The following is a 59,234-nucleotide window of genomic DNA, read 5'->3' on the forward strand; positions in this document are numbered from 1 at the left end:
GTCAGTGCAACACCGCCCTATATAGGCAATCATCTCAAGCGCCTAACTCAAACATAGAACCTGCAAAACGAAATCTTCATTGTTGGTCCTAGGATTCTCATATTCGAGATTTAATTATGGTGAACCTCCCAGTGCGGGTGATCACGACCGCCATCCCTAGTGTCGCCCTAATTTACGGCTAGAACCTACCAAACAAAATCTCCATTTCATGTTCTAGTTCTGAGGCCTTGTTTAGTTTGAGATTTTTTTAAAGATTTGGCTACTGTAGCATTTTCGTTTTATTTAGCGATTAATGTCCAATCATAGACTAATTAGACTTAAAAGATTCATTTCGCAAATTACATACAAACTATATAATTAGTTTTTGTTTTCGTCTATATTTAATGCTTCATGCATATGTCTAAAGATTCGAGTGAAAAGTTTTTAACGAGGAACTAAAATAGTGGCCGAAGATAATTCTAGGGAACCTGTAGACGGCGGCTGTGAGGCGAGAGTGTCCAAGAAAAAAATCACTGCCCCATGACAAGGATGTAGGGGTTGACCTCGTATCTTTACACGTGGATGACTCAGTTTTTCCAAGCGCAATACTTGGTAGTTAGGTTATGGAACTATTGAAGGAGACATTTTTTCATTAGGCTAAAAAATTGAAATTGATAGTGGCTGGACCAAATTATTGGAGATGCTCTATCTCTATATCTACGCGTGGAGATGTAGGTGGTTCTAGAACACTCAGGTTATTTCTCTCCTTGCCTTTCATTCGTAGCAGTGTTGATGGTAAATCCAGCAAGGTACTCATGCCCTCCTTTGACGTCTGAATTCCGTAGTTACAAATTTTGAATATAGATATTTTGTAGTAAGAGTTTTGAAGAAAGATCTCACACCTCAAACGAATCATAAATATAGTCATTTTTGTGTACTGTTGCTGCAGCTAAACAATCTATTTTCCAGTGGTTACTGCATTTGTTAAGAGTTGTTTTGCTATCTTAAATTCATAATTGAGCTCGAATCATAACTTGTGTTCAGGGTGACAGCGCTCAACTGACATTGGAATCTTCCTGGAATCCTGAAGCCTTGTTTAGTTCGAAAAGTGAAAAGTTTTCGGTACTGTAGCACTTTCGTTTGTTTGTGACAAATATTATCCAATCATGGACTAACTAGGATCAAAAGATTCATCTCGTGATTTACAGCTAAACTGTGTAATTAGTTTTTGTTTTCGTCTATATTTAATGTTTCATGCATGTGCCATAAGATTCGATGTGACGGAAAATCATGAAAAATTTTTGGTTTTCAGAGTGAACTAAACAAGGCCTGAGTTGAGGGTGACAGCGTAACTTTGAAACAGTCGCCATGCAAGGCGCTGGTATAACATGTGGTTCAGTTTTACTTCTGTTCGTTTCGCTGGACAATGAAAAAGCTTGCTTGAATAAAAACCCTCACCAGGTCTCAATCTTGAATGGTCTTGAGTCTCGTGACAGCAGCCGATTTATAAGACCGCAAGGAGTGCATCGCACGACTCAACTTATACAATTAGTTTTATAATTAGCTCATATTTAGTCTCTATTTATATAATTAGTTCATATTTATAGTTCTTTTAATTAGCATCCGAAAGTTTGATGCGAAAGGAATTGAACTTTAGGTCTTGTTTAGTTTACCTCAAAAACCAAAAACTTTTTAAGATTCACTGTCCCATCGAATCTTACGGTACATGCATGAAGCACTAAGGTCTTGTTTACTTGCAAAATATTTTGCAAAATGTGAATAGTACCAATTTCGTTTGTATTTGACAAATATTGTCCAATCATGGACTATCTAGGCTCAAAAGATTCGTCTTGTCAATCCCGACCAAACTGTGTAATTAGTTTTTATTTTCGTCTATATTTAATACTTCATGCATACGTCTAGATTCGATGTGATGGGGAATCTGAAAAATTTTACAAAATTTTTTAAGAACTAAACAAGGCTTAAATATAAACGAAAATAAAAACTAATAGCACAGTTTACCTATAAATCGCGAGATGAATCTTTTAAGTCTAGTTACTTCATGATTGGATAATATTTATCAAATAAAAATACAAAAAATTTCGGACGTCACTGATGTCTCCATCCCCGAACAGTGGGCTAAGCCTACGCGGTGTCTGCTCCCTGGCAAAAAAAAAAAAGGAAAAAAAGAACAAAAAAAAGGGCCGGGTCAGTCAACTGCGTGCGTGAGCGTCTGTGCCAGGGCCGGGTCAATCAACTGCGTGCGTGAACAAAATACGGATGCTTATAGCGCCCAATCTCTCACTGGACATGGTTTTGCCACAGGCGTATACACCGGCTGTACTTTAAGGCATCAGATGTTATGTTGATGCATCCACTCTCCCGGATCAACCATCAATGCTGCCCCCACAGGCCAGTTTTGGAGTTCTCATTTTGTTAAAATGCAGGTCCAACTGACGCAAACTATCTACATCAAGGCAAAGCTCTCTGGATGTACTTCTGTGCTCATGGCTGCAACCCTCGCCTTTGCTGCTACTGTTGCTGAGAGCATGAACCTCAGCAACATAAACTCGGACTGTGAACAGTTGGTTCACTTCCCGAATACAATGGATCAATCCAATCCTCCTGATTAGAGAATCAAACATTTTACACAAATATTTTCCAATCACACAAGAAGTACAGAGTCCAAGATCTTCAAGATAAGCGACTGAACACCACAGCAGATGCACTGGCGAGACAAGCCATTTCAGACTCAGCCTTCCAGAACTTAAATTGAATCTTCTTGCTCCTATGAGCATCATGTGCACCAGTGCAATCTTTTACAAGCTCTACATTCTGTGGACTTGAACAATGTACTCATACTTGCAGCACGTTGCTGCTGATTGTTTGTTGTAAAAAAAACAATAGCAGAATAGTAGCAAATGTGGGCGATGGCGCAACTAGTCTGCAAGGCTGGATGGGTAAAGAATAAAGTCCGATTCACCCAACCCTTAAGTCTCAAGTAGTGGCAGCTGAATTAGAAAGGCCACCAAACTTTAATATAAAGCAAAACACACATTTTAACTTTTAAAATCAAACAAAATACTAACATTGGCTATTTCTGTCATTTGATCTCTCTTTTTTTCTAATATGAAAATGGTGTTAAATGTATGAGCAGCCTCTAAACTTACCACTTGTCTTATATAAAAACGATGTTAAAATGTATAAGCGGCTCCTAACTTATCACGGGTGTCACTTAGGTACATAACTTTAAAAACATATTTCTAGATCCTTCAACTTGTTAGTGGTATACCACAGTGGTCGGCATGATACATAGTAAATAGACCTATAGTGCACCATTTAACAAGTTTAGGGGCGTATGGTCTACCACCGAACAAGTTTAGAGATCCACAAATATGTTCTCAAAGTTTGTATACCTAAGTGATACCTATGAGAAGTTCAGAGCTTATGCATTTAACTCTGAAAAGGCATAACTTCTTCATTTAAAGTCGTATGAATACAAACTTTCTCTTAAAGTTGTAGAGCTCGATACGATAAGTTGTAGTTGATAAGCTTTTTCTTTAATATATTTTAGAGGATCAAATATTCATTTTAAGCTACTAGATTTTGAAATTTATTTTTTTGAATTTTTTAAAATGACCTCATACTTTAAAATTCTATATAATCTTACAGATAGAAATAAAATTGCTACAATTATGGGTATTTCACTTAATTTTGATAGGTATAGGTAATTAAAAGGTTGTCAAGTACAAGGCCATATTGTCATCAATGACTTTTAGATCCTTCAGAATTTTAAAATATTCAAGATCATTTAAAAAATTCAAAAATTAAATTTTAAAATTGATAATTTAAAACATTTGAGCATCTAAAACATGCTAAATAAAAAAATATCAATTATAAATTTATAGATCATGTAGAGTTCTACAACTTTGATATAATTTGTATTCATACGATTTCATTTGTAAAAGTCATGCTTTTTTTATATAAGATATATAAAGAGATCAAATGATAGGTGAATCTCACTGCCCCATTAACAAAATCACTCTAGAAATGTCGGTATTTTGTAAACAAGCTAGTAAATTTATATGATTATCACGCTACTCAAAGAAAACGATGATAGCAACATCCAAAAGACACGATGATTTATACATGTTCAGACCGGAGCCCTACGTCCGGTCTCGAAGATGATCACTTGCGTGTTCCTCACTTGTGCTTACAATGGGGGTGCAATAATGGTGGAAGAGGCGTGTGATGGATGAATGGAATGTCGAGAGAGTCCGTTGGAATGGGTGCCCTGACTGTCCTTATATAGAGTTTGGGGCTAGGTATCATACAAATAAGGAGATTCTCCTGACCGAGAGCGACGAAGGTCGCAGGCATGGCATGGCGACGACGGAGGTGGCTGTCTTGCACCTGTTAGATGAATTGCTCCAATGGAGTGAGTTTACCCATGTTTAGAAGCGGTGATTCTTTCCAAACTAGTTAGGGGACCAAACATAATCTACACAAGCCGCAGCCGCAGCTGCAACCTTGTTTAGTTCATGAAAAGAAAAGTTTTTGATACTGTAGCACATTTGTAACTATAGCAATTAGTGTCCAATCATGAACTAATTAGACTTCGTCTTGCAAAATACATGTAAATTATGTAATTATTTTTTTAATTTATATTTAATATTTTATGCATGTGTCCAAACGTTTAATACCATGGCACAAAAAGTTTTTAGCTGACCGTTCGACTGGTTGTGGTTGCTCTGCTGCTGATCAGAGCTGAGGCTCCAGACAGTGAGGAGCAGCTCCAGAACATGCGCCTTTCCAACGCCATGAAAGCCGTCGTCGCCCGGCCCAATGAGGCCGCGCCGCGCCGCCCGCAGCCGCAGTGACCCATCCCGCCGTCGCTCTCCGTGCCTCCCGCAGCCGAACGGCCTTATCCTCCTCTCCTCTCAAGAGGCAGGCAATGTCATGTGTGCAAGAATCTAACTCCATTTGCCAACTTCGAGGCGGAGTTCGTTTCCCCTTCCATTCCATTATTATTGGACAGAGATCGAGACAAGGCCGAGATTCTTCTGTGTGTACTTGCAGGAATCCTTTGCCCGTACGTACTTCATTCCTCCCCGACCCGAGCAGATAAAAAGCTACTCTACTCTAGTCGTAGTTACGAAAAGACGCGCGCGGAGGACAAAAGGACGCGATCGCGTACCGCTACGGCGCCAATACCATCTCCATACGCCTCAAGTACCTACGTGTACGTACGCGCTGCCAATGCCTCCATCCGTAGGCGTCCCTTGGGCGGGCCTTGGCCCTTGCCAATGTGGTCAACACATGCCGGCCGGCGTCATGCAAAGCTGCTGACCCCAATGCATGGTCTGTTTCCGGTACACTTCTCCATCAACATAAGTGCAGCAGCTTCACTTCATTGCAGCATGACTATAATACTGGCCTTTTACATGTGTCCCATTTGCAACCTCTAGTTGTTTTTTTTATTAGTGTGTGCACACATGCATCCATTATCGATCGATGTCTTCGATCGGGCTGATGCTGAACGTGGTTTATTCCTCTTCTTCGAGATGACCAATGAACGTCAGAGAGAACGAGCTAGTATTCCTACAAGCTGCTAAAAATGACGTCGTCCAAGAAGAGCTGCCCACACAACGATGCGTGTGACGAGAGGAATCCCCCACGGTTGTTGAGAACCAGCAGCAAGTTGCATGGCTGCAAGCTACCTAGACCTACGTGTGCATGCCATCTATAAACGATGCTCTGTTTTTCGAGCTGTTATCCAAACCTCTCCTCTCACACATGCATCACTCAAGTGTCCTTTCCAGCTCACCCCCTAACGACCTGCATAGTACGCATACAGTATATAGAGAGAGCACAAACCTTGAGGCCAAACCGTCAGTATTTAACAATCCACGCAAACTAGGCATACCCTCTGTTGTCTGCTGTGTGTATATATATATACTACGCCCAACCACACTGCCACATACACACACTTGGATGCATACATGTTCACAAGCAGCATGAAGGCAGGGTCGTCCAAGGGGAGATTCCTCAATCTCAAGGCCTTCCTCCATGCGTGGAAGAAACTCGCCGCCGCTGAGACGGCGACGGCCAGCGCCGCTGGGTGGGCACAGCTCGACGGCGACGGCGAAACCATCCCCAGGGACGTGCCCAAGGGCCACACGGTGGTGTACGTCGGGGAGGAGCTGAGGCGGTACGTGGTCAGGGTGTCCTCCCTCGACCACCCGCTGTTCCGCGAGCTGCTCGACCGGGCGCGGGACGAGTACGGCTTCGCCGCCGCCGACACGAGGCTGTGCCTCCCCTGCGACGAGGACATGTTCCTCGCCGTCCTCTGCCATGTCGACGCCGAGCGAGAGTGGAGCCTGGCACTGTGCAGCTGACCGCGGTACCGCCCCGGCCGGTCGGTCGGTCGCCCTCGTCGTTGAATTCTTCGACTTGGCTGCCCTGTTTGTTCTGTAATTCTGTTCCAGATGTTCCAAAAGTCGAGCATGTTTACATGCTTGTCCTGTTTATAGGGTGTAGACTGTAGAGGATGCTAGCAGTTAGCTCCAGTGGTCCATAAGACCATAACCATATTGTGCTTCGACTTTTCAAGGATGCACCGCAAGGTGCTTTGAATTGTTTTAGCTGCTGCAACTGCAACCAGGAGATGCATGCACGCATTCGAGTGCAGGGGCAGGGGTATTACTGCTTTTTTTTTGGCCCATATTGTGGCCTCGAGTATTTTTCATGGCTCAACTTACAACCAGCAGTTTTCCTTGCAAGAGTTGACGGACGCATGCACTTGTAAAGTGGACATGACACGCTTACACGCATGAACATTTGACCTGTAAGGTGACACCAGAATGTACCGCAGATAGATCAAGATGAATCTGCTGATACGATCAATTATACAGATCAGATGCCATAAGACTGTGGCCTATAGAAGTATGGTTATAACTCTCTCGATTTTTAGATGGGTCTAGTTGAAGTCAGGCTTTTCAGGGTAAGTGCAGCCAGAACGTTGGATGATAACATTGGCGGCGTAACAGGCAGCTCTGACACACTCGTCAATGCTCTTCTCTTGAACCAACTGAGATAGGAAGCCTCCAACGAAGGCATCACCTGCCAGATAATGCTTAAGCTTGAGGAACAAATACTTATGCAAAACATAAACATGAAAAACATGTGGCATCATATTCTTGTATTGGTATACCAAGCAGGTGTTTTGTTTGAGGGGCACAAATTTAATGAGTTTGTTATGGTAGCTAGAGGATGACACAAAGAAAAGAAAGGTGCAATGTAACAATGAGATATTACTCCACTGGAAACTATTGCGTTTCAAGTACCTGCACCATTCGTGTCAACAAGCTTCTCCTTGGGCAAGAGGATCACAGGGAAAGTCTTCACCTGAAAGCATAGTATTTAAGAATAACAGGAACTAGGATAAACATTTGTCTCAAGTAGCCAAGGTCCAATAAACAAAAAATGATGTGAATGTTAACTTTATGAAGACTTATAGTTGCTGTAAATAATCCACATCGATGTTTGTTTAACAGAATGCAAATGTCACAACAGTCAGTGTAAAAATGCAGGACACTGTAAGCAGGAGATTTACCTTTCCATCATCAGCCACAACTACTGGATCACGACCTTGAGTGATCACAGTAATCCTCTTGTGTGTTCCTGAAGCCTTCGGTAATTGAGAGATCTTCCAAGCAATCTCCTCAACATTCTCAGTCTGAAAATTTTCATCGGGAACCTTTTAGAATTTCACTAACCTAGTGAAAATAACAAGACATATCAGTAGTTACCTCCCAACCACGAACTTTAGCAAAGGTCCTCGCCTCAGTTTCATTTCCAAAGATGTAGTCCACATACCTATATTTGGCAACATAATAAGGTTTTACATAGTACAGAAAAATTGGAAAACCTAACATCCACCACGATGAAACAAGCTTTGCTCCACAAACTGAACATGTTCAAATAAAGGTCAGAAAATACAGCATCATTACACATCAAAGTCACCACTACAGTCTGGTCGGTTGTAAACAAACTTCTTTATCCTATTAATACAACGATACTCGCTCCGTCCCCAAATAAATCAATTCCTAGAATCCGTGCCAGTCAAACTTTTTTTAGTTTTAACTAACTTTATTAAAAAAAGTAACAAAATCTATAATATAAAATGAGCATCTCATGAAAATATATTCTATGGAAAATCTAATGGTACTAATTTCATACCATAAATCTTAGTGGTTTTTTCTAGAAACTTGGTCAAAGTTTAAAAAGTTTCACTTAAGACAACTCTAGGAATTGATTCTTTCAGGGAGTATCTACTTAATCGAGAAAAGAAAAGCTACACATCCAGATCCAGCACTTACGGAAGAGCTTTCTCTTGGGCATCACGGAAAACCTCGCAGATAAAGGGGGCAGAAAGGTTCATCATAAACACCTAGAAATATTGCAACCAATGGAAATCAGACAACATTAGCAAAGATGGTTTTCTTTTACTAGCATAATTTTACCTTGTTGGTTGCAGCAGCATGCTCAGCAACAAGTTGAATAGAATCCGGGGACACCGTAAGGAAAAATCCAGCAATGTAAATATATTTTGCCTTCTCAACTATGATTAATGCATATCATAATCAGTAAACACAATCCATGATACAAAAGTATCGAGTGCAAACAAGTAGCAGTGATGTTATGCAAGAAGCCACAAGCAATGACTTGCATAGATGGGTATAGGCTATGTGGTCGACTAGCAAACGAACTAATGTTATGACAAGGTGCAATTTTGCTATTGCATCTGCACTGCTCCAGAGAACTATGATATGCCTGACACCAAAAAATCAAAAGAAAAATGGTGCAGAAAACAGTAAAGAAAATGTTTGGATGCTCATTACTACGTAATATGCTAGATTTTCTGGTGGGAACCGAAATATTGTCTCAATTGTTTGCACCACCTGTCCACTTGTACTACAATAGTACATAAATAACCCCCCAGAGAAATAAGAAGAAGAATTGGAGACATTTGTGCTAAACTGACTATCCAAAGATGTTTGTCACCTTATAAAAAACGACGTTTGTCATTCTCAGAGCACAATGGACAACCACTCGACCAGAGCAATTCCAAGAAGAACATATGAGTACCATTGTGTCCAAAGTCCAAACAGCACGATGAACAGTATTTGTATCAAGAGAAATAATGGTGGAAATTCTTAAAGCTGCTCTGTGGTCTATTTGCATTACCAAGTGCCCAATTCTCTGGTTTCTTCAGATGTTCAGACTTGTAGCAGTTTGCAGCAGACAAGTTAGCAATAAGTGACCTGTTTACAGTTTTTAGGGACTGATTAAAATTAAGACATGCTTGTTGAAGTGAAGACATTGTAGCAAGCATACCTTTCTCCACCAACAACACAGACAGCACATGTGCCTGTTGGAGCATTCTCATCCTCATAATAATGGGCCTGGATGAATAGATGGCAGGGTTATAGTAGTTAGTTGTGCAATGAGGTGAAGTATCACGAAGAAGAAAAAAAATAAAGAAGGAACTTGCAACTTACATTAATACCAGCAGCTTGTGCATTTTTCTTCATCTCCTCACCAAACTTATCCTTCCCAATACAACCTATGTAACTTGTTGCGCCAGGAATTTGAAGCATCCACTGAAAAGTAATCAGGATTGTTATGATTTGTTTTATTATGAGTAGATGTAACCAATTAGGACTGGTCATAGACTAATAGCTTTGAATATTTGTTATGACTTTTCTTCAGAGCTTACTTGGGCAACCCTGATAGAGTTTTGAGTGGCTCCTGAAAGAAAAGAACAGTTAATAAATAGAAGAAGAGAGAAAATGAATCATGAAGCAGTACTTCATGCATGTGCACTAACATTACCTCCAGCAATGTATTCAACATTGCTCTTGCTAGCCAATTCATCATACCTGCCAGAACATAGAAACACAGGTCACCATTTGTATATTTGAGATAAATTTCAGCTTATAGTCATATAAGGAAATTTTTGTTATGACATCAGGAATAGGCAGTTTGAGATACTCTACTAATTAGTAATTACTAACCTCAAGCCATGTATACCTGGACATAAAAAATTGCTTTCTAAAAAAATTAGAAGTCCTACTATGTTTCTCCCCTGTCTCATGGGCGCTTATTGCGACAATATCAAGGATTTGTTTTCCATTCTCCATTCAGGACAAACCAGCATCAAGTAACCAACATTTCAAACTGCAAGGGAAGCTAAAGGGGCAACGAGACTTACATTGGCAAATGCTTGTCCTCGGCAAGAATGGCATTGCCAGGCTTCACGTCATACCTAGAGCACAGGTGGAGCGAGAAACGTGTTGATTAGCTCGAAATAACTTCAGCTGCAGCTTAACTACTCAGAACAATGGCTATATGCATTCTATGCAGAGGCCGGATCGTTCTTCCTTTATCTTAAAAAAAACTACTACTCAGAGTAAGGCAACCGAGAAACACTGTCCTAATCCAACACACATCGTTCTAACGAAGCAACATGATTAAAGACATGTTTTTCGCGGACCCCAGCTAAGGCAGGTGGCGGAGAAGGGAATACGATGTGCAAGCAAACAAAGTGAGCCCAAGCGAACACTGATGAGTGATGAGAATGGTAGTGATACTGACAGTAGTACTAGCACAGTAGTATTTTCTAATAGATTAGCTTCGCTAAGGCGCTCCCGGTCTCGGGTATTGCTGGTTATTTCAGTTGCATGCTACGAACTGGTTGTTCAGATTCAGAGTTTCAGAGGGGGAAAAAATCTAGAACCCGCAATCCTGCGCCCATAAGGCAATAACTGCCGTTGGATATAACAGAACGGTGATGCTCGAGCGGTCGAGCCCGCATCACACCACTGCCAAAATTACATACTGAAACTTAGAACAATTAATAGGCGCAGTTGAGAGATCGTGAGACGAGGAGAGAAGTGATCGGGGAGGAATCGAGTACTTGGCGAGGAAGCCCTCGTCGACGACAGCGGAGATGTCGAGGAGGGGGTTCCCCATCCCCAGGAGGATCCCCTCGTAGCCGCTGCTGGCCATTTCCTCCTCTCGAGCTGAAGCCGAGCGCGGCGTCGGCGGAGCGAGAGAGATCGTGTGGCGACGGGCGAGTTCGGCAACTGGAACCACGGACGGGGGCACGGGGCGGCGCCGGCCGGAGAATTCGCTGAGCTATTCGTCACGGGCGGCAGTCGGCAGGGCAAAGGAAGAGGGAGAGAACCCGGGTTGCCTATGCCACAGGCCCACGTGCCGCCGGCCCAACAACGTTGCGCCACGCACGCACGCGCGAGCCGCCGGTAAGGTGTCACCGCGTGTCACAGTTTCTAGCACCTGCCCCACTCGGCCCACGTATCGTACGCGACATCGCCCAAGGGCACAGTGGGCTATAGCACGGTGGATTGGACCCGTAAACGAGACCGGCCCAGAATTTCCGATGGATTATGTTATGTTCTAATCACGTCCACGGAATTAGAAACCAATTAGGCCTTGTTTGGATGTAGTTGGATTCGCATCAATCCACATGTGTTGAGGCGGGTTGGAGTGGAACTCGAACTAAATTCCACCCCAATCCACTCCAACACATGTGGATTGAGGTGAATCTGATAACATCCAAACAAGGCCTTAGGCGGATATTGTCGGATTCATTTCAATGCATGTGTGTTGATGTGGATTGGAGTGGAATTTAGTTCAAGTTTCACTCCATTCCACATCAACACATGTGGATTGATGTAGATCCGACTACATCCAAACAAGGCCTTAACAATTACACAGCCGATGAAAAAGAAACTAAGTTTTATTTTTAATAAAAACACTTATATTCTCAAATTTCAGTTTTGAAAATTTACAGAATTAAATAGGACAAAACTTATCAGCAAAACTTTTACACTCAACTCTTTGAATATAGCTTTTGGTAAATTATGTAGACAACTCATCATGAAACCTTTTTATATGGTATTTACAAGCCAACTCTCGATATAAATTTTCAAGCGTAATTTTATATAATAAATTTTGTGAATAACATGATTTATACAAATAAAGTTTTTATTGTTCAGCGTTTTCCCAAAAGTATACACAATTTATCCATCAAATTTTTTTTAAAAAAAATATGAAGACAAACTCCTCAACTTAAGAAACTTTTTCATAGTATATAAAAGAAAAATAGGTAGATTAACAATATGAAAATAATGAAAAAGGAAAGGAAAGAAAACCCAGGACCGCACAAAAGCAGCGAATGACCACTAAATTGGAATTGGCGTGTTTACTACTTGTTGCCTTGTTGGGCCTGCACTATATATTTCGAATTTATTCTCTCTCATTCTCCGTAGATAGTGATTTACAATCTGAATTCCGAATTAAAAAATGAAGTGTTGTTCAGATTTTTAATCTCATTGTGATTATTACATTTGCAGAATAAAAAACACCTCATTCTCTTTTTTGAGATCAGGAGTTTTGATGCTTCTCATGGCCGTTCGACCCGACCAATTCAATCCGACCCACCTAGAAAAATAAACTATTGGTAATATAGAATCGGGCCATTGTCTCATCTTCTTTAGTGTACCTAAATGAAGTAAATAAACAATTTTTTTTTCTTCATTTTTTTATTTAGTTCATTACAGTAGAGAAGAACCGTATCCATTTGAAGAGCTATCCTCATCCTTACAACTAATGCATGCGCGGTGGTAAGTGGCATAAGTTTGGTTGAGCGATCCCATGCATTCTTGCTTTAGCAGCAGTTGAGTTCAACAGTACCACCAGCCGACGACGAGGATATGGGTTGACTAGTGGAGCGGTGGTTGGAACCAACTTCCGCAGGTGCAGCGATATGATGCATATCCATATGACCATGCATGAGCCATACACACTAGCTAGGATCCACGTACATCTATCTGAGCTGCAAGTCAAACGGGTGCTTTCCTCATTTTCCTCACGCCTACCTCTCTCGCCAGGAAGCTAAGCTAAGGACACGCACCAGCTAATTCCCGTCAGCTGGTCCTCCACATGATCCATCACTAGTAACTGCTAGTCCCTCTTCATGTCCAGGTAGGGGCTAGGGCCTATGGTGGGCTTTGTTTGGTAGACGACGACAGCTGCCTTCTCTCATAGCTTTGCTTAATAAGGATAAACCTGAAGCTGCAACGGCCGGCGCGGCTTTCAGATCTCAGCCCGTTTGTTGGTTTTTACTACTGATCTATCCCGTATCCTGATGCACGCGATTCTTTTTCCTGACTGGTATAAAACAGATCGACAGAGTACGTTGATCCTGTCATCCCTGTGCATATAAACTCTGGGAATCATCGATACAATCTGGCCAGCCTTGCGGCGCACCAACACCACACCACGGCGAGGCGAGGCGATTGTGCGCTGCATGCTCGCTCGAAAGTGCCTTCCACATGCACGTTAGTACGTTACGGCCGGATCGATCGGAATAGCAACATGCCAACGGCCAACCCCCACGTCTCACATCACATGCATGTGTTGAAAGGTACTCCTACCAGTTTCAGTTTCAGAGCTGCACCTGCAAGCGCGCGCGGCTCCATCTCCATCCAACAGCTACCAGCGCTGGATCTTTTTGTCCTGTTTCTCCACTTCGAATTCGCGCAAGACGTACGCCCTCATCATCCACAGTTCGACGAAACTGGAGAATCTTTCGTGGTAGTACTCAGTAGCATATATTTAGGCTTTGTTTAGTTCACCAAAAACTAAAAAAAATTCAAAATTTTCCGTCACATTAAATCTTATGTCACATGCAAAGAGCATTAAATATAAATATAAATAAAAATTAATTGCACAATTTGTCTGTAAATCACAAGATGAATCTTTTGAACCTAGTTTATCTATGATTGGACAATAATTGCCAAATAAAAATAAAAATGTTATAGTACCTAAAACCAAAACAAAAGATTTACAACTAAACAAGGCCTTATTGTATAGGGGGATGCATGCCTTCAACTGGTCCATACTCCCTCCGTCCCTGAAAGAATCAATTTCTAGAATCCGTGTCAGTCAAACTTTTTAAAGTTTGACTAACTTTATAGAAAAGAGTAACAACATCTATAATATAAAATACACATTATATGAAAATATATTTTATGATGAATCTAATAATACTAATTTGATACTATAAATCTTAGTATTTTTTTCTAGAAATTTGGTCAAAGTTTAAAAATTTTTACTTAGGACAACTCTAGAAATTGACTCTTTCGTGGACGGAGGGAGTATATTTTATCCGTCGGCTAGCTTCTTTGTCGTGGCAGCGTCGTCAGCGCGCATCGTCGCTGATCCATTTGTTCACGGACGGGTGTCTAGTACCACGGACTAGGATAGCAAGCACGTGCAATGCCAAACGAAGAAATAATGCAACTTGCATTGTTGGCACGGACGTACGTATACCATTGAAAAAAGAAATCGTTCTCTGGTCATTTCGTCTTGCAGCATATACCAAGTATAACTTGCCGTACATGTTCTAACTACCAACTTGATTTGGCACGTGCTCTTTTTGTCCCCAATTAACTGTCGCCAAAGATTTTTATTTTAAAAGTTTGACTTAATTTGCAAAAAATACACACAACATTTATATTTTTAAATAAATTTATTTTAAAAACTAAATTTAAATATTTATCTAAGGATATAGTTATGTATTATAAATATTAATATTTTTATATATATTTAGTTAAAGTTATTTCTTGAAAATTAAAAAAGACAGATATTTAAAAACGAAAAGAGCACGTATATATTAAAATGAATCATTCTTTGGTCATTTCCGTCTACCCGAAGGAAAGCAGAATTCTGTGGGGTTCATTAGGACGGGGTCGTTCTCGTTACGTTCAGGATTACATTACATGGATATCGATGGAATCACATGCATGACTCTTGACTCATGACTCATGACTGACCGCTAGCACGTGGACGACTAGCTAGCACGTGCACGACTAGTAGGTTTAATGCGTGTTTTTTTACGTGTCAAACGACTCACAAAGATGACACTTCATTATATATAATGCATACAAACTTGTGCCAACCTACTCCCTCCATTGTTTTTGACATGTCATGTTAACTTTATCCTAAGTCGAATTTTAGTATTTTTAACCAACCGTATCTTTAAAAACATTATAATTTACAACATATAAATCATATTATGAGCCGCTCGTCTGAAAAGTCATGGCTGAAAATACTATTCGTTGATTTGTTGTGAGAAAAAAACACAAATAAACTCAAGCGAAAAGTCTCATTATGAAAATATTTCTCATAGTAAATCTAAAAACACAATCTTATAACATAAATATATATAATTTTTTTAGATCAATATTTAAGATACAAATGTTAATTTGATTTAGGACAAATCTAATACGACATCTAATTAAAAAACGGAGAGAGTACTTGCATCAGCACCGATGAGTTGTACTAACCTGCTCGATCAAAATCATCATCCGCTTATACGAAGCTGCCGCCCTGATTCAAACATGTGAGAAGAAATCACACTACCTCTGAATCTAATTAACTAGCTTATGGTATTCGCTGATTTTCTGATTAGCCCATTGTTTCTAAGTTTTGTCGCTAGGAAACTGTGTGTTCGGAAATGTGGTGACCTTGGAGCTTTATCCTTCGTTTCTTTTGACCATGTAATTGCTGAAAGAATTTCCACAGAGAGCAGTCCAATCCGCCCATACCTTTTTGTTTTTCCATTGGATAGGCCAAATGTGGCTTATTTCTCTTATGCACTATCAAGTCAGGTGGTGCTCGTTATTCTCGAGTTCTTGCGTTGGTGATCGAACTACAGTACTACGGTAGCTGTCGTGCAATTTGGCTGTTAGTTCTGTTTTTGGTGCTACCTTGGTTAGCTGGTACTTCCAGCTTCTGTCAAGTGTCTATAACTGAATATTGTGCTTTCTATACTATACGAGTTTACCTCTGTTATAAAAACAAAAGGTTCTATCATCGAAGAAGGAGACATTGACTTCCAACCTACAAGTCAACGGCGCGCCAGCTGAATGTATAGGCATATCACATATGTTGGATATGGTTAAATACAGTTCCTCTGCCCATTTCAGTCGATGGAGGATTTTGTCATGGCCAGTCAAAGTTTACTTTGATGATCAGCCAGACTTAGTTTAAACCAAAACAACATAGCCTCAATGATGACTACTAACGGTCCGGAACAATATAAATCTACAGTGATTAGATAAGAAACACATGGACAAGTCGTGCCCAAATATATTTCCCCTTGACTGATGAATCTCTTCAGATAACGTTTCCTGTCCCAAGACTGAAAACGAAGAACGTACTGAACTGGTAAATAATTTTATATACTTGTTTGTTCATTTGAAAAGTACGTAATTTTATATAGCTAACCTCTGTCGTATTCTAAAGAAATAGCTAACCCCTGTATCTCTTATTTATTACGTACTGTACTTGTACAGTACAATGCGTGCTGAGAACTCCCGTGGTTGGTAGGTGCAGGCAGTCGAGCATGGTTGGGTGTGGATGGAGTCGTTGGTAGCTAGCTGGTAGAAGTTCATATCCCTATCAGCATCTGTACCCACAGGTATATGTAGCTGTCAAGCTGTGGTTATCCATACAATCTTTTATCAGAAACAGAGTAAACATTCCGTACATATACCGGTATAGTCTCAGTGGGGCTTTCATCAGAATGTCATACACATTTATTAGAGCGTCATGTCAGTAAAACTATACTTTTTGCATTAAACGAAGAGGAGAGAGAAGGAAGTAGTTTCACCATGGCGAAACTCCGCGGGCGTTGTTTCCCACGCGGTGAAACGGGATGAAATCCTCAGCGAGGACTAAATCGTTTCACCATCTTGCATGTGATCCAATCATTTTGCAGTAATTAAATGTTTTGCCCAGCCTAGGAAACGTCAAGGTGAAACTCAGGCATTGTGGAGGTTATTTTATTGTTCGTTTCATTGATGCTTTGTTAGCAGATTTGTTTTGGAAATAGTACATTAAAACGGGCCACTAGACTAGCAATCTATATTTTGGTATCCACAGCTACATCCTTCGGACATAAGAGCAACTCCAAGACTACCTATATGCACTTGGCAAATCCTAATTTTCGGCAAAACATGGAAAAAGCTCCTCCAACACTACCCTATATGCACTTGGCAAAATAGGATGCTTGGCAAAAAGAGGGCCAACTGGCTCAAATTTAGGAGCGTTGGGAGCGCTTGGCATCCTGCCTACGCGGTGGGACCCACACATTCAGCATGCGCGCATGCCTTAAATAGATTGCAACTTTTGCATAAAAGTCCCTCTGATTTTTTTCAGAAATCACAAGATAGTCCAAATTTGCCAAAAAAATAGCTAACTGTTGGAGAAGCCTCTTTTTTTCACTTGGCATTTGAGTTTTACACTTGGCAAAATCCAAAATTTGCCAAGTGAAGTTTAGGGTAGTGTTGGAGTTGCTCTAATACCAGCAATAACCACAGCCAATCCCTAATCATTTTGGGGACCATATCCTGATGGACATCTGAATATCTGATGCATAGCGAATCGTGTTTCGCCCAGCCCAGCAAGATCACGCGAGAGAGGACTTCTGTCACTCTCAGTATCAATAATTCTAAACCTCTCTTGCCAAACGTGCAGCCAATTATCCAACTATGGACTAAACTTTAGTCCGATGATCCAAACAGACCCATGATCCAAATAGAACCTATGAACTATGCTGGGCTGATGTCCTAATGATAAATTAAACAGTTTTCCATAGATTGTGATCCTGACGTAACCAGAAGAGACAACATTGCGACAGAGCGAGGAGCCCATGTACGTACTCAATATAGTAGTAGTGCATTTTACTTCAAAATAAGTAGATTACAGATCAGAAAAGCTGAGTGGCAGACCATGGCCAATGACATGGCAGCAAGGTAAGAACAACAGAGACAGAATACACGTTTGCACGGATCACTGCTACAATCACAAAAAAAGGACGAACACAGAACAACAACATATAATAATAATCTTCAACTTCAAATCGCAAACGAAATGAAGCCTTGAGAATACTGAAAAATACTCCCTTCTTTATTCCTTTCTCGCATACGGTACGGTGTGATCTCCTCCTCGATCCTCTTGCCTCTTGGCGCCGGCGCCGGCCGGTGGCGGCGTCCTGCTGCTTAGCAGATGGGCAGGGGCTTGCCGTCCCACTCCTTGAGGCACTCGAGCATGGGGTCGATGAGCTTGCCCTCGCTGAGCGCCAGGAACACCTTGTTGCACTCCTCGCCGGGGGACTTGAGCTTCTCGCCGGTCAGGTACACGGCGCCGAGGTCCTGGCGGATGAAGCGGTACAGCGGGTACGACCGGCTGTCCTTGATCCTGTTGCCGATCGGCGCCGTGCCCGTCTCGAACGCCACGCGGGCGGCCTCCATCTCCCTGGGCAGCGCCTCCCTTAGCGCCTCCTCGAACCTGTTGATCTTGGAGAAGACGGACGCGCTGGCGTCCTTCTCGGCCTCGCCGCTGGCGAGGGCGTGGTCCACCAGCACGGCGCGGATCTTCTTCATCAGGGGCGAGTTGGCGCTGCAGGGGTCGTCGTAGTACCCGTACACGGCCTCGCGGTCGATGGCGGTGAGCAGGGCCTTCTCGCTGAAGCGCGCGCTGTGGAGGTCGCCGTCGAGGCTAGTGGTGAGCACTTTCCTGGCCGCCGCCATCACGCAGTTCTTGACGGCGCTCTTGAGGTTCTCCTCGAGGTGGCGCAGGTCGACGGCCTGGCACAGCGCCACCATGTACGTGGACGACATGAGCTTGAGGATGTCCACGGCCTCGGCGGTCTTCCTGGCGGAGACGAGGCCCAGGGAGTTGACGTCCTGGTTGTGCTGCTCCGCGCTCTGGACGTGGTTGGTGATGGGGTTCGCCAGGTACTGGAGCTCCGAGCAGTAGGACGCCATGGCGATCTCGGTGCCCTTGAACCCGTAGTCCAGGCTCGGGTTGCGGCTGCCGGCCAGGTTGGAGGTCAGCCCGTTGTTGTAGAACTCGTTCACCAGCTCCGAGAACTGGGCAAACATGAGCTTGCCGATGTTGGCGATGGCGAGGCGGGCGTTGTCCATGGAGACACCGATCGGGGTGCCCTGGAAGTTGCCGCCGTGCAGCGCCTTTCCGCGGTGGACGTCGATGACCGGGTTGTCGTTCACCGAGTTGACCTCGCGCTCGATGGACTTGGTGGCGGCGCGGATGACCTCGATCTGGGGGCCCAGCCACTGCGGCGACGTGCGGAGCGCGTACCTGTCCTGCTTCGGCTTCAGCAGCGGGTCCATGGCGTTCACCTCCTTGGCGTGCTTCATGAAGGAGCTGCCGTCCAGGATGTGCTCCATGATGGCGGCGGACTCGATGGACCCCGGGTGGTGCTTCAGCTTGTGGGTGAGGTGGTCGGTGTACTCAGGCTTGCCGTTCATCACCTCGCAGAAGACGGCGGACAGGACCGAGGACAGGACGGCGAGCACGTTGGCGTCGAAGCACACCATGGCGGCGAGCGCCGACCCCACGGACGTGCCGTTGACGATGGCCAGGCCCTCCTTGGGGTTGAGCTTGAAGAAGCCGCCCTGGATGCCGGCCACCTTGAACGCCTCGGCGGCGTCCACCTTCCTCCCGTCCACGGTGACGGCCTGCGCGTTGGGGCGGCCCGTGATGAGGCCGGCGATGTAGGACAGCGGGACGAGGTCGCCCGACGCCGTGATGGTGCCCCGCAGCGGCAGGCACGGGCTGACGCCGGTGTTGAGGAGCTTGGTGATGGCCTCGAGGATCTCGAAGCGGATGCCCGAGTAGCCCTGGAGGAGGGTGTTGATGCGGACGAGCATGGCCGCGCGCGAAACCTCGGACGGGAGCGTGTGGCCGTCGGAGCCATTGCCGAAGATTCCGGCATTGAGATGCCTGGTTGGTTGCATGCGTTGCAGACAGAAGGGGAGAGAAAACAAACAAATCGAGCAATGTCAGTTGTAATGTCATTACGAGTAGGATGCAAAATGTTCATAGAATCTAGTATCGAGAATTTTAATGAGCTATTAGCTGCTGCCTGATGACAGGCATCATCGGCAGCAGCAATTGCAAGGTGCAACGACCGGACGGTCGGTCCCGGTCGTTGGCAGTGGGCACTCATCATCATCATCAGTGACTCGTCACATGAATCATTTGACGCTGCAACCACTCCGCTGACAGACTACTTTACTGCGACGACAAGTAAGCAGAGGAGACGTCATGAGAGTGGCATGCAGTAGTACGCTAGTACCTGAGCAGCTCGACCTGGAGCGCGGGCCCGTCCTTGGTGCGGCGGTGGGAGGTGCCGCCGAAGCCGGTGGTGACGCCGTAGATGTCGCCGCCGTGGGCGATGCAGTCGAGGATCCACTCGCTGCTGGCCTTGACGCGGGGGCGGGCCTCCTCGTCCAGCTCGACGGCCACGCCGGACGCGTCCTTGGCCGCGGCCACGGCGGCCACCTGGCCGACGCGGAGCGTGGAGCCCTCGATCTTGACGACGGGGTCGCGGAACTGCGCCACCATGCGCTTCACCTCGTCGAGGTGGCTCCCCGTCAGCTCCGCGGCCGCCTTGCCCCAGCTGAGCGGGTCGCTCTCGAGGATGGCCGTGTTGCTCGCCATTTCGACCGGGGAGGAGGAGATGCGTGTGATGCTAACGCGGACGGTGGTGGTGGTGGAAGAAGAGCTCGGGAGGGAGAGGGCAGTTGAGTCTGGAGCTCTTCTTGGAGGGAGATGGAGCGGGGGCGAGGAGGTTATATAGGTGGCATTACATTAGCGATCGTAGCAGCGGGGTTTAGGTGGGTGAGGCCGGGTGTTGGTGGGTTAGTTGGCGACCGGGTTGGTGAGTTGAGTGGTGTGGTGGAGGTGGATCTCTCATCCCAGACCCAGAGATTGGAGTGAGATTCTTTTTTTTTTCTCTGTTGATTGACATACCACTATACCAGAGTAGTATGTGCGTGCAGGTGACCGTGTATTGACATTGTTGAGCTGAGGTGCACTGAAGTCTGATCTTGTGTGCGTTGGTTAGGCCTGGAAGGGTAGGTTGGGATGGAGGCAGTCCAACTACAGCGTGACTAGCTCTTAGCGCTGTTGTCTCCGGGAGCCGTAGAACCCATTGACCAGATTGATTAATTAATCCACGGGCGCCGTCTGATCGTTGCCGAATCCATGCTGTCTTTTTAAAAGAAAAAAAAACTAAATTTCACCAGAGTGTTTAAGGCTTAATAAAGGAGCTTTAATTAATGTCATAGATTTATTACCTCAAGGTTTGTGCTTTTATGATGGTGAGTACATACGGCAAGAAAAACTGAGCTACTCCTATTTTTATAGCCTACAAAGGCCCTTTTTTGATCTCATGGTCTAAAGTTTAGCCACTAAAAACTTTAGATCACTTTAGCACTTGTGGCTCCAAAAAGGAGGTTTAATGATTAGATGGTCTAAAGTTTTAGTCTTCAACTTTCGCCACTAAACTTTAAACCAAAGGATCCAAACATGCCCTAACACATGAATATTTAATAGTACCATTTAGTTTTTTTTTAAGAAAATATATCCTTATATTACTTAGAAAAGTTATTACATTCCAGAGAAATGGTATGTTGCACACAATCAACATAGTGAGTTACCGTTGGTTTACATTGAAGTTATTATATTTGAGCTTTATGAATTTTTACAGCATCTTTGGCTACATAGGTCAGAAGTACTTTTACATTCACATCAACACTTCTGATCTCTTATGGCTAAAAACATCATCCCAACAATCTACGATGAGTTCCACTAAACTCACTCTTTATTGATCATCCTTGTTTTGGTGGTTTAGCAATGGATACCAATTTTCACCTGGTGGATTCGAGAAAAGAGAGAGATTGCTAAGGTTGAGATGAACAAAACTTTCAGTATTCCATCATGGACTTAAATTCATTTTGCTGGGACTTCTTGGTTTGCTCTATGGTTTTGCTATGAGCATTTTTGTATGTATTGGGTTGCTCAATGGTTTTGCTATGAGCATTCTTATTTGCATTGAGTTGGTCTATGGTTTTACTACGAGCAGTCTTGTTTGGCCACGACGTCTTGTGTTTAATTAATTTGTCTCGTCCATCTGAGGCAACAAAGCCCTACGGACCTTAGACTAGTTTCTTCAATGTAAACTCTTTAGTTTTCAGTTTGGTTCATATTTTCATGCACTAATGCGCCATGCTTGTTTTTTTAGCTCTGTAATACCGTGATACTCTCCGGGCCGGGTCGAGGGGTAAGGAAAAAAAAAAGAATGAAAGCGATCGAGCGGTCACATTTGCAGGTGCATGCGCTCTCTCACCAACCCTGATCCTTCCAAACCCCGGCCCGGTGTGGCGGTGTCACGTCAAACAAGCAGCAACGAGTTACGAGTCCCGCGGTATATGGCACCAAATTTTGGTTCGGATTGGATACCAGATTTCTACACGGTGATATCACGGAGGCGTACGTTGATCTTTTGATCGGGACGCATGTATACGTGCAGCGCTGCCACTGGATCACCACTACGTACGTCCAGACCGGAGCACGTTCCCTCCGGCTGGGTGCACCGTCGTCGTTAGCTGACGCGCGCGGACGACGACGTACGCTTGCCGTCTCGCCCGCCCGAAGCTAGGACGCCGGCGGACGGGGATCAAAATCGATGGATCCACCGGTCTCACCAACCGAGAATGAAAAGGGAGAAACAACGGGCGGGCCGGCCTGGGGTTGTTGTTGATGTTGATCCTGCTGCTGCTGCTGCTGCGATCCCCTTTTCTCGCTGTCGCGAGACGGACAGGGGGTTGTTGGGACCTCGATCGATCGATCGGGCGCCACTAGCTAGCTAATTGTCCTCGTTCAACCAATAGGACTAGGAGAAGGAGAGACCCTGCCCTGCCCTGCCCTGCCCTCTGTTTCTTCGTTGCCGTCGTCTGAGTTTAATGCGCCCCCGCCCGCCCCTGTTTCAAAATGCAAGAACGGGGTTAGTTGTATGGAGCGGACGTGGTGTCATGCACATGCATGCATGCGTGCGTGCGTGCGTGCCATCCCGGCCGTGCATATATCACACATGTGTAAACTATGTGCAACTTGGTGCATTGCATGTGTATTGATGTAAAACTTCGGAAGCTGTGTGATGAATCGTCGTACGTACGGGTTGATGTATGTCCGCATGTGGCATCATCACTCACTAATAATATATAATTCACTATCAACTGATAATCGAAAACCGCAGTAAATAAAGCACCTGGTATTACCATTTCTACAGCTTACAGTGTACGTAGTAGATACTTATAACACAACTGAGAAGTTGGAACTACGTACTAGCTGGGTTTATTTAAAAGTTTTGGGTGAGGTCGGTTCGGAACGCGCGAGACGCCTGCACCTGCAGTTGGCGTTGGCCTACAAATTTGTAGCCGCGTGCTTTTTTGTTTCCACCGCGTGAGCGTGACGATCCCTGGTGTAGAGCGTTGCACCAAACCTCTACTAAAGTAAGTAGTACTAAAACTTTTAATTAGATAAAATAAATTACCAGCAGTAGTCCCATCTTATTACCAACCTGCTGGGTTCTTAATCTCCTCTTTTAACCAACATCGATCTGGTAGTTTGCAGTTGTTTCCATCTCAAACAGTGAAATGAAGATGGTACGACTATGAGCCAGGAAGCGCTACGCTGAAGTGTTAGTTGATCTCCCTTTCCAAATGGGCCCAAAAGCCTTTGGGGTCTTGTTCTCGCGCCCTGATCGGAGGCGCCCAATCTTACATGGTTGGTGGGCTTCCGCCGCACAGCGCTATAAAGGAAGGTGGGGGGCCGGAGCTCGAGGTACGAGGTTCACCGCACAGCCATTCACCCCACTGACATTCTAAACCTAATCCGATCCGAGAGGGGCGCTGCCAGCGACGGGAAGCACCACCGCTACTGGCAACACCACCTTGACGTCCGCGTTGTCACCGAGGAACATCTCCAACACGGATCCAATGGCTTCACCAACGAACGACGCCACTGCGAACGCCAGTGGATCTACGGTGGCTCTGGCTCCAGCGACGGTCAAATCTATTTACCATTTTCGTTTTCATATTTGCAGTAGATCTTGTTTAGGAAACCTATATGTACTCTTTTATTCTTGATTAAATGGAAGAAATGTTCCCGATCTACGAATCATGATGCACTACGAATTTAACATGAAGGAGTAACCAGGCGTCTATTAAGCATGTTCGGTCAACAATACATGGATCAACATGCTCAAGAACGCACAAAAGGAAAGATTTGGGAGGAGGGACAACGAGAGGGACGCGAGTCACTTTTTTCCATTTTATTTTACTAGAGTTATGGTTATTTTCCAGACCAGATTATTAGAGTTTGTACGGAGCAAAATCTAGATATTACGAAGGCCTTTGTTAGAGTATCTCCAATTGTTTGGAAAAATGACTTGCTATCCTTGTTTTTTTTGGAAAAAGAAGAAAATTCCTTCTCCAACGATTTGGAATAGGACTTGCTAAGGGCTCGCGCGCGGATCTATCCGCGCTCGCCGTGGCTTGGTATCCCGGGTCGCGAGTTGCTGATTGGTTCTGCTGCTCCTGCTGCATGGTTCTGCTGCTGTTGCTGATTGGTTCTGCTACTGCAAGGTTCTGTTGTTGCTCTCGGCGACAAATTTGCTGCTGCTGCATGATTATTCGCTGCAGAATCATGGCCGGCAGCTGCTGTCCTACCCAGATGCTGGGACAGATTTTGCATAGATGCGGTGAACGAATAAATAAAGCATATAAATTTAAAATGTATGGATAAAATATAAATTTAAATGTATGGATGAAATATAAATTTAAATGTATCGACTTCAATATATATTTGTTGGACCGGTATATGTGGGCCTATTTTTTTATGTTTACCAAACCCAATTTACCAAACAATTGGAGATACATGAAAAATTCACTTGCCAAAAGGTTTAGCAAGTTGCCAAATGACAATTTTTTTCAAGTCAATTTTTCCAAACAATTGGAGATGCTCTTAGTTCTCAAAGAATTTTGCAGAATTTTTCATATTCTTCATCACATCGAATCTTGCGGCACATGCATGGAACATTAAATAAGAAATAACTAATTGCACAGTTTACCTGTAATTTACGAGACGAATCTGTAATACCCGATTTTAAGGACAAAACCAGATATACACTATATATGAGTTTTAGAAGTCAATTCTCATATATAGCTACAAATAAGGGGTAATATCAAAAGACAATGCATAAATTATATAACGTACTTAGTATAAAAGAGATAACCTTAAGGAGCAAACAACGGAAGATAACTCCAAACTTCGGGTATTAACTTCACTCTACAGGATCCAACTGACTGGTTGATCACAAGCCTAAGCTTCTCCTGAGGTTTGGGGGAAATAGCAAGAGTGAGTCCATGTCGAACTCCACAAGTATAGCAGCTAGATTGTATAGCTCTCACAATCTCATGATCAATGTGACATAAATAATGTATAGCATTAAATAATAAATAATGAGCATATTTAACACATAGGAATCATTATCGTCGCAGCAAGAATCCCCAAGGCCGCTCCTGACCGTGAGCTCGGCTAGTATACTAGTTTTTCACCCTCTGCAGAGGTTGCACATCTTTACCCATGAGTCATGATTTACCCTTTCGCCCGAGGTAGCTAGTCTCTTAACCCCCTTCCTAGGGAGGTCGGCAGGGATCACTATGAAGTCTTTCAAAGGTTCGTCTAACAAGTTAGGGCCGCTTGGTTTCATTAGTCAGTCCGTGTGATTCACCCGCAGGAATCCACGGTCTGCTATTCCCCAACTGCGCCACAACGGGTAACCGCTAACGAGCTAGAAAAGTTACTCATACTTAACTAAAGCCAGAGCCATTATAGCCCTCATGGTTGCACTGTTGTCCCGGTTATCACTTACAGATAAATCATCAAGTGGCTAAAGAGTCATTTTTATCATTTATTACTTAACATTAATCTAGTCACAGGATCATGGTCACAGAAATAAAATCCAAATGCTATACTTGCCTTAATCCAAATGCTCTTGCTTATCCTTTTGTTTCTGCTGGTCTCACTTGTTGCCAAAGCTTTGATCTTGATCACCGAAACTGCTCTCCGTCTAAACTCGATCATCATCACACAAACAAACGGAGACAACATACACGAAGCAAACAAGGCTATAATTAGAACAGTACACCAATCATATAAAAACAGTATGAAAAGTTTATAAAAAGATTCTACGCAGCGCTACGATTTCATAGACGTAAAGATCACGAAAAACGGAGTTAAAACGGAGAAGATATGAATTTTTCCAGGATTTTCTATAGATAAATAATTAATTAAATGCTACTGCAAAAATAACAGTTTCAAAACAGTGGAATAATACTTCTATCATGTAGAGCTCATAAATATGAATCCAACGAAATTTGAATGGATGAAAACGGAGTTAAAACGAAGATTTTATGAGCTAAATAAAATCAGTGGCAAACTTGTGAATATCAGAAAGCGTATTTCAATTCAATCCGACGCTTTTACGTTTTCTGAAAGAGAAGGCGAATTTTTGGAAATCCGCTTTGGACTGCGGGTTTTATATTTAAAAATGTCAGGGGCTCTTTAGCAAATCTCCAGGCCGAAAGGGTATCGGGACTTGGCGACCATCGGATTACGAACGAAGGGCCGAGATCGATCTGGGGGAAAGGATCAGCCACCGGCGGCCGGAACAGTGGGCACCGACGGCGACGCCATGGCCGGACCCGGCCGGAACATCGCCGGAGCTGGCGAATTAAGCGCTACGGACCACCAAAAACGAAACCGAGGGCATGGGGAGCAAGACAAGATCGAGGCGAACTCACCTAGGCGACTTTCGCGACCGGAGAGAGCTTGGAGGAGCCGGACGTCGCGCAATGGCGGGTGGATAGGCTCCTGCAAAGCGCCGCGTTGAGGCTGGAGCGAACTGGGGCGAAAACAGGGGAAGAGAAAGGTTGTTGCACCTTCGTATTCTCGTCACGAAGCTCGGCATACGGTTTTTGACGACCTTTGAGCACCTGAGAGCGAGGACCCAGGCGGCGGCTCTACCTCTGCTTGCGGCGAGATCCAACAGCGGCTCTAGGGCGGCTTTCGGGGGTGGAAAGATGGAAATATGGGTCAAGGAAAGTGCCAGGGGTCTTATAGGGGAAGTTGATTACGTCCAAAACTCGAAATCCCGGAGAAATCGGGATTCACTGCCCGGTCAGGAGTCCTGCAGCGCTCCGACGGGGAGGAAGAAGCAAGAACACGCTGACGTGTGGGCCCCAGAGATCAGTGAGCCAAGGAAGAGAAGAGAGGAGGGGCGCGCTGCGGGCCTGGAAAGGAGTGGGCCGGGGTGGGGAAACTGGGCCGCGCGGGAAAGGGGAGTGCTGGGCCTTCGGGCCAGAATGAGTGGGGGAAGAGGAGAAAGGTTTTGTTGTTGTTTTTTTTTTCTATTTTCCTTTCTTTTATTCCAAAGCCATTTCAAGTCCCTTTCAAAAATCAGTTTTGAAATACTTTTGAACTTTACTCAAAGTTACACAGTACAAAAATATAAATGCTCCAGCATGAGTGCACATACATGTTACTAAACCCTATGATAAGTTTTAATTTACTGAAAAATATTATTCCCCTATGTTTTATGAGCACAAAAATTCAAAATTAAATTATTTTTCATCTATTTCTAAAAGAACAAAATTTAGGGTGTTACAGAATCTTTTGAGCCTAGTTAGGTCTTGTTTAGTTCCAAAAATTTTTACTGTAGCACTTTCGTTTGTATTGACTAACTAGGCTCAAAAGATTTGTTTTGCAAATTAGAGGCAAATTGTGCAATTAGTTATTATTTTTATCTATATTTAATGCTCCATGCATGCGCCGCAAGATTCTATGGGACGGAAAATTTAAAATTTTTTGTTATTTTTTTTGGAACTAAACAAGGCCTTAGTCCATGATTGGATAATATTTGTCAAATACAAACGATATTGCTACAGTGCTCTTTTGCAAAAACTTTTGGAACTAAATAAGGCCTAGTTAGAGACCGGCCACAAATAAAGCATGTATATTAATCATGAAAGACGAGCTTAAAAGAAATATAAATGTCACTAAAAATAATAGCTAGTAGATCTATTCTGGTTTCTACATAATAAGACACCACTAGCATTCCATAAACAACATAAAGTAAGCATCTAGTTACATCCAAATTATCCACCATATCATTATGATATATATAATCCAAATTGTTGTAAAACATACGGACTTAAACCTAGAAGGAAAAGAGAAAGTGGAATCTTAATCCTAGTCCGTTTGTATGTGGGCTCTTACCAAAATTATTAGTCCTTGGCAGGACTATATATACGTGGGAGCTCTATGTTGTAATCACCAATATTTAGAGGAATAAAGAATAGTCTCCCTATCTTGTGTCTATTTGTTCTTCTACTTTCATCTACTATGTTGATTATGAGAGACGAAGAGGGAAAGGTTCCAACCGCTGGCAACATGTTTTATAACACAAATAACTCCTTAAATTTACATCTAGATTACCACACTATTATGAAACATAATCTACAATAATAGTCACCTTAATTTGCATCTATATTACACGCCTAGCATTATGATAGCTCATCTAAGTATCCCTTGAATATGCATCTAAATTACCATTTATGCTATTATAAAAAATAGAATATCCTTCAATCTACATATAACTTACAAACCATTAGAAAATGTTTAAATAACCATAAATTATCTATATATGTTTCTAAAATTACCTGGTTCTATTAAATTAAGTACACATGCATGCATGAGTGATAATTATATATGTTGTGTTTCAGCAATCTAAAAATATTCCTTAACGACTCACATTTGTATAATAAAATATTATTCAAGATTATGTTAATATATATGACAATAGTTTATGTATTTTTCATTTATACAAATTTAGGCATCATTTATCAATGTTCAAGTTCTTGCATTGGGCCTAGTTTCATTGATAGTCTGTTTACTGCTAGAATAAATGGGTTGCATTGGCTGTTATTGCCTATGTTCCATTTAGACCCTCATTGGATCCTTTGTTGAAAAAATTTCACAACATCTTAAACTATTGTCAAAAACTAGCTTTCCTCTTTGAACTCTAAATCAGACATCTCCCCCCATCTCCCTCAGGTCTCAAAATCTCTTAAGTTACCTCTATATCCCGATACAAGTGGTTTTCTAGGTAGTTTCATCATCTTATATAGATTATTGAAAACAGTAAAGTACAGTAAACACATGATAATTTTTTAACTCATGGAAAAATGTCTCTAAGCTTATAAAATACCCAAGAAAATCATAAAAGGTAGAATGAAACATGATAAACCCAAATAAATATTTATAGCTTGTGAAAATGGTCCTAGAACCTTTTAAAATTTAGATTTAGCTCTAGAAAAATAGGAAATGTCCAAAAGTGTTTTGAAAACTATCAATAATAAAACATAATACAACATACATTAATGCATAGTTTTTTTTTTTGACTTTATTGGGAACTTTTAGTATAGACTATGTCAACATCAGAGGTTCATTGAAAAATTCAAAAGTTTAAACTTTAAAATCTAATAACTTAAAATGAATATTGAGCCTAGACTTCCGCCTGTATAGTTAATTCACAGGTATAAACAACGTTTTCCTCCTTTTTTTTTTCAGCCCAAATTAGGCCGACTGTGCCTAGTAGATGGCCTTGTGGGCTGTTATCGTAACAAATTGTTTTCAGGCCCGCGTAGGCCGCACGGCAACAGCGCGAGATTCGGCCCAGACGCCATGAGGCTCATTTCGACGGCGTCGGCGATATGGTCGCCGACCATGGTGTACGTTGGCGAAGAGCTGCGTCGCTACGAGCCTACGACTACGACTCTACGAGGCACGCGCTCCCCTGGCGCTGCCCCTGCCATCGGCGACTGGTATGGCCACACCGCACCCATGCCGGCATGCCGCTGCATCGTGGGGCACGAGCGCCGGCGCGCAGGGACGTATACGCCATCTGGGCAACGGATTCTCATTTGAACTTAAATTGGGTTCTAGCATGTTTGAATAAACATCGAAGCTAATATTTTATACCATATACAAACTAAATACCGCTAATAATTCACTCTACAATATAACCTAGAGCTACCACATTTGAAAGAAAGAAAAAAACTCTTCGCAAAAAAAAAAACTTCTGCTACTACTGTGCTCGGCCACTGGTGCTTACAATGGGCGTGTTTTTGGGACCGCAGCCCCGTCACCCCCAGTGCTAGTTTAATCTCGTGGTCTTTGTGTTGTGTCTTCATCGGTGAAAATAATTGTCGGGATTTTCTCGATTCTCATGATAAGACAACCACATACGATGTAGTATCTGATTTTAGGTGGCTCTAAACATGCAAAACCGCAACTAGATTCCGTCTGTTCTGTAATCTGTGTATACGGCTTTCCAGCATCGAATACTGAAGCCGATGTCCTGGTGTATCTGGCGACATTATGCTACGTTTTCAGTTATCACCTGCCAGTTTTTGTTACACACTCCAGGATGGATGGCTTGTTATTTATGGACCTCCAGACAGCGGCTTGACAGCTTTGTTTTTCATACACAATACGAAATATAAAGCATACGTTTCCAAATGCCACGCTACGACTGGTTTAACAGTGACAGAACAGAGACCGGCCTCTCTGGAAATCTGTTCCATGCGAGCAACTGGAGTGGTACACGGAGCTACGGCCTACGGCGACAGGTATGTGTGCACAGCTGTATGTAGAAAATAAAAACAACTCCCCACCAACCAGTGAACAGCTGAACATGCATCCGCATGCAGCTTCAGAACGGCACTCATCCTATTCTGAGCACCTAGAATCTATCTCCCTCCTGACCACACGTAAACAAGAGCACCGGGTTTTAAGATTTTTCGTTACATTAAATCTTACGACACATATATAAATTATTGTATATATATATAAATAATTAATTATATAATTTATTTGTAATTTTTGAATTAAATTTTTTGAGTCTAGTTAATATATAGTTAGATAATAATTACGAAATATAAATAAAAATACTACAGTGTTAAAATTAAAAAAAACAGATCTAAACAAGACCTTACACTTCTTCGTGGGCATGGTTGCTCTGCGTTCATCACTTCATGTGGATAGATTGCTAGCATTTTTCTTTGAATTTAAAACTGGCAGATACTGCCGTTCATGTGGATACATTATGGGCGTCTTCCACGCAAAACTCATGCTGCTTTTTGTATTTGTCTTGGTTCAACTACATTTTCCCATGGCACCTTTTTCTTGACCTACCGACAGACAATCAGTATTTGGATTCATGGTCATGTGGTATCGGGGATAGTCTTGCCACCAGATTAAGCTGGTTAACAAAAGTATGATGCACATGTTCTGCAACAAGAGTATAATTTTCAGTCGGAAGCAAGAGTATAATTTACAATGGCAATAGTAGGTGCCAATGCACTGGCTCTACTAGACTGCCATGTTGACGGAGCTCGCATGAACGAAGGCCAGTAACGACCTAGTAAGGCCAAAACTGGTCAGCTAGTCCTTTTGTACCTAGATGTTCAGTACTATGTGAAGAATAACCAGAGCGTTGGAAATGAAAATTTATGTCACGCGGTACCCTTAACTTACATCAACACTAGTTCCAGGGGCTGCCACACGTACCCACACCAAAGCCAAGCCTTGCGAATTGCAGACATGGGCAATGGTGCTGCAGCCCGCAAAGAAGCTTTACCAACCAGTAACTCCACACAAAAACAAAGGAACACGCATCTGAATGAACACCTTGAGGACCCTGGGTAGGCCTCGTCAACACTCTGAAACTCGCTATTATCTCTGTACTGTCTTCACTCCATCTCCTCTCGATCGGGATCAGGGATCAGCGGCACGGCCACAACCCCCTCTGTTCAGCAGATCGGCAGGGGCTCACCGTTCCACTCCTTGAGGCACTCGAGCACGGCGTCGATGTGCTTGCCCAGGTTCATCGCCACGAACACCTTGTTCACCTCCTCGCCGGGCGACCTCGTCTTCTCCCCGGTCAGGTACTCCGTGCCGAGCTCCTCGCGCACGAACCTGTACAGCGGGTACGACCGGCACTCGGCGATCCTGTTCGGTACCGCGGCCGTGCCGTTCTCCACGGCCGCGCGGGCCGCGTCCACCTCCCGGGGCAGCGCCGCGCGGAGCTCCTCCTCGAACGTGGCCACCTTGGCGAACACCGACGTCTCCGGGTCGCGCTCCGCCTCGCCGTTGGCCAGCGCGTGCTCCACCAGCACCGACCGCATCTTCTGCATCAGCGGGTAGTTGGCGCTGCAGGGGTCGTCCGCGTACGCGAACACCGCCTCGCGGTCGATCGCCGTCAGCAGGTCCTTCTCGCAGAAGCGCGCGTTGTGGAGGCCACCCGTGGCGCTGGTGCTCAGCGTCTTCTTGGCCACCGTCGTCACGCAGCTCTTCACGGCGCTCTTGAGGTTCTCCTCGAGGTGGCGCAGGTCCACGGCCTGGCACAGCGCGATCAGGAACGTCGACGACATGAGCTTCAGCACGTCGACGGCCTCGGCGGTCTTCCTGGACGAGATGAGGCCCAGGGAGTTCACGTCCTGGTTGTGCTGCTCCGCGCTCTGGACGTGGTTGGTCACGGGGTTGGCCAGGAACTGGAGCTCCGAGCAGTAGGACGCCATGGCGATCTCGGCGCCCTTGAAGCCGTAGTCCAGGCTCGGGTTTCGCCCACCGGACAGGTTGGACGGCAGGCCGTTGTTGTAGAAGTCGTTCACCAGCTCCGAGAACTGCGCGAACATGAGCTTGCCGATCGCCGCGACGGCAAGCCTGGTGTTGTCCATGGACACGCCGATGGGCGTGCCCTGGAAGTTGCCGCCGTGGAGCGCCTTGCCACGGGAGACGTCGATGAGCGGGTTGTCGTTGACGGAGTTGATCTCGCGCTCGATCGACTTGGTGGCGGCGCGGATGACCTCGATCTGGGGTCCCAGCCACTGCGGCGACGTGCGGAGCGCGTACCTGTCCTGCTTCGGCTTCATCAACGGGTCCAGCTCGCCCATCTTCTTCGCGAGCATCATGTAGGAGCTGCCGTCCAGGATGTGCTCCATGATGGCCGCGGACTCGATCTGCCCCGGGTGGTGCTTCAGCTTGTGGGTCAGGTGGTCGGTGTACTCGGGCTTGCCGTTCATCACCTCGCAGAACACGGCGGACATGACCTCGGCGAGGACGGCGAGCACGTTCGCCTCGAACAGCACCATGGACGCGAGCCCGGAGCCGACGGCCGTGCCGTTCACCATGGCGAGCCCTTCCTTGGGCTGCAGCTCGAAGAAGCCGTGCTGGATGCCGGCGATCTTGAACGCCTCCGCGGCGCCCACCTTCCTGCCGTCGGGCGCCACCGCCGTCGAGTTCGGCCGGCCGGTGACGAGTCCCGCGATGTAGGAGAGCGGGACCAGGTCGCCCGACGCGGTGATGGTGCCCCTGAGAGGAAGGCACGGCGTCACGTTGGCGTTGAGCAGCGCCGCGATCGTCTCCAAGATCTCGAAGCGGATCCCGGAGTAGCCCTGCAGCAGGGTGTTGATGCGGACGAGCATCGCGGCGCGCGTGGCCGCCGCCGGCAGCACGTGCCCGTCGTCGCCGGTCCCGAACGCTCCGGCATTAAGGAATCTGTATATATATAGCAACAAAACACAAAAAACGTGCGACACAGGTAAGCAAGCCGTCTTAATAATTGCAGTACAGCAAACGATTTACCGTTGGCAGGGAGTGTAAATAAAAACAAAAAAAAAAATTCCTTTGTCTGATTGCTTACCGGATGAGCTCCCTCTGGAGAGCGCCGCCCTCCTTGGTTCTCCGGTGGGAGGTGGCGCCGAAGCCGGTGGTGACGCCGTAGCTGTCGGTGCCGTTCATCATGCTGTTCATGACCCAGTCGCTGCTGGCCTTGACGCGGCCGCGCGCGGACTCGTCGAGCTCCACCCGGGCCTCGCCGGCGGCGGCCACGGCGGCGACCTGAGCGACGGTGAGGCTGGCGCCCTCGATCTTCACCAGAGGCCTCCTGTACTCCTCCACCATCCGCTTCACGGCTTCCAGGTGGCTCCCGGTGAGGTCCTCGGCCGCCTTCCCCCAGTTGAGAGGGTCGGCCGCCCGCGGCGTGGCCAGGCAGACACCATTGCCGCTGGCGCCGGCGGCGTGTCCGTTCTCGCACTCCATGTCCAGTTTCGACTGTGTCTGGAGGAGGCTTGGTGGTAGCTGTGGTGGGCGTCTGGAGGAGGAGACGTGGAGGGGGGAAGAAGAGCTCGAGTACCAGAGGAGGCGGAGGCGGAGGCTCTTCTTGGAAGGGAATGGAGCTGGGGGAGGCATTTAAATAGGCAGCGCAGCAGGGGTTGGGTGGGGGAGGGGGTTGGTGTGCACGTCGGAAGGGAAGGTGGGGCAGAGTTGACCGCTGGGCCTGGGATTGGTGCGCCCGAGTCGGAGGGAGCGTGCTGACTGCTGACCACCACACGCACACGGTGGCCGCCGGCTACGAAGAAGAGCTGCGCCGTGGCGACTTTCCGGCAACCGGCCGTCGGAGCGAGCGGCGTGGCTGTCATGGGTGAGCGCCGCGCGGCTGGACGGACGCGGGGGGGGTGGGGGGGGGGGGGGGGGGGGCGGTGGGTGGGTGTTGGTGAGGGCAGAGGAGGAGGAGCAGCAGAGCACGCACGGCCGTCGTCTTGGGTTAACAAGACGTGCAGGCTTGCGTTTTTACCGTTTTCGGGACATTTCATCCGGACCTTTGCGTTACCGTTACTTACGTGTCAAATGATACTATTTTTTTATGCCAAGAAAACGGTACTCTTGAGGTGGTGGTTGCGTTCAGATTCGCTTTTGCTAACATCTGGCAAGCGAACGGTTATCCGTTTCTCCCTTAAGGATGTGCATCGTGTTGAGTAGCCCGTACAATTTTGGAATCACCAAGTGTTTATCTGCCTATTTATTTGAGTTTATCTGTCGAATTTATCAATCATTTAATAGTATTTTTTTCTTATAACAAATCAGCAACCATGACTTATTGGCCAAGCAATAGGTTGTATGTCTTACTTTTCTACAGATTATGATTTACATGTACAAATATAGTTGGTCTACATACTTAATTTGCATTATCTTTGTTATGTTAGATGATCCGAGTCGAAAAGACATAAAAACTGTCTTATCAACTACGGCTAAGAATCTTGCCATAGATATGGTTGTAATGGATTTTTACAGTTGATTTGTGTTGTCTTCATTATGTTGGATGGTCGGGACAAAGAAGTGAAGAAACCACTTTATCTTATTGGGCTTAACTCATGCTACGCGGCACATAGCTCTCTTGTGTCGTTTAAGGGGGGCAGGGGGGAAGGGAGGCTTCATATATCTTACGCAGTCATACCTTAAGGGATTTGACCACCTCACTCGCATTGTCTTCATCCTGTCGCACATTTCCACACCTGCTTGAAAACGGCCGACCAACACAACACAACGCAAATATAGTAAATGGAAACGATAACGAGCAAATGACATTCTAGTATCATCATAAAAATAGTATATTGGTAATTTAAACACTTTTTGAGACACATATAGCTATTTGTTATGGTTATTTAAACAATTTTCATAATGATAGATATTGGTGATTTAGATGTGGCCGAAGATTATATTGGTTTCTCGAAGTGGAAATTTAGATTCAAATTTATGACATTACTTAAATTATCTACCGTATGACAAGTTTATGAGGTTACTTAGACCATCTATCCTAATAGCAGGGTGGGTAATTTGGTACAAGTTTTACAGTTACTCGGATCATTTATTAAATGGCACATGGGGTGATTTAGATGTAGATTTGCTAGTGCTGGTTAACATTTTTAGAAAACAAAATATATCCCATGGCTATTATAATCAATCATGATTAGAGTCTACCAAATTGATATTTAGATCTTTCTATTTTTTAGGATTTTTCTTCTTTTCTAGCATATCTTGTTAGGATTACTATTGAACAATAGTAAAATAAGGGGCCTATTTGAATCCTATGCAGCTAATAACTATATGCCAAAAATTAGTTAATGTGTTGTTTGGATCCTCAACTAATAAATTGGCTAATTAACCTACCTACCATCCAGCTAACAATTAGTTATTAGCTAGTTTTTTTCAACTATTATAGCTAATAGTTAGTTGGGTGGGACCAATTAGGACCAAGGTCCCAAATTCTTTTACTCTATCCGTCTAAAATAATCGTACATTTGTAATTTAAATTTTCTCCACAAAATAAATGAACAAATGGCATGGGATTGGCAGCAGAGCATATGGTACACTAGACATTCTTGTGGAGTAGCGTGGGACGAGGAACAAAGAAATAAAAGTTAAGGTAAAAAAAGGTAACTGAGATAGAGGCCAGCAAATGTTTCGCAGGGACAATTTCATTATTGTACCCTTTGTCTTGTCAAGTTCTACAATGCTAACTTATTTTTTATACGGAGACAGAATATGCTTCGTTGAAGAAAAATGCTGCCCAATCCCATCCAACAAGTTTACCGGGCTGTGCTTAGGCCATGCATTGAGCCATAGACGGCAGGACGGGCCGAGCAAACATATTGATCTTGCGCCTCGTACCTAAAACTTTTGGTTCACTCGCGAGTCGTGAGTCGTGACCTTCTTTTTGTTCACTCGCGAGTCGTGACCTTTTCAGACATGCAGTACAGTAAGACACTATCATATAGTCGCAGAGACCCTGACACCCAGAGTTCCCATGTGTTTCACGAATATACTCTAGTTCGTATCGTATGTACTTCTTTTGTAAAAAAAAAATAATTCTCATATTTCAAGGAGTCAAATAATTTAAACTTTAACTAAAATTAGACAAAGAAATATTAACACTCATGAAATAAAATAAGTATCATTGAAATAAAATAACTTATAGAATATTCTCTCCGTCCACAAATAAATGTACATCTCGTCTCTCGAGAAGTCAAATCTTTTAAAATTTGTCCAAATATATATAAAATTATACTAATATTTATCATATGTAATATGTATCATTAGATTGAACATGAAATATACTTGCATAGTATACTTATTCACATATATAAATATTGATATTATTTGATATATTTGTAGTTAAACTTTAAAAAGTTTGACTCCTCGGAAAATAATATGTGCATTTATTTATGGACGGAGGAAATATATTTTTATAATAAATTTTACTTGAATGTATAAATGCTAATATTATTTTTTATAAATTTTGTTAGAGTTAAGCTTATTTGACCGGTACCCTTTTAGTACACATGAGACGAGACGCTGTTGCAGTCAACCTGCTTCCAGTCCCTCGTCACTTCGTCAGTCGTCACCGCCGGACGGATCGATCGACACGATAACGTTGCAGTGGAAGCTTCTTGTTAGGAAAAGGGACGCAGAGCTTTGCTCGTTTGTTAATCGGCAGCTAGTGCTGCCGTTCCATTCATGGAAATTGTGTGGGACTGAGGTCGAAATGCAAATGCACACCCCGATCGATCTGCTGAAGATTCCGGTCCGTGGCCGCATTATGAGCACGTTTCTGCGGTCGTGTGAAAAGCTATATTCTTGGTGCACACTTGCATGACCTGACGACTGCCGGAGGAAACTATGCTTAATTTTCTTGGAAATCTTACGCTGAAGTGTCCTCCGCTCAAGTAAAAAGGTGGTTAGTACGCCAAAGACTAGACCATTATGTAATGCACACGAGATTACGGTGCACCTGCGCAAAGAGTTTCGGTGCTCCGTTCAAGTAAAAAGGTGGTCATCAAGTGGAGGCGAGTTGTGGCTGCAATGAGCCCGAAACTAGAGCATAACTTCCTGTGGTTTCAGCTTTTCTGATCTGGACTTTTTAACAGCACCACTTGTCAGCCTGTTTACTTGAGTTTATCAGCCGAATCTGTCAGTTGAACGGTGTTTTTCTCTCAAAACAAATCAGTTAAAAGTATTTTCTACCATGCATGATTTATCAGTCAAACGATCATTTTCAACAAAGGGGCCGCGTACCAGCGGAGGCGGAGCCCTGAGCATGATCACAATAGGATTTTGGGATGATCTGTAGCTTTGGCACCACCAGTGACGACCCAAACGATGATATGCCATTTCTACCAGCAGGTCCAAATCGAGCATATACTAGCATTCTTGCATCCCCATGTCTCCACGCGCGCGGCCGTGAGCCCGTGGCGCGTCGCGAGCAGCACGGCGGCGCATGTGGGTGCCGTTAGGCCGCTCTCGTGTTCCAACGGCCAGCAGGACGATGACGCCGGTGATCGTTCCGGTCTCCAGTCCTGATTCTTCACACGGCGGACAAGAAAGAAGAAACGCGAGAAGGGGGAAAGGGACGACCGGACGGACGAGCGAGCTTGTAGCACTGGTCTTGCGCCGGGTCGGTCGGTCATCTGCATGCACACTACGCATCCACCACCTGTTCTAGTGCGAGAGAAATTACCTTGGCTCTGCTGCAAACTCACGCTTTTTTTTTTTTGAGGGAAATTACGTTCTAGCATACGCATTATGGAAGTTAGTACTCCATCACTATATATCTATCAGTATTACTGGCTAGACTAGACCTGAGTGGTCATCAAGTCACCAGCCACATGTCTGGTCCAAGTCAGTCCAGTGCGCTCATCGCTCATGCATCTGGAATATTTGGACTGTCACTTGTGCCAGTGTAGGTGCATGGAATTCTCGGAACAAAGGGAAAATGAAATATTAGAACCCTCTAAACGCCCCATAATGAAATATAATTACACTACTACAAAGCAGAGATATAGTAACACCAACTTGTGTTACTATAGGTTGGAGAAAGTGTTACTAGCTCTCTTAGTAACATATCTTTTTTTGTGTTCCAATTGGCCGTGTTACTATAGACTAGTTTATTGTAACACATCTACTTGTCTACAGGAACATTTGTCTAGTGTTACAATAGTTTTTGTCGTAACACTTTTTTTTGCTCTAGTAACACTTGACATTATGGTAGAATGCATAGTTTGTGACACATTTATTTATGTATCGAAACATTTTTCTAGTGTTACAAGGATTATTTGTTGTAACACCTTTTTAGTTCTAGTAACACTTCTACATTATGGTGGAGCATAGTATGGAACAAAGGAACATATGGTTTGTAACACTTTTTATATCTATTGTAACATATTGAGATTATGAAATAAATATTTATTTCACCTATATATATGGCACACGGATTATTATAGAATCACACAAATATGACACATTGTAAAATCACATAAAACACAAATTTCCATAATCATAACAAGATCCACACATAGTAGGATGATTTCAAACATTGTGCTTGCATAGAATAAATTATAGAATTTGTACATAATGATATGGCTCTATAGAGAGCAAACACACATAGTCAATACTAGAAAGAAAAATTCAAGAACTAGCTAAGATTCATGAAGTCCATTGCTTCTTCTTCCATTATTTTTTGTATGCATCGATGTAGGAATTCAACCATTAATGCATCGACTCTTTATTGTGCAAGCTTAATTCTTTAATTGTACACGAAGGGTCACTACAAAGTAAGGAAAATTAACACATTTACCATACATTAAATCTTATTATACATCTAATTATTGTACCGTACTTCTATGTAGCTAGCTTGCGTTCCTATTAGGAGAGGACAGCTCTACACAAACTGACAGCACAAGTACTGTGACGATGCCCGTGTTTGCACAAAAAAAATGACACTAAAGAGAAAGCTACATATATTGGTTGAATGATTTTATCCATGATGAATCTAGAATTTTTATTTGATATGTGATGTAACTCATTTAAAATACAGTTATGGTTTTGTGAGATGAACTTGTTTAAGTTAAATTCATGGATTTGTGAGATGAACTCAAGATTAATGTGCTTATTATTGTGCCATATGTCAAAAATTTTTGTAGCCAAAATTTTTATTATGTTTAATATTTTAGAATTTTTATTTGCTCATTCTTCTATAAATTTTTATGCTAGGCGGCGCCGACAGCTAGCCAGCCAGTCTACACGCCAGGGGGTAGCCATCTTGCCTACTCGCTTGTCCTATATATGCCATGGTGCTGCAAAAGAACAAAAAAACGTGCAAATGAACAAAAGGACAAACATGTTAGTTTATATGATAAATGCATCGAGGAATACTAAATACACATAATAGCAAGAAAATTAAGTGCCCAAAGTTTAGAAACTTATTTTTATGAAGTCGACGATTAGAGTCACAAAACTGCAAAGCGCGACAATTGTAGGCCTAATACGCATTTTTTCTCACGTCGAGGGAATGAACAAGAGGGAGCATAATTTGAGGATGTCCGGGTCCATTGCATGTGGATGCGTGCACACGAGCACAGGTGCGCATGGAAGCGAGCGAGCGAAGCGAAGAGCCCACGGAATAATTGCTCTATGAATCTTTGTAACATTTGGACTGTAACATTATTTTGTGTTACTATAGTGCATATATTCGTAACACATTTTATATGCTCATATGCGTTACAATATAGTATATTTTTGTAACATTTTTTTTTGTAACATTAATTTTGTGTTACTATAATTACTATTAGTAACACACTTTTATAAAAAAAGTGTTTTGTGTTACAAGTGAAGTCTGTAACACACTATTTTGTGTTACTATAAATTTTACAGGAACACATTGATGAATATGTTACAAGAAAGTGCTACAATATCTTTGTTTTGTAGTAGTGTTAATACTTATAATCCAGTCCTTCTAATAGACTAATACTAACGTCCCATAGCGGGATTCTAGCATGTGCAGGAGCACAGAATGACGATGTACTACTATTATTAGCTAACTGAACTATATAATATGCTTCACGATCTCAACCATTATATCAAGGGATAAGGAATTACTTTTTCTAGATCACGCATAAAAGGTTTACGTATCTTTTTTATTAGGTAGAAAAATAATTGAATATAATACACCTTAGCGGCATCCTAGAGGTCAGAAGAGTATACGGACACTTAGACCTATCCTAGTGTATTGAAATCTATGATGTTATATTGGGAACCGATCAACCTGAAAATAGACGCCGGCTAGGAGGCCTATGCCTATGCAGTCGAGCGGGCGGCGCCCCTTGCGCGCACCCACGTCATTGTCCGGCGGGAACAGCTCACGGAAGGCACCTCCATGTGACTGGGGTCACCGCCTTAGATTTCTTTTTTGTACGCCCTCATGGCCGATATGGACGGAGTTGACATCCCGCTAGTTAGTCCTAGGCGCTTCAAGACAAGGTGCTCGCGTCACTTGGTCATCAGGAGGTGGGATAGACTCTGCACTGCTATCCGTTTGCTTCTATTAGGGAGCATGGGTAGTGGGCGTTTGTCGAGAGCTGAATAACCTTCGGGCAGCTCGGTGTTGTCAGTGTGAGGGGGGGGTGGAGTGCTGTTGACGATGTCCGTGGCAGCCACTACCATCACGACTCCCGAGGTGGCAGTCTCAACCAGCACTAGGTCAAGGAACACCTCAGCATTCACGATGTCGCCCCCCTCCTCCCAAGCGATAGTGTGACCTGTGGTGGCCACTACACATGCGACAACGGAGGTAAATCCGTTATTCTTGTGCAGTCTTCACCAGAGAACGTGTGTCCACTTTCTGAGAGGTGCCCTCCCAAGCAGTCGAGGATGCTCAGGGTGGGCTCACCACCACGAGCAAAGCGGCAAACTCCTCTAACATTGGGTCGAACCGCGCGGGAGCACGCCTAGCTCCAATGCTGCTTCCTCACTTCCTGGCAAGAAAGTATCATGGAGAGTCGATCATAGTTGACTGTTAATTTCAGTGGAATCAATGCACTAACAGTGATTTCGTGGAAATGCTTCAAGTCGTCTTTTGATTTCCACACACATATACAGTGGAAAATTACTGCATTCTTTCATCCTGTTGCCCGTCGGAGTTGGGCACAATTTTCCCCAAGGTACACAGCTGGCTGCTAGGAGTGCTCTGACGGGTATTCATGCACAATGTCTCGACTCAGTTCGTGTTTTGGTCTTTTATTATTATTATTATTATTATTATTATTATTATTATTATTATTATTATTATTATTATTATTATTATTGGACCTGAACAGTGATCGCCAACCACCCGTTGAAATCACCGTAATATTGTTCAGTCAACATCGTTCGTTCCCCGCTCGTCACCACATGATGCGCGAAAACGTGTACCGAGCGCTGGGGCTAGGTTAGTTTACATGCAATTTGAGTATTCTCGACTATATATATACTGCGTACGTAGATAGTCTTGATCGGTGTCCCCAAGAAACACAAGCAGCCGGGCGCACGTACTAGCTAGTGGGTATTTCCAATTATTCCAGGTGGGTTGGTGTGAGACAAGCGTGTTCACATCATCACTGGCGGCATGGGTTCAGCGCGATCAGCGGCGTACTGACGACTCCCGCTAGCTGACTGGCACGCGCGCGCGAGAGAGGACGTGCGTGGTGACTTGACTTGCTCTGCGCGGAGGACGATGCAACCAATAGCGAGACCACACCAACGCCGCCGGCGGCCAGACGATCGATCCAACCATGCATAGTATATCTACTGGAGTGCAGCGGGCAGAGTGCCCACCTTCAAGCAGATATATCGTCCACATTCTGATGAATGTCGATGCATGTACACGTTCGTGGTCCTCTCCGGGAAGCGTGCATGGTCCCATGTGTGTGCCAAGACGATCCATCGCCGCCGGTCTAATCTCACGAGAGTTACTTATTGCAAGCCTTAGCTGCCCACATGAGCGTTTCATGTCTCCCTCTCGATCGACGGCGATCGATGCATCCAGCCAGCAGGCCGGGCGGGTTCAGGCGCACATATATTCCATTCAAAACATTCTTTAATCTCCCTCCTCCTTGTCCTTGATGGCTTGATTAATTAACACCTTGCAACCTGCAGTGCAGGCAGGGCAAAGCTGTGGCGGCTATCGAGCCAGCCAGCCGGGGCAGCCGCCGGCCGGCGACGTCGGTCGATCGTGACGCCGCCGTCGTCCATAGCCACTGCATGCGCGCAGGAGCCGGCGGGGTGTGGTGGTAGGTAGCGCGGCGGGCGGCGTAGCGTGTCGGTCGGTCGTGGTGGCGCGGGTGGGTTTGGTTGAATGGTTGCGCTGGGCTGCATGCAGGCTTGGCATCCACAAGTCCCACCAAACACACACGTGCGGTGTGATGCGGGACGGAGTCGACAGCCGAGCCGAGGCGGTTGGCGTTCGCGGATCGGACGGCGCCAGTGACCCGTCGCTCGCGCGATGCCGGCCGGCGCTGGCCCCCCCCCCCTGCTCCCGATCGATCGCGCAACGGTCCACATGGTTGCCCTCTGCGCCACACAGACGACATTGGTTGCCTCTGATCGGTTGGTGCGTGCGCTCGTGCCAGGCCCAGACGACCGGACCAGCCCCCGGCCGGTCGGTCAGGTTTTTCGGCTTGCGTGCCGGAGCAACGTTCGTAAATCGAAAACGTAGGTTGGCCGGCCGGCCGTAGTATGTGCTACTGCTACCTACCACACCTGGACTGGAAGTGGTTTCACACTGTCGGTTGCGGCATGTATTAAATATAAATAAAAAAATTAATTATATAATTTATTTATAATTTACGAGATAAATCTTTTGAGTTTTATTAGTTTATCAAATACAAATAAAATTGCTATAATATCTAAAATCTGAATTTTTTGACAACTGAACAAGACCCAACTCATATATTGGCCCGTCGCCGTTAATTATTCTGTGATGAAGGATGTGCTGGCTTCTTCTGTAAGTAGTGGGCCACCTGGAACTGGAAAGAATAGAATTTTTTTTTTCAGGAACTAGGCCTTGTTTAGTTCATCCCGAAATCCAAAAAGTTTTCAAGATTCCCTGTCTTATCGAATCTTACGGCACATGCATGAAGCATTAAATATAGACGAAAACAAAAATTAATCACACAGTTTGACTGTAAATTACGAGACAAATCTTTTGACTCTAGTTAGTCTATGATTGAACAATATTTACCACAAACAAACGAAAGTGCTACAGTTCCGAAAACTTTTCAGTTTTCGGAACTAAACAAGGCCCCAGTGGAAGCAGTACGTCACTGAACTGTGTAGACTGAACGCATCTGTGGGCTTCAGCCATGTACTTGATTCAGGAAAATGTGCTCTTCTTCTTTCTTTTTTTTTTTAGCAAATGTACGCTCATTCTTTCTTTCCCTTCTTTCTTTCAGGGGATTGCAGGTCCGCTCCGTTCCGGCCCGGCCCGTCTTGAGGCATGATGACCGCTCCACGATCTGCTTGCTGCCAGAACCCTAGGCGGCCTAATTTTAGCCCACTATAAATAGAGTACACACTTGATCGGCCCACGGGCTGCAGGTCCAAATAAATGGTGATCTGAATATGAACGTTGACCCATGACGAACCGTCTCACTTGTCACTGACGAGGGAATAGGCTTGTTAAGCCGAGCAATATTTTTGTTCACAAACATTGATGGATATGCCGTCAAGCCCTTGCAACTTTAACTATATTTCATTAGTTTTGGTAAGGGTAAAAACTTGATTGAACACCTCAATGCTAAATGACTCAAGGAGGCAATTTCTAGCTTCTAGTGTTGAGGTGGACCTTCTTTTCATCACTAGAGGTGGGCTTATTAGGATTTTTGGGGGTTTCATCACATGCTTGGTTACTAAAAAAACCTAGATTAACCACTTCTAAATAGTATGTCATTCTAGCACACCGCTAAGAGAAATTAGTATCATCAAGGTGTGTAGGTCTAGCGTTACCCATCCTACCCACTCAAAAAACGTCACTAACTCAATGACGGTTAAATCAAGGTCGTCTAGAGTTGAGGCAACTAGCAATAACATTTTTTGAGGTATCGAGAAGTCGAAACTTTTTCCTTGAAAGGGCCAAACTCCCGATCTAAACTCGTGGATATGGCCCATGGACCTGTCCTGCGTATAATTAAGTGGGTCTCTGTGTGTGGCCTCTTCGGGACTGCTTTCGCTGTCTTCACTATCGAGCTTTAGGCCACAGCTCACTGGCCTTGTTCCCTCCGATACACTATCTCTAGTCACACCACAAACATGGTTGGTGTAATCTTATAAGATTAAAAGCTCCTTAGGATACAATAATGGTGCGTCCAAGCACCGAACAACAAGCGCAAAAAACAGTTCAGAAAAATAATAATAACCAGCCGCCAAAAGGTATGTAAGCCTTACTGAGCCCAAAGCTTAAGCCTATAGCGCAGTAATTGGTGTCATATTTTTCTTAAAATGGGAACATGACAATTACAGTAGTGTTAGGCCTTCTGGTTAAAGTTTGTCCTTGGTAAACCGCTGGTTTTGGAGTGCTTCGCTGAGCTTGGCTTACACAGGGGCGGATCTAGTTAAAATAACCTTGTGTGTCATCTTTATTTTGCCATGATTCATCTAACCATATATCTATCTATGTCTATATCTTTCTATATCTATACGTACATGTATCTATATCTAGAAAAAAAAATTCTTTACCTTTTCTTTTCACTTCCACAATGTCCTCAGGTTTCTCCTTATAATATAATCCATACTCATATAAGTTAGAATTGCACACATATGCGAGTCCAGGAGTACGGAGTGTAGGCCGGTCCGTTTGGAGTTTCTGGTTGCAAGTTTGATAGTACCAGAGAAATTTAGTACCGTAAATCCATTTTCATCCATGAACGCGGCCAAAATCCAATGAAAAGTAAACTTAGTGCCACAGATACAATTTCATCCATGAACGTAGCCCGGCACAAATCCAAAGAAAATCAATGGCTAGGCAATCGGACAGCAAACCGAGTATATTGGCATGAACATCATGCAGCAAAACAAGAACAGTAGAGTACTACAAGCAAGGAGGAAAAGAAACACGCACACAATGAACTAACAGAGTTTACTTGGGCGAGGGCGAGAGCCCTGGCGGCGGCGCCGGCGGCGCGAACTGCTGCGACGCCGCGGCGCGGCCTCGGTTCCGGCCGAGCAGGTAGCACCCGACGGCCAGGAGGATCAGCAGGAGGATCGCTGGGATGGAGATCACAACCTCGAGCATGACTGAACCTGCTCCAGCCCCTTCTTCCTGGCGGGCGTCCTCAGCTCTTCTCCGTAAAGCTGCTATGCTAGAAGAAACAAGGGACAACCACCGACGCGAGGAGATATACAGGCGGGGGCCAACCAATCCAGAGGAGGTAGGATCGCGACGGCCAGCTCCGCGGATTGCTTCGGCTTCGGCACCAGCGCGAGCGATTGTTTGACGCTTGGGAACCAAGTGACGTACAGGCCTGCACTCTGGATTGTCTACCGATGGTCAAGTTGTGTGGCAGATGCTAGGAGACGCCAGGAAAGGATCGGTGCTTCCAGGGAGGACACGGACCTTGCAACAACCTGACGTCAAACCACTAACCAGTACACGATTTCACCGTTTCCTGTTCTGGATTCAGAACGCAAGACTTTGGAGGATAGGACCACTTTTTAGGTTTTACAACTCCATCCCAATTTCAAAGCAAATTTTTTTACAAATTTGATTGGAAAAAACTTGAGATAAACACAAGATATATCAGATATCACAGGTTACTGATTTTGTACTTCGGTGATGAATTGAACAGATGGTACATGCCATACCCATAACGGGGCAGAGTGGATGTAGTGCTAATGCAGAACACAACAGAACAACAGAGTTGTGGTCTGTCCAGTAAACTCGGCAGGCAAGCAAGACAACGACCAACAAAAAGCCAAATCTTGCACAACATAATTCTTTTCCCTCCTCCATAAAAAGAAACACTAGAGACTATTAGCTTCGAGGGAAGATACAGACAATGGCTACACGGTAACACTTGTTCAAATTAGTTTTCTCAGCTTCTCAGTTAACAACTAATTAAACAGATGGAATTACATGGGCAAATGATCATAAGCAGATCTTGTTTGACAATGGTTATGTACTGCCTTGCCCAAGATAGTTCCCCTCCTGAAAAAGCGTCTTCAGATTACTGCAAGGCATAGAAAAACAACCAGGATGGTATTACATTGGCATTCCAATGGAAATTCTATCTCTAACAAAAATCACAGGGAATAATAACAACTATGAGACATATATATAACATAAAAAAGTCAGTGATGAAACTATGAAGCATTTACAGATCCCTAATACAAAGTCCCAAGTGATCATAAATTTCCAAGATGATATTGTTCCTTTACACAAATAGCTTAATGGAAGTTTGTGCTTGGATTTGGTACTGTATCTACTCCAGACATTCATGAACTTGCACCTTAAAAGAAGATGTAGCTTAAAGGAATAATCTGCTCGTGTAGCCATTTGAGTAATTGAGTTTATTACTAACAGTGTTTCAGGGGAGGATACGACAGCTGGAAACAGTTCTGATACTATCAGATAGTGGTCAGTCTGAAGGTAAGAAGTTTTTACCTTTGGAAGAACCCAAGGAGATAGCGAAGAATGTACCAAAAGAGGCAAACCATCAAAATATCTAACATAGTCAAGGGATACATTTATTGAAAAACTTTAGAGCTTCTGATATTCTTCAGCCTAGTCAGAAAAACACCCAAACTTCCATGAACCTACTAAAGATCATGAACAGGCTTTGTACATGTACTAACTAAACCTTTTTACCGATGATAGATATAAAAAAGAAAGGGAAATTAATTAACTTAAAATAAATAAAAGGCTGTAAATTTTCTTGGCACTGTAAATATCATTATCTTGTTTTCCAAAACTGCCTGTGTACTGTGGAGGTAAAGTTGCAAATGGTGGGACCTGAACACTAGCATTTGTAAAACTTGGCATTGCAGGTTCAAAGTCACCAGGAAGAACATGCAGCATAGCACCCTTGACTGCAGGATAACCACAGATGCATACTGATCACCATGACAAAGACAGGGTTAGCGTAAAAGACTTAGGGACACGTGGAATACTTTGTCTCAAACAAGGTTCAGGTCCCCAACCTTGCAGTATAGTACTATGATATTTTGACATTCTTATGTTCTCTCTTCATTTCCCAAAAGACTTAACTAAAATAGAGCTTTGAATCACTTTAAGTCTGTATTACTCCAGAATAAGGAAGTAGAGTGAATAGTCTAGGACTAGGATGGAGCTCTGCTAATGATTGGCAGACAAACGCAAGATTTGAAGACTGCATGGTAATTTAAATTTCCTGAACTTCCTAGCTAATATAAAAATTGCTAGAAAATTCACAATATCTGGATGTTTTGGTGCTACGGAACTACGGAGTATAATCTTATTACTAGTACAAAAATTCCTCAAAGGAGGCTCTAGTATTCTGAGAAATTGCCACAGTAGAAAAAGGCTGTAAACGGAATGCGCACTGGCAATGACAGACAGATATCTAAATTCGATTCATCCCGTGATATATCCTCACAGCTTTCACAGATCTAGCAAAGCAAAACCAGGAGAAGACAACTAGACTGAGCCAGGCGCTAAAAGAATCAACTGATTTCAGGATGGGAGAGGAACACGACCGCAAGAGAAGCAATCGAGGGAAGGATACTGAAGAGGTAGCGCTCCCACCAATCGAGCATGTAGAGGCCGATGGTGACATTGTAGAGGTGGATCTTGCGCCCGATCCAGTTCATCCTCCTCCTCCGGCCTCCGCGACGCCCCGCGCCGCAGCTCGCCTCGCCCAGATCCGAAAGGAGCGGCGCGCTGTCTGATCCTCTATGTCTATGACTATGAGGATTGAGGACGAGCAAGGCGGGCGGACTTCTCTTGTGGGTCATAGCTGATCTCAGCCGTTAGTTTTGTCGTTGAACGCTGCAGATCAAAACCTGTGGGTCCCGCTGATGCAGAAATTGTCGGATCAGTTATAACTGGTAGGTCCTGAAGGCTGGAGGTGGAGGGTGGAGTCAGGTCAGGCTGGATCGAATCGAACAGTACTGAGTCGATGAGTTTGCTCAGTGTGGCTTGTGGTCTAATGCAACCAGCTCAAACTCTATCATATACCATGTACATTAATTTTGGCCTTTCGGGACTTCCGTCTAAAAAGAGCCATTCTCTTTTTTCCAAGAAGTCTACTATTTTTAATTTAATCAAACATATATAAAAAATATTAATATTTAAGTATATAATTAGTATTATTAGATAGATTGTTAAATATATGTTTATAATAAACTTATTTAGAGATATAAATATTGATAATATTTTTAACAAATTTAGTCAAACTTTAAAACGTTTGACAAGCACGAGTCTCGTAATGACTCTTTTTATAGGACGGAATAGTAGAGGATAGTGCACCACACGTAAGAGTCATAGGTGACTATCACTGCCATCAAAGGCTCTGTTTAGTTCTTCACCCAAAAATTTTTCATCTATCCCATCGAATCTTTAGACACATGCATGGAATATTAAATATAGATAAAAAAAATAAACTAATTACACAGTTAGGTTCAAAATCGCGAGACAAATCTTTTAAGTCTAGTTAGTCTATAATTAGCCTTAAGTGCTACAGTAACCCACATGTGCTAATGATAGATTAATTATGCTTAATAGATTTGTCTTGTAATTTTTAGACGAGCTATGTAATTTGTTTTTTTTATTAGTTTCTAAAAACCCCTTCCAACATAACCGATGTGACATCCAAAAATTTTTCATCTACAATCTGACCAAAGAATGTTTGTTAGGGTACGCCAGAGTCATAGCTAACTGTCAGTTGCAAGACGTCCCATCAAAGAGCGACAAAGATTAAATCGCACTTCTCACTCATATTTACTCTTTAAGGCGTGTTTGTGACCGTTCGACAAACTTTATGTACAACGACTCCATAAAAAACCTAAAGTTTACGGAACAGGTCTCTAGATGCTCTCACGGTTTTACTTTTTTTTTCTAGAGCAGAGTTGTGCGTGAAGCTAAACAAAGCTAAAATCATAGCGTGGAGCATTATCAGACATGAGACACCCTCTCACTCGTCCATATTTGCGCTCGCAGCTAGAGATCATGGATCCACCACCGCCGGTGCCTCCAGCAGTTCAGCTGCTTCCACAAGCCCCCAAGCCAGCAGAGGCTAGGGGAACGACTAGCGAGAACGAAGCGAAGCACACCTCGTGGAGAGCTATCATGTTTTGCAGCACTGCATCTCTGCACGGCCGCGCAACTGCTCAAGACTGAGAACCACGGCAATAGAAGCCATTAGCAGGACCAGCAAATATTCCACGTCAATTAAGGATTTCTGAACAAAGTGGGTAAACGCCGCAACGCAATAAGCACAAGTGCAAGCTCAACATTCAAAGATCAAAATACTGCAGGAGGTAGGTACATACTCCGGTTAACAAACTGATGAAGGTCACATGAACGTCAGTTCAAGGTAACCAGTTAATCCTCCAAAACATACATAAGCTACAGTTTTCAACAGAGACATTGGCTTCCGTGAACCCAGAGAAAGGGCATAGCTGCAAGGTGGCTGGTTGGGCAATCAGTTTGGGTTCCTCAGAACGATGATGACCGAGTCGCCCCTGAGGAACATCTTGCTGATGAATCTATCCTTGTTCACAGGCAGAGCCTTCTTTTTGCCCTTGCCAGTCTTGGGGACCTAGAAAGAAATGAGTCCAAGGTCAGTTGCACTTTCACAAATTAAAAATCTTGTAGGATCATGAAAAACAATCAGTCTGTTGGCTGAGTTCATTACCTCTGTCCACATCTCCCGCACGTTCTCGAGCACCATGTTACAGTGGCGATCAAAAGCGCGAACCCGGCCAAGTAGTTTCTTGTTGTTGCGGCAATTGATGAGCACCTGAATACATCAGGAAACAGTAAGTTTTAGCTTTATTGACTAATTACAGACGAAATACAGCAGCAGACCATCAAAACGGCGACTACTTTGAACACAGCATGTATAAGATGTAAAATTAAATGCAGCTTCACAAAGCTACAGAAGACAGCTTTTCTAATGCAACAATGAATATTAAAGTTTTTGAGTGGGAGCAAAATGACAGAAACTTGCGTGCATAGGAGGAGCTGAGTCATGTATAGTTTCATTCCCATTCACTGAAAGGTGTCCCAAACCTGTATCTTCAAACTTGTATGGAATCCAAAGAACAAAAACTAATAGCACAATGCACACGAGTTTCTAGCAAAATAACAGGAAGGAAACAGGATAAATTGCATACCTGGGTGTTGTTCTTAACACTCATCATTAGGACTGACAGAGGGCCTGTGCTAAATTCCTCCTCCTCTTTCTTTCCAGCCTGCTGTAAATAGTTTGAAAAGAGACAGAGTTAGCCATCTCTATGTATCGACAGAGGTCAGATATGAAACAGACACAGATTATGCAATCCAATGATTCTACCAAAAAGGGGATTTCTCTAACTTCTCATCATTACATCTATGCACATGAAGACAACGTTAGAAATTTTGGTCAGATACTCACACCAGCTCTTGAAAGCTGGTCAAAGAGAAAGAGCAATCCGGAATTCTGGATCATAGCCAGAGCCAAAAGTTTTGGATCATTTACAGGGTACAGAATATATTTGCATCTGCAAGCATGACAATAGCATCTTGACTATTTAACTGACTGATGCAGCAAATAATCTTAAGTCCTTGTTTGCTACTAAATTGTTGTAAACCAGTCTCTCCTTACTTGTTGGTTTAAACAATTAGTGTTTCTCTTGCAAAAAAAAATATACATGCCTAAGTGGCAGATAAAAATAATTCTAAGTGCGTAGAAATAACACCTTGCTTCAAAAATTGAAAGTAACAGTTAACAATTGACTAAGTTCTTTCATCAAATATAATAGTTGAGATTAGACAATTCAAAAGGTTGTGACCAAAAAAATTCAAAGGTTTCTACCTCAGAACTAACTAGCTAGCCTAGTCCTAGGGTTAGGAAAACAAGATCCAAAATCAAAGCTAAAGGCCTCCAGTGTATCTTAAACTGAAATTATAACCTAAACAATGGGATTCCCCAGGCTAATCTCTGCTTCAAAAAGCATAACAGCAAATCCAAACAAGAAGCCTGCATCTTTAAATAAATAGCACTTAAGGAAGGAACTTACATTCTCATCCGCCATCGCCTAGCCTCCGCCCTCCTGCAAAAGGGAAAACAAAGGGCAGCCACCAGTTAGCCAAACTGACACGAGCCGAAGAAAAAAAAACCTACAGACGCAAAGGATCAAGTCCGCATCTAGACGATTTGCACCTGATGCTAAACGGAAGCTAGGAACTAGTAAATCAGAAAAAAAAAATCTTGAAGGTAAACAAAAACCCTAACCGAAAGGCGCGCCGTAGCCCGCAGATCGGCAATACAGCTCCGGTTTCGTACCTTCTCCGCGCCGGCGGCGAGTCGCTCCGGGTGGTGCTGGTGCGCTCCGACTCCGAGAGGCGGAAACCTCGGAATTTTTTTTTGGGCGTGCTTGAGCTTCCCTTCCCTCTTCTGCGGTTTTAGCGGCGGCGTGGGGGCAAGGACCAAGGAGTACTGCTGCTGTGCCGACTCCAAGGAGAGGCGGTTGTTGTGTTGGGCCGGGCTATCACATGGGCCGGTTGGCGGATCCTCGTTTGCTTGTAGGGTTCCGTACTGATAGATATTCTGGCCCAATTGAGAAGACCCAGACTCTCATGGAATATTTTTTTTTTGGAACTGAATTGCAAAATCTGAATACGTGTATACTTTGTGGCAACGATTTTGAGACACTTTGGTTACAAGCACTCTTCAGTGGAACTCAGGCCCTATTTGGTTGATTGACGTTGTTAAACTTTAATTTTTATCACATCGAATGTTTAGACATATATATAAGTATTAAATATAGACTATTTACAAAACTAAAAATACAGCTACAGAGTAATTTGCGAGACGAATCTTTTAAACCTAATTAGTTTATAATTAAAAACTAATTATCAAATAAAACAAAAATGCTATAATATCTGTTAAATTTTAACACATCCAACCAAACACGCCTTTCGCAGAGGGAATGCATGGGTTTAGTGATTTTGATCGAGCCCTTGTTTAGTTCACCCCAAAAACTAAAAACTTTTCAAGATTCTCCATCACATTGAATCTTGCAGCACATGCATGAAACATTAAATACAGACAAAAATAAAAATTAATTATATAATTTGCCTGTAAATCACAAGATAAATCTTTTAAGTCTAGTTTATGATTAAATAATAATTGGCAAATAAAAATGAAAATGCTACGATACCCAAACAAACAAATTGGAACTCAACAAGGCCCAAACCATATAGGCAGATAGTGATAGCGCCGTAGCCCGTTCATCTCACGACCTTATCTTGTCGGCCGGGGGAACAGTGCAATCGAGAAGCACCAAGCATATCGCGGGACGTAGACGTAGTACCTACGATCGATCGATTGCACGTACGTAAAGTCGTCTGAGCCGAGCTCGATGCGGATCTGTCTGATCCGATCTCTGCTGGCTGCTGCGTCGTCATTACCTGCTGCATGCTGCATATCCATGTGCCATCGACAGTGTGTGAGCGAGAGAGAGACGATCTGCCGTAGCGGCGCGCCATGCATGGCATTCGCCGAGATACGCTTGCCGGCCGGCCAGGGTCCTCGTAGTCATATTATTGGTGTCCGAATGCATGCGATGCGTGCCGTCGATTGGTTGGCGCCGCCGGGGCCTGCCAGTCCAGTGATCATGTGTGCCAGCCTCAGTGCCAGCTGACTGTATAGTAGTCTCTCATACGGCCTTCCTTTTTTTTTTTTTTGAGAGAGAGAGAGGGGGGGATACGGCCTTTCCTTTTTCGTGATACTGACAGTGGAGAGGCAGCACACACGGAGATGGAAAAAGGTTCCACGGACCACGGGGACCGGACCGGGCCGGGCCGGGCCGAGTTATTGAAAGCTTTGAAGCAAATTAAGTCTACGATTTTTGCGAAAGTCCACTTAGTTATGACTTAGTTATTATAGATTTATTTAGATTTAACGAGCATAAAACCTTAAATAATTCTATAACTAAGTTATTATACATGATTAAATAAGTATGAAATTTTTACTGTAGAAAAATTAAGTCTATGAGCCTTGCGAAAGTCTACTTAGTTATAGATTTATTTAGATTTAACAAGCATAAACTTTAAATAATTCTATAACTAAGTTATTATACATGATTAAATAATTCTATAACTAAATTATTATATATGATTAAATATATAATAATTAGGCCAACATAAAAATTATCACAATTAGATTATAGAAATTGCAGTTATGGATTATTCTAATTAATTACAGAAAAGAATAGATCAAAATCTGTAGCAAAAATTTTGTACTAAAGTATACTATATTATATATTCACTATGTAGATCTACTCATGTGGAGTCCAGCAAAATTATATTTTTATTTTATGATTTTTTCTGTGATTTACTATGATTTTTAAAAGATTCAGCTGAAATAAATAAATAATAAAAAGATAAAACCGCCTTCAAACCCACTTATAACCAGGCTAGGGAAATAAAATACACGATTTCAAAAGTTGAGGGAGGTGGTTTGTCCGATTTTAAAGTTCGAAAAGAAAAAGTGGACTTTCGTAAAAGTTGAGAGGGGAAAGTGGATTTTTTTTCCTTTAGATTTAGCTGATAGCTGGCTGCGCCGTAGTTTGTTGTTGCTGTGCTTGGATTCTCTACTCCCCTCCCCGGCAGCAATCTACAGAATCAGGCGTCGAATCACCTCAGGTTCCAAGTGTAATGCATGCATATATAAATAAACTAGTGGCATTCTGGCATACATGATGTGCATGTATGCGCTTATATAAACTATATATACACAATTTACTAAGACCCTTGGGGACATTCACATTTGCAAGCAAGAGAACAATGATGGGCATGGAGCATGCATGCTGTGTGGGAGAATGGAGCAGCTGCAGCAGCGGCAGTGTGTCCTACGTACTACATGCAAGCTACGAGAACAAGAGAATGGGTTGTATCCTAGCTAATTGATACTCCCTTTGTTCTTAGAGAGGAACAACCACCTTGGTTTCTGGCTCCTAAAAGATGAGAGAAATTCGGACCGAGGAGAGAATAATGGTACTCGTAGCATGGGCTTCAGTGGCCCTTTCTATTTGTTTTCAGTAGTAGTGCAATTCAAGATTTGAACCAAATCAATTTTTTTCTAAAGTATAACTAAATTTATAGAAAATAGTGTCAACATGTTTGTCTCCAATAAATATGTTTGCTATAAAAATATATATTCCCTTTGTCCCTGAATAAATAAATTTTTGGAGTTGCCTTAAGTCAATTTTTTTAAATTTTGATCTAATTTTTAGAATAAAACCTTAAGACTTATGATATTAAATTAGTATCTTCAGATTTACCATAGAATATATTTTCATAAGGTGCTCATTTTATATTACAGATGTTGTTACTCTTTTCTATATAGTTATTCAAACTTAAAAAAGTTTGACTGACACAGATTGTAGGAATTGATTCATTTGGGGATAGAGGGAGTATATTTCATGATTAATTTAATGGTACTTATTTGGTATCATAAATGTTACTCTCTCCATTCTAAATTATAACACATTTTGGCTTTTTTATATACGTTGCTTTTATTATGTATCTAGACAAAATGTATATCTAAGTGCATAGTAAAAATTATAGATCTAGAAAAAAACAAAAATAACTTATAATTTTGGATTGGATGAAGTTTTTTTATATAGATATGATCAAACTCAAAATAATGTTCCTCAACGATGCTTGAGGCCATCACTAAGCCGCACGAGGCTATACCCGATGGGTGCACTCGCATGCCCCGTTGAATACAAAATGTGGCACCTCAGGTGCACTTTGCACCGAGTGGAAATTCAAGGTGAACGAGTCCCCCGTCACTCGAAAGGACCGTCCAAGCAACCGTCACTCGGATCAATGGAGACGAGAGCGGAAATTCCTTGGCTTGAGTGTCTTTATTTATATCTATCTTGAGGTCAATCAAGCTTCTACTTTATTCAACATTTCTTTTGACCAATATAAAATCCATCATCAACATATTTGATTTGATTTAGCAAGATTTCCATATGGAATAACTCATGTTTCATTCTTCAATAACTATTTCCTTAATAATCAATCATGAAATCCTAATTTTCAACAATCCACAATAATATGAACAAGATTCATGCCTAATATCGATTGATATGCATCACATCATGTCTCTCTCTAGCTATCATTCTTCACATGTGCCAGACCTTTAGTCAATACCAATTCATAGTGATTTTCTAAGTCTTTGTCCATACAAGCAAATCAATATGAAGACCATCTTATATCTATTATATCTTGTCTCCTTTGTCATTTGATATTTGCTTGACATTTCTTCACATATGTGTTCATGGCTTATTCTTCAAATTTGATCAATATCAGTGGACTATCAATCTCTTCGTATTCAAGCAAAGTAAGCCAAATTGAGACCAAACCATATTGTTTCTCTGTCTCATTTTGCGCCATCAATTTGCTTGCCTTTTCTTTATTTGAGAGATGACATGAGTTTGATTATGATCATTTGCATTGAAGGAGAAAAACAATTGACTCTTGAAATCTTCATGACAACCAAAGCACAAAGTTTTCTTTTGGTTGCTCTTAAAATAAAGATAGAATAAGTACCAGGAATATTCTAAGAAGAAAGAACGTGCAGCTAGACTATTACAACCGTGCCCTATGCCAGGATTACAAGGAAGAATCTCTAGAACACCTCTTCCTTGATTGGGCTTCCAAAGAATGTTGGAGATTATTAAATTTCAATAGGGGCTCCTTGCTCGTATTTCCTCAAAAATAACAACGAGCAAGCCTATCAATTGTGAACTAAGCTTGAGTTCCTAATTATTCTACCATCTTCTTGAATTTGCAGCAACAAGAGAATCACATTGATCCTACTTTTGCAACTCAATTTTCACAACAATAAAAGCATTCTTAATACCACAGTACCTGTGAACATTTATACATTATAATGCAGTACACAACAAGCCATGAAGCCTATCTAGGACAATTCATTATAATTTTTTTATTTTTTTATATCATGTTGACACACCACCATGAAGCTTATAGTGGAATTCTGAATTATGATAACCTTAGGTTGATGTCTACTAATAATAACTATTTGAATTCAATCTCCTAGGATCCATGATTCCTTCTAGGGGATAGGGAACTCGTTTAGATCTCAAGTGGTATCACACATGGATGCCTTATTGAGATGTTTGTATGTGGTGTCGGCTGCATTAGCGTGATGTTTAAAGCCACCCAATAGAGTTGCTGCTACTGTCATTTTGTGACACAAAATACTATTCCGTGGGCAACGGCTACGAGAGTGTGCAGTGGGGCTGATCAGCTGATGGTCCAGGCATGTGCCTCACTTTCCACAAATATACTACCGGTGGTCCATGTCATGCAAGTACGTTAAGACTGATCTACGGATCCAGACTTCAATTTTGTACTGGGGTCTCATTCATGGCTCTGTGCCTCACGGTAATTCGTTCTCTCCTGTAATTGTAGCGTGAATCGTGGCCCGACATAGATCAGCTTTGCATTGCCTTCCCCTGCTCCTGCGGTCTTGCCCAGTTGCCCCCAACCTATCTATCCATATATGCATGTCAGACTATTAGTACAAAATTAAAGCTTCCAGCTAGGGTTCAGTGGACACAAAAAGTCCATTAACCGTGATCACTGGGAACAAAGGGCCCAAGCAGGCCGGGATGTCGTCCCTCTTGCTTGTCGAATTCGTGTGCACATGACAGATTCAGTAATTATTCGATCACAGGGCAGCCACACCTTTTCTTTATGTCAATTTGTTTTGTTGTGAACTTGGGATGCACAGGAACTGAATGAGGCCAGCTATATAATCTTCCTCGATGCTTCGTTCCCTCAATTCTGCATGCACATTCACATCAAGCATCCTAGATTCCTACTAGTAGTAGATTGTGGATAGATACTGGAACTCTTCAATTCTGCATGCACATTCACAACGAGCATCCTATTCACTCCAGCTCTCGGTCAAGTTTCCACCGCTGCTAAATCTGAATCTGCAGGTACCTACGACTACGTACGCGCGCTGGCTGGCCTTTGACTGAGCCAACGGACGTACCTGATTGTTGCCTCCGATACCTATATAGACGCAGCTCCTGACCGAAGCTGAACTATTCCGTCGAAACATTGCCGCTGGATCCGGGGACATACGTGATACGTGCGTGGACTCTCGCAAGAAATGCATGTAAATAACGTACACGTAAATGCGATGGGCCGCCGGCTACTACTGCAGGGAAACGTACAACACTACTGGACTCACATGCTTTGCCGAGGGCCAGAGGCCAAAAAACCCTCGGCAAAGACTTTGCCGAGGGCTGCCTTCGGTAAAGATCTCTCGGGAAATTTTTAGACGGCAAAGGGGGTCTTTGCCGAGGGCCCTTTGTCGGGCACTCGGCAAAGCCTTTGCCGAGGGCTCGGAAAATTTTTAGACCGCAAAGGGGGTCTTTGCCGAGGGCCCTTTGTCGGGCACTCGGCAAAACCGTCACGGCGCCAACACTGTTAGCAGTTTCTTTGCCGAGGGCTGGCCCTCGACAAAGAAATATTTTTTAAAAAAATCTTTGCCGAGGGCTTTCTCCAGATCCTTGACAAAGAAATTTTTTATTTTCTTTTAAAAAAGACCTATGCCGAGGGCCTCGTCCCTGGCCCTCGGCAAAGAAATGTTCAGGATTTTTAAAAAAAAATATTTGCCGAGGGCTATTGCTAGGGCCCTCGGCAAAGACACAACTACAGCAAAAAAATTATAATAATCAAATTTTAATAAAGCAGTTAGCACAGCATATATAATTTCAAATCCCATCGAACCAAAGCACAACATATATATAATACCAAATCTGACCACATCACATAAGTCATAGTCATCATCCAAATATACAAAGAGTAGAAGTAAGCTATCTAGACCTACCACATTTGTTACAGGAAATAAACTTCAAGATTGTTCATTCATAGTTTGTGTAGTTCAGGAAACACATCCTTTACAAATATAATTAAGATTTTCACTACTCTAGCTAGATCCATCCTACTAGTATGATGAACCAACAAAAGTAGCTGGAAAATAACATACACCAAAAGATGACTAGTGCACTCTTTCACAATCGACTTTTGTGCTTGCTGACTGATATCCTGTAGAATTGACAAAAAAATATTTAGAACCAAAACATGGGACTGATTAAGATCACTTAATGGAAACTTGCTAAGTGTAGGTAATTTCCTTGAAGGTGGTTTATATCAGGCACTTAAGGTGCCAACCAGAGAAACATATGAGAGCAAAAACATACACTTTAAGAATTTTAGTCATATTTTT

General features: G+C 43.4%; 6 protein-coding genes across 9 annotated transcripts; 1 reads left to right on the plus strand and 5 right to left on the minus strand.

Moving 5' to 3' along the window:
- Positions 5,852-6,854, plus strand: LOC8054281 (auxin-induced protein X10A). Its single transcript, XM_021464124.1, has one exon. It carries the CDS (start codon positions 5,982-5,984, stop codon positions 6,375-6,377), a length of 396 nt encoding a protein of 131 aa, XP_021319799.1. The 5' UTR covers positions 5,852-5,981; the 3' UTR covers positions 6,378-6,854.
- On the minus strand, positions 6,689-11,238 carry LOC8075936 (adenosine kinase 2). The gene is made up of 13 exons (XM_002448147.2): positions 10,961-11,238; positions 10,256-10,309; positions 9,877-9,923; positions 9,761-9,792; positions 9,543-9,644; positions 9,379-9,446; positions 9,229-9,305; positions 8,505-8,602; positions 8,361-8,431; positions 7,791-7,857; positions 7,595-7,717; positions 7,326-7,386; positions 6,689-7,101 (listed from the first exon to the last, which is right to left on the minus strand). Exons 1-13 carry the CDS (start codon positions 11,050-11,052, stop codon positions 6,959-6,961), a joined length of 1,035 nt encoding a protein of 344 aa, XP_002448192.1. The 5' UTR covers positions 11,053-11,238; the 3' UTR covers positions 6,689-6,958.
- LOC8054282 (phenylalanine ammonia-lyase) lies at positions 17,789-20,720 on the minus strand. Its single transcript, XM_002448148.2, has 2 exons — positions 20,237-20,720; positions 17,789-19,881 (listed from the first exon to the last, which is right to left on the minus strand). The coding sequence occupies exons 1-2, from the start codon at positions 20,599-20,601 to the stop codon at positions 18,135-18,137; spliced, it is 2,112 nt and encodes a 703-aa protein (XP_002448193.1). The 5' UTR covers positions 20,602-20,720; the 3' UTR covers positions 17,789-18,134.
- LOC8054283 (phenylalanine ammonia-lyase) lies at positions 31,547-34,302 on the minus strand. Its single transcript, XM_021463885.1, has 2 exons — positions 33,773-34,302; positions 31,547-33,627 (listed from the first exon to the last, which is right to left on the minus strand). The coding sequence occupies exons 1-2, from the start codon at positions 34,168-34,170 to the stop codon at positions 31,881-31,883; spliced, it is 2,145 nt and encodes a 714-aa protein (XP_021319560.1). The 5' UTR covers positions 34,171-34,302; the 3' UTR covers positions 31,547-31,880.
- LOC8054284 lies at positions 46,512-48,898 on the minus strand. Its single transcript, XM_002448150.2, has 3 exons — positions 48,477-48,898; positions 47,378-47,438; positions 46,512-46,943 (listed from the first exon to the last, which is right to left on the minus strand). The coding sequence occupies exons 1-3, from the start codon at positions 48,703-48,705 to the stop codon at positions 46,889-46,891; spliced, it is 345 nt and encodes a 114-aa protein (XP_002448195.2). The 5' UTR covers positions 48,706-48,898; the 3' UTR covers positions 46,512-46,888.
- On the minus strand, positions 50,117-52,396 carry LOC8054285 (small nuclear ribonucleoprotein Sm D2). Of its 4 annotated transcripts, none has more exons than XM_021464161.1 (5): positions 52,239-52,396; positions 51,973-52,005; positions 51,088-51,165; positions 50,607-50,711; positions 50,117-50,510 (listed from the first exon to the last, which is right to left on the minus strand). In XM_021464161.1, the coding sequence occupies exons 2-5, from the start codon at positions 51,985-51,987 to the stop codon at positions 50,394-50,396; spliced, it is 315 nt and encodes a 104-aa protein (XP_021319836.1). In that variant the 5' UTR covers positions 51,988-52,005; positions 52,239-52,396; the 3' UTR covers positions 50,117-50,393. The 4 variants fall into 4 exon arrangements, with proteins under 4 accessions (XP_021319836.1, XP_002448196.1, XP_021319837.1 ...); XM_002448151.2 differs by having other exon boundaries at positions 51,088-51,168; XM_021464162.1 differs by having other exon boundaries at positions 52,188-52,369.

Source organism: Sorghum bicolor, chromosome 6, assembly GCF_000003195.3.
Source record: "Sorghum bicolor cultivar BTx623 chromosome 6, Sorghum_bicolor_NCBIv3, whole genome shotgun sequence".
Classification (NCBI taxonomy): Eukaryota; Viridiplantae; Streptophyta; class Magnoliopsida; order Poales; family Poaceae; genus Sorghum; species Sorghum bicolor.

Coding starts and splice junctions, on each gene's coding strand:
- LOC8054281 (XM_021464124.1), top strand. CDS start 5,982: ATGTTCACAAGCAGCATGAAGGCAGGGTCGTCCAAGGGGAGATTCCTC.
- LOC8075936 (XM_002448147.2), bottom strand. CDS start 11,052: ATGGCCAGCAGCGGCTACGAGGGGATCCTCCTGGGGATGGGGAACCCC. Junction 9,645..9,760: donor ACTCTATCAGGGTTGCCCAA/GTAAGCTCTGAA, acceptor ATTACTTTTCAG/TGGATGCTTCAAATTCCTGG. Junction 7,858..8,360: donor GCCCAAGAGAAAGCTCTTCC/GTAAGTGCTGGA, acceptor TGCCAAATATAG/GTATGTGGACTACATCTTTG.
- LOC8054282 (XM_002448148.2), bottom strand. CDS start 20,601: ATGGCGAGCAACACGGCCATCCTCGAGAGCGACCCGCTCAGCTGGGGC. Junction 19,882..20,236: donor CTCCAGGTCGAGCTGCTCAG/GTACTAGCGTAC, acceptor GCAACCAACCAG/GCATCTCAATGCCGGAATCT.
- LOC8054283 (XM_021463885.1), bottom strand. CDS start 34,170: ATGGAGTGCGAGAACGGACACGCCGCCGGCGCCAGCGGCAATGGTGTC. Junction 33,628..33,772: donor CTCCAGAGGGAGCTCATCCG/GTAAGCAATCAG, acceptor ATATATATACAG/ATTCCTTAATGCCGGAGCGT.
- LOC8054284 (XM_002448150.2), bottom strand. CDS start 48,705: ATGACCCACAAGAGAAGTCCGCCCGCCTTGCTCGTCCTCAATCCTCAT. Junction 47,439..48,476: donor GTGGGAGCGCTACCTCTTCA/GTATCCTTCCCT, acceptor TGACTATGTTAG/ATATTTTGATGGTTTGCCTC. Junction 46,944..47,377: donor CTCCTTGGGTTCTTCCAAAG/GTAAAAACTTCT, acceptor TATGCCTTGCAG/TAATCTGAAGACGCTTTTTC.
- LOC8054285 (XM_002448151.2), bottom strand. Junction 50,712..51,087: donor GTGTTAAGAACAACACCCAG/GTATGCAATTTA, acceptor TGATGTATTCAG/GTGCTCATCAATTGCCGCAA. Junction 50,511..50,606: donor TGCGGGAGATGTGGACAGAG/GTAATGAACTCA, acceptor ATTTCTTTCTAG/GTCCCCAAGACTGGCAAGGG.